The following is a 72,089-nucleotide window of genomic DNA, read 5'->3' as shown; positions in this document are numbered from 1 at the left end:
GACAGAGGATAGGCTGAGTGCTCGGCAGGTAAGAGTGGAGATAGTCACTGAATAAACATGCTACAACACAAGCTCACCTTTCAGTTGGGTGAGATAAAAACACACCCTTTGCTTTGTAGTCAATAAATACTTTACTGCACACTAAAACATTTTCTTATTCTTGACAGTTATATTGGTTTTGAAATCACCATTTGACATTTATTTTTCAGCTCATTACGTTATCTAACCTGAACAGATACTTTGTTATTTGTGAATAATAAAATAATGAATCGTGAAGCTGTCCTTGTCATTTGTCTGCAGGAAAAGGGCACATTAATTTTATCAGTAAGAACATAAGTCTACTATTTGTTGCAGTGTATCAGAAACTTCACATCTTAAGAAAAACACTTCACTGAGAAGCCAGGGTCTGCTTCTGATGTAAGACTCCCCGAGTGAGTTTAGTTTTACGCCGCACTCAGCAATATTCCAGCTATATGGCGGCGGTCTGTAAATAATCGAGTCTGGACCAGACAATCCAGTGATCAACAGCATGAGCATCGATCTGCGCAATTGGGAACCGATGACATGTGTCAGCGAGCCTGACCACCTGATCCCGTTTGTGGCCTCTTACGACAATCATGGGTTACTGAAGATCAATTCTAACCCGGATCTTCACGGGTCTAAGACTCCCTGAAACATCTGTGTATTTCACGGACAGTAATAACAACATTAGGTACAGATTGTAACGTTAAGTAAACAGTAAATCACAATAAGAGTTTTGTAAAAAGAAGCAATCAATGATATCTTAACCTCTTTAAAATCTATTAGAAAACATATTGCGTCAATGGAGCTAATGATACATCAAGGGATGGTAGGGTATCCTGTGGTTAAAGCGTTTGCTCATCACAACAAAGACGCAGGTTCGATCCCCACATAGGTACAATGTGTGGAGTCATTTCTGGTGTCTCCTACCGTTATATTGCTGGACTATTGCTAAGAGCAACGTAAAACATTACTGACATACTCAACAATACGTTAATGTATATTATATATACTGAGGGAAACAAATAAGGGAACACATGCACGTACAGATGTCTCTTTATTACTAACTGTTGGTGAAACTCGGAACAAACAAGAGTCACCAGGAGATGGCACAACCCCCAGTCGGATGCAGCTTGGAAATGGTGTTGGCAACTTATATCCCACTTTTGGCTCCCTGCTATTGATTCAGTTCAGCAACATTCAGTTCAGTAAAGAAAAATTGATGTTGTTCAATATTTTCCGATATTCCAAATCCTCAAAAGGCACCAGTTCACCAGTAGACTGATCTGTATAGCAAGTTTCATCCAGAAATATTCAGTCGGATTTATAGTTTTGCTCCGAAACCAATAATGTATAAAAGTACATAAACCACAAATTATTAAAAGGCACCTCTTCACCGCTGGACTGATCTGTATCAAGCGTCATCCAGAAATATTTATGGTTTTCAAGTTTAGCTCTTGAAACAAGAACTATCCTCATATTCAGTGAAGTTCAACTTGTTAATGAAACATTTACAAAATAATCCTGTATCACCTAAAGGCACCATTTCACCACTAGACGTATCTGAATAGCAAGTCTCTTCCAGAAATAATCAATAGTTTGGGAGTTTTTCCTGAACCAGCAACAAGCAAAACCCTCAGTTTGAGTTAAGTCAAATTTGTCATCTTGAAGAAAACACAGTGTTTCGACGTAAATTGTAATAACGCGGTAAAACGAAATAAACTGCGGCAAATTGTAAATTGTAATTGTAGATTTTGGAAGCTCTCCTAGTGTTCAGATGGTCGTACGTGCCATACATTAACATTAATTTTCGACTATCTTAAAAGGACTTAGAAAAACCTAAGCCCTGGTCAGTAATGGGAACTACTACCTACACATGTAGCCAATGGTGCACTTGTGATGCCCATAAATAATCTATTCTTCAGAAAGGAATGAAATTCTAGCATTTCTATGCGAAAGTGCATTCTTCTGTATTCTCAACAGATGTCACCAAATATTTATTATGATTTTAGATTATTTTCTAATTTGACTTCATATCAAATGATATTTATGATCAGGGATTTCACAATTTCAACAGATGTTACCAGACAGTTTTATAATGTTTACAATACCATACGAAGCTTCGATTTGAATGTTGTATTGCTTCTGCCAACATCGCGCTTCACAATGCAGCAGACAAGTTATATAGGGTTCAGGTTACAATGATAGTTCGGTAGTCTCAGGACCTCGTGTCCATGTGATTGTAGGGCAATGTCCACCTTGTACACATGCTTTGTTTGGTCTGCCTTTACAATACATGTCATACAACACAGGTGTGGTACTCTTGGTTGGAAATGGAATATCCCGTGACTCCAGCCAAGATATCATGTCGCACCTCTGGAATTTGATGTTGGTAACCTTCTGTTATGGTCCAGTGCACTGTGATAGAGAGCATTGTCCATAACGATCAGCGATTTCGGAGGTAGAACCAGAGGTAGTTGTTTCCTCATCCATTCCAGAAAGGTTTGAGTGTTCATTTGGTTTTGAGAATCCCCGGAATCTTTAGAATTGGCATGCAATACAAAATCCCATCCGGGAAAAAATCCTATGCTTCTACATCCGGCATGCAAAAGGATCAGTCTCTCACCTTTACCTTAAAGCAGTTTACGAGAGGTTTTTTAAATCTGTTGAAACACATTGATGTGGCACATTATGACATGCGTTGACTTTTGTTTCATCTACGTAAATCACCTCATATTCCTGTTTCCGCTTCATGAGTATGGTTCGCAGGTATCAGAGACAATACATCCTTCTGTTCACATGACACATGTCTGCTGTCGCCTGCAATTCTTATATTTGTGCCCAAAACGGTGCTAATGTTTCCAGAAGCCCTGCTTAGACACAATTAAAGAATGCTCAGTTACCATGAATTTCTATATAAAAGACGCAAAAATATAAACTTGTTTTAAGAGAAAAACTCCGAATTGCGTCAATCTTTTCGACTTGAGTAAGCTTTGAGATGGCCCCTTGCGGACTAGCTTTGTTGAAAACCAGGACTATATTTCTTGTAATGAGTACTTCAGTTTACGGTCAGAAAGGCTTAGAAGCGCTGCTGCTCATTTTTTTGTATTTTGAAAATGCAAAAAAGTGTCTTTCCCTTTCCCGACTTGCAATCAAGAAAATGGCTGTGTCACTTGTATTTAGATAAATACGGTATGCGATGGTCACCGTAATATATCATCTACAAGGTAGCTTTTAATAATTTACACACTGTGGCTTCACACTGTATCAACACAAAGGTATCACACACTGCAGCTACACACACTTAAAACAGACACTATATCAATGCACTGTAGCAGTAAAATGTAATTACACAGACTTGCCACACACTATATCGACACACTGTAACTACTCACAGTTACCTCACACTATATCGACACACTGTAGCTGCACTCTGTAACTACACACACATAAAACACACACTATATCAACACCCTGAAGCTGCACTCTGTAACTACTCACAGTTACTTCACACTATATCGACACACTGTAGCTGCACTCTGTAACTACTCACAGTTACCACAAACTATATCGACACAATGTAGCAGCACTCTGTAACTACTCACAGTTACCACACACTATATCAACACACTGTAGCTGCACTCTGTAACTACTCACAGTTACCACACACTATATCGACACACTGTAGCTGCACTCTGTAACTACTCACAGTTACCACACACTATATCAACACACTGTAACTACTCACAGCTACCACACACTATTTCAACACACTGTAGCTGTACTCTGTAACTATTCACAGTTACCACACATTATATCAACAAAGTGTGGCTGCACTCTGTAACTACTCACTGTTACCACACACTATATCAACACACTGTAGCTGCACTCTGTAACTACTCACAGTTACCACACACTATATCAACACACTGTAGCTGCACTCTGTAACTACTCACAGTTTCTTCACACTATATCAACACTATAGCTGCACACTGTAATTACACACAGTTACCACACTATATCGACACACTGTAGCTGCACACTGTAACTAACTACTCAAAGTTACTACTACACACTATATCGACACACTGTAGCTGCACTCTGTAACTACTCACAGTTACCTCACACTTACCACACACTATATCAACACCCACACTGTAGCTGCACTCTGTAACTACACTCACAAACACACACTATTACCACTATATCACACACACTGAAGCTGCACTCTGTAACTACTCACAGTTACCTCACACTATATCAACACACTGTAGCTGCGCTCTGTAACTACTCACAGTTACCTCACACTATATCAACACTCTAGCTCCACACTGTAACTACACGGAGTTACTACACACTATATCAACGCTTTCAAGCTGCACACTGTAACTACACGCAGTTACTACACACTATATCAACGCACTCTAGCTGCACACTGTAACTACACACAGGTACTACACACTGTATCAACGCACACTACCTGCACATTGTAACTACACACAGGTACTTCACACTGTATCAACGCACTCTAGCAGTAAAGGTAACTACTCACAGTTACCACACACTATATCAACACCCTTTGGCTGCACTCTGTAACTACACACAGTTACCTCACACTGAATCCACCACCATATAACAGGAATATTGCTGAGTGCGGTGTAAACCTAAACTCACTCATTCACTTACACATTATATCAACACATGGTGGCTGCACACTGTAACTACACGCAGTTACTACACACTGTATCAACGCACTCTAGCTGCACACTGTAACTACACGCAGTTACTACACACTGTATCAACGCACTCTAGCTGCACACTGTAACTACACACAGTTACTTCACACTGTATCAACGCACTCTAGCAGTAAATGTAACTACTCACAGTTACCACACACTATATCAACACCCTGTAGCTGTACTCTGTAACTACACACAGTTACCTCACACTGAATCCACCACCATATAACAGGAATATTGCTGAGTGCGGTGTAAACCTAAACTCATTCACTCACTTACACATTATATCAACTCATGGCTGCTGCACACTGTAACTACACGCAGTTACTACACACTGTATCAACGCACTCTAGCTGCACACTGTAAATACACACAGTTACTTCACACTGTATCAACGCACTCTAGCTGCGCACTGTAACTACAAACAGTTACTTCACACTATATCAACGCACTCTAGCTGCACTCTGTAACTACACACAGTTACCTCACACTGTATCCGCCAACATATAACAGGAATATTGCTGAGTGCGGTGTACACCTAAACTGACTCACTCACTTACATATTATATCAACACACGGTGGCTGCACACTGTAACTCCACGCAGTTACTACACACTGTATCAACGCACTCTAGCTGCACACTGTAACTACACGCAGTTACTACACACTGTATCAACGCACTCTAGCTGCTCACTGTAACTACACACAGTTACTTCACACTGTATCAACGCACTCTAGCAGTAAATGTAACTACTCACAGTTACCTCACACTGAATCCACCACCATATAACAGGAATATTGCTGAGTGCGGTGTAAACCTAAACTCATTCACTCACTTACACATTATATCAACTCATGGCTGCTGCACACTGTAACTGCACGCAGTTACTACACACTGTATCAACGCACTCTAGCTGCACACTGTAAATACACACAGTTACTTCACACTGTATCAACGCACTCTAGCTGCGCACTGTAACTACAAACAGTTACTTCACACTATATCAACGCACTCTAGCTGCACTCTGTAACTACACACAGTTACCTCACACTGTATCCGCCAACATATAACAGGAATATTGCTGAGTGCGGTGTAAACCTAAACTCACTCACTCACTTACACATTATATCAACACATGGTGGCTGCACACTGTAACTCCACGCAGTTACTACACACTATATCAACGCACTCTACCAGCAATTGTAACTACTCACAGTTACCACACACTATATCAACACCCTGTAGCTGTACTCTGTAACTACACACAGTTACCTCACACTGAATCCACCACCATATAACAGGAATATTGCTCACTCACTTACATATTATATCAACACACGGTGGCTGCACACTTTAACTACGCACAGGTACTACACATAAAATCAACACACTGTGGCTGCACACTGTATGAACACACTGTAGCTACACACTGTTACCAAACACTATATCAACACCCTATGGATGCACACTGTAACTGCACACAGTTACTACACACTGTATCTACACACAGTTACAACGTATTAGATCAACACACTGTGGCTGCACACTGTAGCTATACGCAGTTTCCACACACCATATCGACACACTGTAGCTGCACACTGTGGCTATACGCAGTTACCACACACCATATCAACATATCAACACAATGTAGCTGCACACTGTAGCTATACGCAGTTTCCACACACCATATCGACACACTGTAGCTGCACACTGTAGCTATACGTAGTTACCACACGCCATATCGACACACTGTAGCTGCAAACTGTAGCTATACGTAGTTACCACACACCATATCGACACACTGTAGCTGCACACTGTAGCTATACGTAGTTACCACACACCATATCAACACAATGTAGCAGTACACTATAACCGCAATGTTAAATTAGTTCAAATATTATTTAGCTATATTAATAATCCACAACTTTAGTATCAAGAAGACAGTAGACGTATCACGTTCGACTTCTTTATTCCTTCAATGCAGAGTTTTGGTACCTTCATCACACTAGTGGTAATCTGAATACAGCATAGATATACAACTGAGATTAATACTAAGAGAAACAATGAACAATGACAACAGATGATGGCAGTTTATGAACTCTTGGAAGAATCCGGTAAGAAAGTAATTAGGTTCAAGGTGACGCTATAGTGTGTTGATAAAATGTTACTATGATTAGTTACAGAGTGTTGATTGAGCGTGTCGATACAGTGTGTAGTATGTAGCTACTGTGAGCAGATAGAATGTGTTGGTGAGTGTACGGTTACTATGATCAGCTACTGTGTGATTACAGTGTTTGACTACAGTGTGTTTGGTTACTGTGTGTAGCTACAGTTGATACAGTGTGCAGCTACTGTGTGATTACAGTGTTTGACTACAGTGTGTTTGGTTACTGTGTGTAGCTACAGTTGATACAGTGTGCAGCTACTGTGTGATTACAGTGTTTGACTACAGTGTGTTTGGTTACTGTGTGTAGCTACAGTTGATACAGTGTGCAGCTACTGTGTGATTACAGTGTTTGACTACAGTGTGTTTGGTTACTGTGTGTAGCGTTGATACAGTTACTATACACAGTGTTGATGCACAGTGTGTTTGGTTACTGTGTGTAGCTACAGTTGATACAGTGTGCAGCTACTGTGTGATTGGTGTTTGTGTTACACAGTGTGTTACTGTTACTGTTAGCTACAGTTGATACAGTGTGTGTAGCTACAGTTGATGATACATGATTACAGTGTTTTGACTACAGTGTGTTTGGTTACTGTGTTTGGCTACTGTTTGACTACAGTGTTACAGTGTGTTTGCTTACTGTGTTTGACCAGTGTGCTACAGTTGATACACAGTGTGTGATTACACAGTGTTTTGGTTACTGTGTGTAGCTACAGTTGATACAGTGTGCAGCTACTGTGTGATTACAGTGTTTGACTACAGTGTGTTTGGTTACTGTGTGTAGCTACAGTTGATACAGTGTGCAGCTACTACTGTGATTACAGTGTTGTGATTACAGTGTTTGACTACAGTGTGTTTGGTTACTGTGTGTAGCTTGATACAGTGCAGCTACTGATTACAGTGTTTGCTACAGTGTGTTTGGTTACTGTGTGTATTATACAGTGTTTGACAGTGTTTGACTACAGTGTGTTTGGTTACTGTGTGTAGCTACAGTTGATACACTGATACACTGTGTGATTACAGCTACTACAGTGTTTGGTTATTACACAGTGTGTTTGTGTTTGACTACAGTGTGTTTGGTTACTGTGTGTAGCTACAGTTGATACAGTGTGCAGCTACTGTGTGATTACAGTGTTTGACTACAGTGTGTTTGGTTACTGTGTGTACAGTTGATACTGTGTGTGGTTACTGTGTATGGCCTGAATGTTGCCTGATATTAATGATAGGAAGTGTGTTCATCTATTTATCACTGGTTGTTTGTATACGTATCTGTTGTGGGTGTTTATATATGTCTGTGCTGTTACAGATCAAAGCAGCTCATTGCATCAGAGAACGGATGCGCCAAAATTGAAAAATGTAATCCACGTCATTCTAAACATTTTGAAAGATTCCCTAAGTCATTGATCTTGATCTTCGTAGAAAGAGCATACGGGTTTCAACATGAATCTCAGTTGCACCATTGGAGTGCGTATATGTTGCAGAAGGGTGCTGTCATCCGACAAGAGACAGTCTAAATCACCATGCCAAAAACGCAACTTGATTTACTTTTATTCTCAGTTTTGCTTTACGTAAAACTAAACACCGTGAGAATACCAACCATCACGAACTCAAAGACAGAAAGAAAGATCATAAAATAGAAGAACCAATGTAACCCAAAATGACCAATAACTTGACCTGTAAAGTACTGTAAAATGAATACACCAATGACGTCACCTAACGAACAAATCCCCAGCACTACTGGTGTCATAGTGATGAAAGTATTGCACCAGGAAAACAAAGCAGCTAACAGAGGAGCCGAAAAGAGACCCACCGCCATTGATCCAATCCACAGCCATACTTCACCAAACGGTGTTAGAAACATTACCGAAACTGCTGCTCCCATCACCCCAGTAAGACAGGCGTAGATAAGTATTGACTGACTCATATACAAGCTGAGAATTGTTCCTAGGATCCTTCCAAGAGTGAAGAGCATCCAGAATACAGATGTCATCGTCGCCATTCTCTGCGCACTGAGATGCAGATGACCCCCACACCATAAACAGATAAATAACCACCGTAGGCAAACGGTATTCCGCCGGCAGACATAGATGCAGAAAAAAGACATATGTACAATACGATAGAAGTCAGTTTATGCATTGGTTCTTGTTTTTCCATGTTGGCATAATCACCCTTTGTCAACACATTGATTTTGTAACTGTCTCTTCTCTCCAAACCAAACAACGTGACAGCACCAGAAACAGCTGGCAGGTGAATTAAACCGAGGATTATGTACACAATATGTACTTGCGATTGTTCACCATCCATGGTGGAATTCGTTAAGTGATATTTTGACGCATCGTTTGAGTAATGTTTGCTTAATATACCACAGTTTGTTAATGCAGGAGAGCCGTTTGTTCTTATAGGTATATCAGCATCGGGTTGTGGCGACAAAGTGTGTTTTTGAAAGGAGCCATTTGTCCACAAAGTGTCATCGAGAGGAGTTCTGTCTTTGAGCCCAAGGAACGGCTGCGCAATGAGAGGGGCAATGACGGCTCCGACAGATGAGGATACGGTCACGCCATGCACAATGACTGGGCGTCCAGCGAATTCAACGTTGCACCGGTAATACACACCTGCAAAATAACACATTGATAGAAAGGATGCTTAATTAACAGTTAGTTTGTGTGCCACACATTTATCCTGAGACATTTCATACTTTCTAAACTGGGCGTCAAAGAAGTAATGTGGGTATCTAAGATTGATACACAATACACATTAGCCTCTACAATCAACTTTTGGGCCCATTTAAGGTTAAGGTAACAATAGATGCGAATCATGATTAGAGTTTCAGGATTTAATCCTGAACAAAAACAGACTATATATAACTCAATATCTGTCACATCATTGTTGTGTCAAATGGCAAAGTGATTCTGAAGGCCAATCACGTATGAAATGATTACTTTCGTTCAGAAAGTGTTAAAAGAATTGAATTTAGGCATAATATCTGAGACATCCAAAACTCAACTTTCCACAATGCTGTATGGGTGATTTCAACTTTCCAGTATTCAACCTTCCATTTTGTCGAGCAATATTTAAAAAGCTCCAGCCTTCAGGACTTTTGAGGAACAAACGAGCAATCTCTTTTAACCAAGATTTAATAGAGCCGCATCGTCTAAGAACTTGTTTGATCAGGATTACAACACTCAACGCGTCAGTAAAGACTTCAAAAGATTTTATAGTAGACGTGTGGAGGATATTTCCAATTCAACGCATCAGTAACAAGAATTATGTTTGATGCAATTGCCTATTTTGACTAGTACCATACGTTTCCACATTTTTTTCCAGGCAAATGCTTAACACGCCTTAATTTTTTTTGTAGTTTCTCTTTCTCAGTTGGAGTAAACTGGGCATACGTTTTCCATGGATATATGTTGAACAGACACTCCAATTAATCACGTAATTTCATTATATAAATACGATTCAATTCTTTATATACTTACAATTAAAGCAGCATGAATAAACTAGTCCTATGACTCCAGTGGCCACAAAGGCAACATATAGATGTGAAGTCATTGCAATCATTACTGTACTTGCACCCTGAATGATCATGCAAATCATGAGTACAAGGTTTGAATCCAGGAACTTCAAAACCGGCATGGAGCCCAGACACCCAACGCCTTGAGTTGTGGCAAGTATAAGGAAGAGGTTCGATAGCTCCAACAGACTGGCGTGGAAGAGACGCCCGAGATCGGGTAAAGTTGGTCCTAATATCTGAGCAAATGCTCCCTGTCGACAAAAAAGAAAATATTCGAATTTAATGCCAGTTATGCCCTATGAATTACTTGTGTTTATATGCTACGGCCAATCATAGATCTCTCTCATTTTTTTAGCCAATGTGTAGTCACTCATATCCAAGTCAGTATGTAAACTTACTGAGCGAATAAGGCGTTTTGACTAAAGAATTCTGTTATTATACAAATAGGCTTTTGAAATTCTAATATATACAGGTATTCTTGATGTCAAAATGACAGAATGGACTTATTATTTTGCTTGTTGTATACTAGGACATTACGCAAAAACACTGATCATGCAACAACATGCATTGTTATCATGTAACATGAATATTGAGTTGTTGTAACTTACAAGGAGGAAGAGGCAATAGCTCCAGACAGACACCTTGAATACATCCTTAAGAATGACCATGGTGAATGGTTGTTTTCAGGAACGAGACCTACAAACAACTATGTTTGATGGACGTAAAATGTTCAGAAATCGAAAACATGTCTATATGCCTATACATGATGTGCGTAATGAATTTGCATATTGTATCATTATTCTCATCTAATACTTGATGGGAATGTCCAAAACAATCTTTATAGAAATCCTAATAAAATGATATTGTATGTATCACTGCATCTTTACCTGGAATAATTATGAACATCTACAAACACGTGGTGGAATTTCCATCATCGAGAAATACATGATCGGGCTTTGAATTGGTTGTTTTGTTAAAACAAAACCTTTTCCCTATCTCAGTATACAGGAACATAGATATTATAGAAACATATCAAAAGAAGCTGCGTTTTTGGTGTCTGACATTGATCTATGCAGGTTGTCAGACACATCATTGCTCCCAAACCAGAGGAGTTGGGCTAAACACTTAATTCACAGCAATGTACATTCGCCCATATCAGACTGCCTTTTAATACCTTGCTTGCGGAATGGCTGAAAGTATCACTACATACCAAATCCAGCCTGTTTGCTTCAGATGATTGCTCCACTGTGAATGAGCCTTTGCGCGAATTAAGGGATATATAAAGACTTTGTGTTATTTTTTTCAAGCACTATATTCTATCGTGTTAGAATTATTGCCGTAAAGAGAACCACGTTAAGTGTAAATAATGTTTGTCACAGAATGACATGAAATCGCTAGTTACGAGAAAAAACACACTGGTTAAATGACATATTGAAATTTACAAGAATAACAGATGGGCTGAAATCCCGGGAAACGAGCTTATAATAAAACATATATTAAAAACAGATACTGCAAATGTATGAATAATGATTCATCCTACATTTACGTGCATATGAAACAGTTTGCATAATGATTACTTCTACTACACATACCTTCAGTAGCTGGTGATCTTTACTCCGTTATTATATATTGTATTGTTCATAACATGTGTTTAATTTTACAGTTACATGCTTGTTTTAATTCTCTATCTGTGATAACCTAGTTATTTTACTGTCCTTTGTCGACAGACTTTTTTATAATCTAATTGCATTTATCATGAAATTGTAATTCGTTAGAGTCACGATATGGCTGAATTGCCGATGTGACTATAAATCTTAACTCACTCACTCACTTACTTCTACTATACTTTATTAAGGTCACCTTATGTATGCAATACTCCGACGTACAATGAATTGATCACTTGCATTTCAGCAATGAGTAAGTGAGCAATACTCTGGAAATATAATGAACAGTTAACACCACAAGCATGATCTGGTCACATGGCTTACCAAACATTCCCAGATATACATTGCTTCCATATGGACCTAAACATCCATGACAACCAGACTGACACTTTCCTCGAATATCACCGTGATTCCTTGAGTGAATGTTCTACGATGTTTCACCATGAGTTGTTGCCTGAGGAAAGTAAGATATATTTGTTCATTTATTGTCTCACCTTTCGGGAGGTTGGACAAGAGTAGTTTTGAGGAATTCTAGAAAACCCAGGAAGCTAGAAATCCTGCCAGCTAATGGGGGATTGGTGATCAACACACGTAAAATAAGGCTGACAAAAATGAATGGAAAAACTCTAGCCAAGGACAGAAATATGGGATTGAGAAACCGGTTGCTACTTAAATTAGGGTCCGGTCGCGGCTGTGAGAGAACATGCCCAGGCGGCTTGCGTGCGGGACATCGCACAACTCCCAGTACGTCATTTGATATCAGAGGCGTCAGTGGTGTAGAGAATGTCTGCATTATGATAATCGACGTTAGGCAAACGTTTAGTTTTCTGACGAGTGGAGCCTCACTCTCCATTTCTATTACTGAAGACATCGCATTAGAAACGCCCACATGGACGATCTATGGCCGTTAACGTTGTCCATTGACGGAACTACGCTCCATATTGCCAGTGGTCAATGCCGTCGGACACCATCACTGCACCTCTCGTGGCGGCCTCTGCACGTGATGGGCAACATTATTCTTTCTAAATGACAATGCACGAATTTATCGTGCCAGAATTGTGATCCAATTCCTTAGCCAGCACTCAGTCCTGACATTTCCCCATTGAACATGCTTGGTACGTCAACGTCTGTTTTGTCTCTCCATCATAAACCAACCCACAAATACTACCTTTAATCCAACACTAACATCACATGTCTTCAAAAACGTGTATGCAGTGTTAAGTGTCAAAGTGAATTTGAATTCAAGTTGCATATTGTGAGAATGTTTGCCATTTTTGTGGTACATGAAGAATTAATTCCCATGGGTTGGACAGAATTGTCACGAATCTTTTACTGATCTGTGTTTTCATAAATAGAATTACCTCCATGTTGAACACAGGTAGAATTCATGATTAAAGAACATCACACTTACATATGTATGTTGCTGTAATCATATCTGCAGCGTAATCGGGACAGTTGTAAAGACAGCTTCTCACTTGTCTCTCTGCAGTTAGTATACACTACCTTGCAGGTGATATATCACACTGACCATCGGCATACCGTATTTATCCAAATACAAGTCATAAAACCATTTACTTGATCAAAAGAAATCACGAATACAAGCAGAGGCGATTGAACAAATTGGCGTATGTTGATGTGTTTCAAGTTAATAGATGTTCGTGTTCAAATTACTTGAAAAATATTTATAGAGACTTAAACAATTGTACTGAAAACATATGCACCATGAATTTGTGATTTCATGTGTGTATGTATGTACATGTGTTTATTATATCTGCGTATTCATTCATCGGACTTGATTAGATTTATTCATACACTCGTTCAAATTATGTATTCAGGAAACGAAGTATATTGATTATAGTTCGTTTGCTGCAAAATCGTACCGATGAAATAGCAACTAAATATACATTCGAAAACAACAAATCGTCTCAAATGGCATGAACGTGAGACGTTTGTTCATACCAAATCGTCACTATAATTTCAAACATTGGCATGAAGAAGGGTAAAAAGTTGTTTAACAGACGATCATGTAAATGTTGGTGTTTACATGGATGCTGTTTTGCAGCAAACGCACTTCAAACTGCATTAATGAAACATATATATATATATATATGAGTGTGTGTGTGTGTGTGTGTATATATGTATATATTCTGCTTCCCGGTGAAAATAGGAATATCTTCTTCCAGGAAAATATATAAATATATTCCTGGAAGAAGATATTCCTATTTTCACCGGGAAGCAGAATATGTGTAATGATGTTCATCTTCATGTTACGAACACCTGGTGTATGTCGGTTTTCTTATTTTACATACAACATTCAAATTATGCAATGTGGAGAAACTGGTCAGAAATAGCTTAGACAATATTGGTAAAAACACTTGGGCCAAGTGCATTGACGAAGTTGAGACCGAAATCGAAGCTTCGTATTGTGAAAAAGATCGTTTACATCATGCAGATTATTCGTCAATCAAATTGTTATTTCAGTTGACTGACAGTGACAGTAAGAATGAAAATATTTCGGACTAGAAGTTTTGAGACTATCCCTGTGTTCTGCGATACCCTTTAGCTATTCTTTTTATCGTGCATACCCCCTTGTTACAACAGTCATTAAACACCAACATTTTACATGAACTTTTGTTAAAACAATTTTTCTTCTTCATGCCAATGTGTCGATTTGCTATGGACAAATGACTAACTTTCATGCCATTTAAGACGATTTGTTGCTTTGGAATGTATATTTATTTGCCATTTCATGTACCGGTTTTGCAGCAACGGACTATGAACTAGATTTATGAAATGTATAAATTCCGGGAAGAAGATATTCCTATTTTCACCGGGAAGCAGAGTATGTGTAATGATGTTCATCTTCATGTTACGAACACCTGGTGTATGGCAGTTTTCAGTTTTTATATTTTTCATAAGTGGTTCTATGGTTCTTGTTCTTACACATTCAACATTCTTGTTCTGTTCAACATTAACACTGCGGGGAAACAGAAGTACGAAGGGTGCATGTTCAGAAGATCCGGGTTAAAATTGGTCTTCAGTAACCCATGCGTGTTGTAAAAACTGAAGTGACTAACGGGATCGGGTGGTCAGACTCGCTGATTTGGTTGACACATGTCATCGTATCCCAACTCTGTAGATTGATGCTCATGTTGTTGATCACTGAATTGTCCGGTCCAGACACGATTATTAACAGACAGCCGCCATATAGCTGGAATATTGTTGAGCTCAGCGTTAATGGTATGGTTCAAATTGATATAACTGAGAAGATTATAATTGACCACAATAAAACTGTCTGGTAACATGTTGAAATTCAAAATCCCTAATTACAAATGTCATTTGATATGAAGTCAAATTAGAAAACAATCTAAAATCATCATAAATATTTGGTGACATCTGTTGAGAATATAGAAAAATGCAGTTTCACATGGAAAAGTTAGGTTTTCGTACCTTTCCGATATGCTGCCAACCCTGAAGATCCGGGTTAGAATTGGTCTTCAACAACCCATGTTTGTCGTAAGAAGCGACTAACGGGGTCAGGTGGTCAGGCCCGCTGATTTGGTTGGCACATGTCATCAACTGCGTAGATCGATGCTCATGTTTTTGATCACTGGATTGTTTGTTCCAGACTCGTTTACTTACACACAGTCGCCATATGGCTGGAATATTGTTGAGTGCAGCGTTAATTTCATGGCTCAAACTGAAATAACTGAGAATATTTTAATTGACCACAATAAAACTGTCAGTCAGCATCTGTTTTGAAATCCATGATCATGAATATCATTTGATATGAAGTCAAATTAGAAAACAGTCTAAAATCATCAAAAATATTGGTGACATCTTTGGAGAATATAGAAACAAGCACTTTCACATAGTAATTTTAGGATTTCATACCTTTGCGAAGAATAGATTATTTAGTGGCATCACATGTGCAACATTAGCTACATGTGTAGTCAGTGTCGCTCAGCATATATATTTGCATTACTGACCATGACTTGTATTTTCATTTCACACGTACAGCTGAAGTTTTGTATAACCAGTACTATACCCTTATCTATCAAAATGTAATGAAATATGGTATATATGGAGGAGTAGGATTCAACACAGGACCGTTTCTATTTGCGTCAAATGTAAACTTTAACCTAACCACCAGTGACTTATTTCTGTTGGAAATGCCTTTCAAAACTAAAAAAACATATAGATTTTCTTCAGAAAGAAAAGTCCTTTTCAATTTTACTTAATATATCAGTTCCTTCAATGAGAGAAAGAGGAATGCCCTTGCATATGTTTTTATTTCAATATTGATTAAAATATATTGTGCATACATGTGTTTGTGGCTATATTGTATTACGATACCTGAACAGGAAGCATGTGTATCTTTTGATGAAGTGCTGGAGGAATTTTGCGAATTTAAGGCTAAAGCAGTTGTTTCAATCTCAATTGTAGACAACATATATTGTTACTTACAAGTCAAAGTATCGATCAACAAAACGTTCGTAACCTTACGAGATATCGCTAGGAACGTAGGGAATGGGAATGGGAAACTCTAGGTGATACAGCAATGGCTGACATGATGTCTGTAAAATATAATTGCATAGATTACAAGGTATCCAAGGGCGTTATCTCAAACACCAACACACAAAGAATATGTCTGAAAGCATAAACAATTACTCCAGCTAACCAATAAAACGTGTTTCATCGCCTAAAATACCACAAATTCCAATGTTATAAATGCAGAATACAGCAGAAGCCAACGTGCTCATGTAACTCGGTCCACAAACCAGGAAGTTTCCTCATCAACAATAACCTTTGGGACACTATGTATGTTTTGCATTATAAGCACTTTGATAAAAGTAAACTCAGGTGTGGAAGGGTCAGTGTTGAAGTGAGATACAAGGATGTAGATTTTTTAAGTTGTCACGGCTTCGAAGGTGCGTCACACAAGAATACAAGGCTGTGCGTGTGACGTTCCTCACTTGCCACGAGACATCCTCAATATAGAGGTATTGTGGCTAATATTACAGACATTGGCGGGTTTCCTGGCACTCATGTGATAGACGTTAGAGGGTCGGTGTGTGGGTGCCTGAGATAATGCCGATTCTAGTTAAAAGCTTTAATTGGATATTTGATTCTAGATATTTTCCGTCTGAATGGGCTAAATCAATAATTGTTCCATTATCTAAGAATGGAAACATAAAAAAACCTAACAATTATCGGGGCATTTCTCTGACAAGTGTTGTTGGTAAAACATTTGTATTGGGGTGTTGGGGAGTGGGTGGGGAGTGGGAGGTTGGGGAGTGGGAGGTTTGAAAAAGTTTTCCCAGAGGCTTCCCAAGAGTGAGTGTGTGTGCGAGAGTTCGTGGGTGTAGTTTACAGGAACGTGAACAGACGACACATTGATCTGAAGCTATTGAGTGAAGCACTTGCTTCAGGTATGCATTCTATGTATGCTTGGGTATGATCGCCTATTTGGACCACAATTTGTACAACCGCCCTTGGAAAATGCTCATGAGTATATTTAATTTACATGTCTTGACTCACAGTTACTGTACCTGTCACGGACTCAAGTTGGGTAGGAAGTATCAAATATAACCCTGTTTAAGTTCTCGTATTCTCGATGATGGTATACTTAATATTTCTGATAGCGTCATATTTCAACATGAATGTACATTCGTAGTGAGTGAGGGAGTTTAGTTTTACGCTGCACTCACCAATATTCCAGCTATATGGCGGCGGTCTGTAAATAATTGAGTCTGGACCAGACAAACCAGTGATCAACAGCATGAGCATCGATCTGCGCAATTTGGAACCAATGACATGTGTCAACCAAGTCAGCGTGCCTGACCACACGATCGAGTCAGTCGCCTGAGGTTACTGAAGGCCCAATCTAACCTGGACCTTCACGGGTCGTACATGCATAGATGCATACACCTTTTAAAGCATACATACATTTCAAATACACAACGACTGGGAGATGTACATCGTACAATGGAACAGCGCTGGAGCGCACACATACACACGCAACAAAAGTGTATTTGTTTAGATGAAACAGGTCGGATTTACCTATATTACCCACATGATGAAACATAACAGGTGTGACATACATCATATTAACACATGTACACATATCATCTTTGCCTAGCAAACATTGTTTCTGTATTTCGTCGTCTGTGACGTCATTAAACAAGTGAACGTGACGTCAACGAAGAGGACCGCCGCACTTGCTTACCGTGTTTTACTGTACAAATGTACATGACCATAATATAATGGATAATTAAGATATTATTACATTCGAGCAAGTGTGTCAGATGACTTGTAGGAAACCCGTGCAAAATTATATAGTACAAAATTTCATACGCATTTCGTATACGTCGTATGACACGCTTGCTCGTGTAATAATCTCTGTTTATCAAACGCATCATGGCACTCAGACAGCCTAATGTTCATATATTCTGTAGGTCTACAACTTTCACTGGCTTTAAATGAAACATACTTGTGTTAAAGGGCTCAAAACGACTGGTGTGTATTGTCGGGTACTGGGATGGGCCTGTTTGTTGCTGAACGCCACTCAGCAATATTCCATCTATATCTATGTAAATAATCGAGTCTGGAACAAACAATCAGGTGATCAACAGCATGAACATAGATCTACGCAGTTTGTATACAATGACATGTGGGTCAACGATGTCAGCGAGCCTGACCACCCGATCCCGTTAGTCTCCCGTTACAACAAGCATGGGTTGCTGAAACCAATTCGGCCAGCCAGCATAGTACCTCTGCCACAGGCCAGAAAGATGTGACGATTCGTGACATCTTACACAGTCCATTCAATATAAAGTACTTATTTCTTCCTCTTTTATTTTTGATGAGTCTACACATCTATTTAAACATCATTGTTAGAATGGTTTAGCGATCCTTTCTTGTACGGCTCCACGTGTTGTCATCGAAGCCTGAGTGAGAGCAAACGATCCAGCCCCTTTGATACATACACATGTGCAATAATTAAGCACCACCCTATTTTGAAAATAAGATGTGATGCTACAGAAAAGTTAGGGTATAGTCACCAATTTAATCTTTAGCTAAAGAAGCTTTATCTACTGATAGTTTTACAAATGCCATAACCTTTTCTTTATGAAAGAATATGTTGATGAAAATGTGATGTGACTGAATTTTTACCCAAAATAACTATTCCTCTCCTGCTCAAACTACACAATTAAATTAAGTTTTGACTGAAAATAACACTTCTGTTATATACCAAGATGACATTTACACATCAAGTAAACTTTAATTATGCATAATCAGGAAGAACCCAAATGTCAAAGATTCAGACCTTGTTTTGACATGATTCAAGGTCAATACCGAGTGTAACTCCATGTGACTGTATGACAGCCAGCATTCAGTATATTAAAATGTAAACCTGCACGTTCATTGTGACATACTACTTCATGCTATGACTAAACTAGCATTCACTCACATGACAGTTTCTCCACCGCGTGCTGCAGTTGGTCCCAATACTACCTAGGCTGTATGGCAACTAAAACATCACTTGGTCCTAATCGATAATTGTGTTGATGGGCGATCCGAGGGCCTTTACACATACCAGAGTTTAACCGCAGCATATGTGTTATTTTAGATTGTCCAACATTGCTAATATCTGAAGGGATGGTGTAAATCCAGCTAGGGTCCATGCAGGAAGCAACGGTACTGTAAGTCCCCTTGGTCCCTAGTATGGTGATCTATGTGACGAGTTTAGTGATGTTGATAAGTTTCTACTTGAGTGGGGCGGTGGGGTAGCCTAGTGGTAAAAGCGTTGGCTCGTCACGCCGAAGACCCGGGTTCGAATCCCCACATGGGTACAATGTGTGAAGCCAATTTCTTGTGTCCCCCGCCGTGATGTTGTTGGAATATTGCTAAAAGCGGCGTAAAACCAAACTCAGTCAGTCAGTCAGTCAGTCTCCTATTACAGAATTAGCAATAGTTGATACTGTATCTCGTCTTAAAGTTGGAAAGTCTGCTGCTGTGGATGGTGTTATTTCGAAATGATCAAAGCTGCCTTGCCTGAGATAATGCCGTTTCTAGTTAAAAGCTTTAATCGGATATTTTATTCTAGATGTTTTCCGTCTGAATGGGCTAAATCAATAATTGTTCCATTATTTAAGAATGGAAACATAAATAACCCTAACAATTATCGGGGCATATCTCTGACAAGTGTTGTTGGTTAAACATTTGTATCTATTATCAACAATAGGCTAACACAGTGGAAAATGTGAGGGACTTGATTCCAGATTCACAAGCTGGAATGAGAAAGGAATACTCAACATTCGATCATATTTTTACTGTATACTCAGTAATTGAGCGATGTTTAGCTTTTAATAAAAGAAAATTGTATGTAGCTTTTGTCGATTTTAGAAAGGCTTTTGATTCTGTTGATAGAGATAAAATGTGGAAATGTCTTAGAAATAGGGGTCTTAAAGGGAAAATGTTTGATATTATCAGGTCAATGTATTCAAATGTAAAGTCTTGTGTTCGATGTGATAATGCTTTCACTGACTATTTTGATTGTCCTACTGGTGTACAAGGCTGTGTTCTAAGCCCATACTTTTCTCATTCTTTATCAACGAACTATATTTTGACATTATAGTCGTTGACATGGCATCCAATTATTTCCTGATCTTGTTGAAATATTTATTTTAATTTCTGCCGACGACGTGATCCTTATGTCAAGTACTGTTATTGGTCTTCAGAGACAAATTGATACACTTTCATCTTATTCAGATAACTGGCGACTTGATGTTAATCTTGAAAAGACCAATTTGTTTGTTTTTCGTAAGGGTGGTCCAACGGCAGCTACAGAAAAGTGGTACTTTAAATGTGAACGTATGACTGTTGTTAACGAATATAAATATCTAGGGATACTGTTTACACATACACTAAATCTGAATAAATCTATTATTATTTTGGCAATTAGAGGGACAAGGGCCCTACTTCAATTGCTCTCTGTTATACCAAAGTTGGGGGTTGTTGGTTCCAATATATTTTTGAAATTGTTTGATTCCCAAGTACAGCCTATTCTTCTTTATGGGTCTGAAATTTGGTGCTACAAGGAATTTTATGCCATTGAAAAGTCCACCTTCTTGCATGTAAAAGGATTTTACATGTTGGGATGTCTACCCCTAATAATATGGTGTACGGTGAATGTGGGAGATTTCCTTTGTACGTAACTTCTTACTCTCGCTGTTTAAAGTACTGGTGTAAAGTAATAAATATGCCAGAACATCGTCTGCCCAAACATACCTACAATATGATTGTCCATCTTGAAAATATTGGTAAAAATACTTGGGCAACCTGTATTCGTAATCTTTTGTTTAGATACGGCTTTGGATTTGTTTGGTTATCCCAAACCCTGGGCGACGTCAATGCATTTATGAAACATTTTCGTACCAGGGCTATCGATATCTTTAAACAAGACTGGCATTCATCTTTATATGAAAGTTCAAGATATGATTGTGAGTTTAAATCTTTACTTGAACCTGAGTATTATCTATACAACTTACGTAATAAAGAGCTTCTTAATGTTTTCATATGCCTGAGACTTGGCCTACATAATTTATATATCAATCAAAGAAGATATTCATCTATTATATTATTAAGTGCTGTCCATTTTGTAATACTGTAGAGAATGAGCTATACCTTTTATTTCTTTGTCCTGTATATAATGATTTAAGTCAACTGTATTTTCCACAATGGCTACAATCAAATATTAATGCTACAAAACTTTCCTGAAAAGCATCCCTATTACAACATAAGGTAACTCTATTTATTTATCACGCGCTTATATTGAGAAGGGATTCAATGTAACGTGTGTGTCTTATGTTGTATATGTTGGGCATATTATACATATTTATTTTGTATATGGGCCTCTGGCTTTCATGCAATGGACTGATTGAACTTGAAGTTGAACCTTCAGGTGTTGGCAATCTATAGCCTGTTCTTAAATTGTATTGTCCTCTATAGTTAAAATGTTTTAGATTTAATTACTAGTTTTACATTTATAACTGTGATATTCTAGTTGTATTACTGTCCTTTGTTGACAGTTTTTTTATAATGTACCTTTAATTATCATTAAACTATAACTTTATTTAGTCACGCTATGCCTGCAATATTGCCAAAGTGACTTTTAATTTTAACTCACTCACTCACTCACTCACTCACTCACTCACTCATAGTGTAGGTATGAATGTTGTACAAACTGTTGTGGGGAATCCGTGATAGAATTCATAAGTAATATGGAGTCTAATTCTATGGAGCCAACTACTGGGTTTTCGGTGGTTACCCTGAGTGACCTGGCTACTTTTGTGATTGTGTCCAGGTGGATCGGGGTTAACATCTTCGGCAATTGCTGCTCCTAGTAAGAGGCGACTGAGGGGATCGGGTAGTCAAGCTCGCTGACCATCGTATCCCCATTGCGTACATCGATGCTGCTGATTTCAATCACTGGATTATCAGGGTCAGACTCGATTATTTACAGACCGCCGTCATGTAGCTGGAATATTGTTAAGTGTGGAGTTATATAGCCAACCAACAAACAGACAAAAACTATCAAGTTACCAAACGCCTGTAAGGTGCAAATGTTGATTATTTAAAGATATTTGTTAATTAGCTGGGGAATAATGCTGATGTCGACCCTGGACAACATTACATTCACAGACACAGTGGGGTGGAGATTTCTAAAAATACATTTATTCATATCATACATCATGGGTCAAAGCAATAATTGTTTTCATTTTATTTGAATACAATGAAATTATGACGTCTGTGCATTTAGAGAAGATACATAAAACCAAAGATATTATAGTGACAATTCATACAATGTAACATCTTAAACCTCCACCGCGACTCAGCAGACACAAGCAACAATGAGTTCAAGCAGAGAAATATATATTTCCATTCGCAATAAAAAAATATATGTACAGGTTAGTAAACGTGTCCAGTAAAGGTTAGTGAACTGTATATGAGATAAATCTGACAGTCAAACTGTTGTTTAGAGACTTTTTGTTAAAACCTTGAAGGACGTAGTGTTGCTGTTTTATGAAACATTTACCTACAGTTGTGGTTAATTATGAATATAAGAAGCTCGGGGTTTTTATGTATCTTAAAAAAATAAAACAATATAAGTAAATAAAAAAAACCTTACCTATTGTACAGCAGGATGATAAAGCCCATGTGATTTAACTCATATAAGGTATGCCTGTTTGTTGAGATGCTTCACGATTTCCTGTATCATCTGATTATTATTGAGGGCGGTGCATGTAATTAAGTGCTTATAATACAGTCTGTGTATACATGTAGCAGCTACAGCCACACAGGAACCTAATCCTGACAATAGTGGCGTTGACAACTAAGGTAAATCAGCAGTCTTTATTTTCTAGGTAGGTTCATCATAGAAATCTAGTGGCTTTAGAAGCAATATAAAAGGCCGTTCAGAGTTAACATGGATGCTCACATACTCCCCTCGAATATAATATACAAATGGGACAAATCAAATGTTCACAATGATAAGTATGTTGTATACATCAGTATTCCCGCTACAACCAAAGTCCAAACACGGGACAGGTTGTTTGTTGCCCCGGATGTTGACACGGTAGTACCAGTGGAAACAGATGAGTCGTTGAAAGTGGATGATGAAACCATATCTATAGTTGGAGAGGTTGTATCTACAGCAATTGTGTTGTTCGTACCGGAACCTGCTGCTGTGGACGAAGCTGTAAGGCTGATGGGTGACGTGGTGGGAGACGGTACAGTTCCAGCAGATGTTTCTCCTGTAACCTGGGAAGTTGATCTACCGGTTGAAATTCCTGTTACTGAAGATTCGTCAGTAGAAGTCGAAACTGGTGTTGAGGACATGCTGCTGACGCCAGCCCTCACCACAACCTTTGCTGAACTCTTCACCGAGGGGGATACCATCATCAGTTACTGTCACAGTCAATTCATACAGCATATTTGTGAGGGGTTCAATGTTTCGGATTTCTCCAGACAGTTCATCTATAGCAAACACAGATGAGCTGTCAAGACTGTAGCGCACTTGCGTGTCAACATCTTTATCCGTTGCTTCAACTGCAAGAATGGGACCGGGTGGCTGACCAAATCGAACGAATATTTCGTAAATAATCTTAGTAAATGTTGGCTTGTACATATTTTTTGGCCCAAATACCAGTGAATAAGAGATATTGGTTGATTCAGTAATGTTCTTGTAGTGGTCAAATATATGTAAATAAAACTTATCATGGTAGTGGGATGTCTGCCAGGCATTAGGTCCTACCATGACATCCTTCCCATCATCTCTGGTAACCTGCAGGAGTGTTTCAGTAACACTGTCTCTTGTCACGTTGTTCACCAGGCGAGTGTAGGCATAGATTGTGGAGGGGCGCCATGACATCATAACAGTCAGGCCTACGTAAGTATACGTCCTGGTTCTAACAGTCTCGGTTCTTTGTAAACTGAAGGCCGTAACATTAGATGAACTCACTGGAATCGAATCAAGTCCATTTGAACTGTCAAAAACCGTATCAGGCATTTCATCCTTATCTATGATATCATTAACCAGAAAGTCATCTCTTGTGTCATTTGTAGACTCGAGTCTCACCAGATGGACCAACTCGTGATATCCAAGGTCTTCCATTATGGATAACTGAGGATCACCAAGGGGTTAATGTTCTCAAACGTAGCTGTGTAGTTGTAAAATGTCCCCATTAGACTTGATGTTAGAAACCAGCGAGCAGTCTTGGTCTCGAAGGATTCAATATCTCCAAAGTCTATAGACAGAGAAGGGCTGACAGGATTTCCATCCAGCTGCGCTCCAATTATCTTGAAAGAGACTAACAATCCCTTCTCATTTTCAATGATCTCTGGCTGTGCGGAGGTTATCTTCAGCTGGCGGGCTACACCGTAGGCTTCATTGGTGACCATGACCGCCAGTGTGAAAGGAACAACTGGCTCCGTCACGTTTGTCATGGGGTCATCACCCTGGACGTATTTCTCCTGGAAGTAGTTGACGGTGAGGCTGGGATTTGGTTTAACTGTGATAGTATCTGGCAGGAGAGGGATGGAGAAGTTGGAGCCATCAACTGTGTAAGAAAGAGTCCCGCCGACATCATAGAGGGTGTCTTCCTTGACTGCTGCTGTGGAGTAGGGGATGATCAGCCATTCTGCTGTACCTGACACGTCTGTCTCCAGCCTGCCTGTACCATCAACTCCAGTAAGACCCACCAAAGTTGGGTTTCCTTTGGAAAAGAAGGAACATCACAGAATTCACTATTCATTCAATTTCTACTGCTTTAACCTAAATCCTACTCAATATGATGACGCGTTTTCCGTTTTATTTTATGAAATGGGCATAGTTTGAACATGTCCGACTAAATATACTTACCAACTGAAAATTTGTCATTAACTGATGTTCCAGCGCCATATGTTGCCCTTATGTTTACAGTGACCCGAATGCTATCCAGGGCTGATTGTTCTCCATTTTCTATCTCTAAACGAGCAGTGAAAGCTTCTCGGGTGAGGACCACTTCTTGCACAATACGTACTCGAACCTTGGCACACACTCCATCATCGCTCCCACCCTGACGAAAAAGATGACATGGACTTTCAAACAGGTACAGTATCAGTCTGCACATTAACGTATTCACTTGAACCATGGCGTACAGGTGAAACGTGTGGATACTCTATTTCCGATATGTTTCTAATAAAATCATGAGCAGTCATGTAGCTCCTACCAGCAACAATCGGGCTATGTATTTAGAAATACGTTTCCAGACTGTTCTAATCTTTCTCAAATAGCAAGCTTTAAACTGTTTGGGCTGACATGAGGTGTAGTTAGGGGTAGGGGGTCGGGAGGATGGGCTTTTATCTCAATAATCTTAATGACCTGGTTAGAGTTAGTTAATCAGTTCATGATAAGGTACTAAGTTTAATGTGACGAGTGTAGGAAGTGTTATGTCATCTTTTCGAAGGTGTGGCTGAAGTTCGATACACAATACACAGTATTACTAGATGTAATAAATGTTTAGTCTTGTCCAGTATCACCTTCTTTACGTTTTCTTGATAGGCATTGACTGCATTTCCAAAGTCATCAAATATGGAGTCAAATCCTCTCTGCAATGATAAAACATGACACATGTATGTATTTGACAAAGATGATTGTGAAGCAATTCTAATGCGAATTTTTCAATGGGAACGCTTTAGTCCTATGTGTTCATTTCCATTCTATCGTGTCAAAAGCATACAATTTGATTTCAGGAGGGGCAAATGAGGTGGGTGGGATGGTTTATCGATTTGATTTTACAAGCTGTACATGAGTACAGAAATACCGATCAACGATGAGATAAACTATTCTATATAACTTAAATGGCTTTTAATTCCGATGATTTTATAAGAGGTGGTTATTTTGATTTGACCCCTCTGCTTCCGGTGATTGAGAAGCAAATATGATCCATATCAAAGAATTGATCTTTAATGTGATGAGTGATGTAAACACCTTTTTACCTACGACTTATGTATTTGCGAGTTGGTAGTGTCATACAGCAGTCATTGTCCTTCACAGAAGATGATCTCAACATTTCGCAGATTTTTCACTAAATTCAGCTAATGGCTTGTTACAAGTTTGATACGGCACATGGAAGACTTTATCCAATTTTATGTCATAATCTAGTGATTAACAGCATGCGCATCGATCTACACAATTGGGATACGATGAAATCTATCAACCAAGTCAGCCAGCTTGACCACCTGATCCTATTAGTCACCTTTTACGACAAGCAAAGATTATAACCCGGATCTTCACGGGTCAATTGACGAAGGAACGTCCACCTGCACATAATATCAATAAAGAATGTTCATATAAACTTACTTGTTTGGCATTTTCCGTGTCTGTCTTAAATTGCGGAAATCTCGACATGATGACATTATATGCAATGACATTGTCTTTAGGACCAAGGGAAGTGAGTGTTCCGTCTTCCCAAGCTGTCATTGTTTTGTTCCATCTGAGCAGGAACTTCTCTACAATCACCCCCTGCGTGGAGTTCATTGAAGCAACAATGGATGCGATCTCACTGGGGAGAGAGAGCCTCCTCCTGCACTATCATCAGCCAGGGCAAGGTTAAAGGAAGACACCCAGCTTTTGTCATATACACTGAACCTGAAAATAGAAACCTTGTATCATGAAACTCGTGCATGTTTAGGCACCAAATGTAAACTCCACCAATAGACTGGTGGACGCCACTGGCGTATTTATTGTGTATACATGGAAATAAACGCCCAATGTTTCGCCAATTAATTATTAACGGGGGTGGGAGGGAGGGAGGTGTTGGGTGGGTGGGTGTACACATGAGCACTGAGCTACGCAATTGCAAGCCTGCCCACCCCATCCCGTTAGCTGCCTCTTAGGACAAGCATGGGCTGATGAAGACACATCAACTCGGAAGTCAAGCCTTACATTTCCTGTCCTCCAAAGACTTCCTCCAACATGATCATGTAGTTCCTGAGGGCAACGTTACTGTTCACCACTCCTTGGATGATCTCCCCATTTGTAGCACGTCGGCGTCGGTTTGAGCTACAGTCTCTGTTCATTTCATATATGCACCTAAAGAGAGATAACAATTTATTTTAAGGTTAATTTGACCATTTAAGCATGTATTCAAATCAGAGATGCCTAAATTTATGTGACACGGAATGTAAATATTAACCAGTTTCGGGATACTCGCGAGCACACAGGCTGATTTCCTAGGACTCATTATCAGGTTGAAGTTGAGATTCGGATTTACGAACGATCCTATGCTAGCTACAGAGACCGGACATGATGCGAGCTATTACATACCATACGTCTGGAAAGTTTCTTTGATTTTTCAAAATAAATACAATGTTTAGATAATTGTTTTTACGTTTGTAAAGTACATTCAATTCCTTAATAAAACAGCAAAGGTCAAGATTTGTTCATACAGAAATGTGCTTTTGACAAGATCTAGTCTATCTCACAGTCACTGAACAATATTATTTTCCCTACAGCCTAGCCCTCCCTGCAATGCTATAGCTCCACATGAAGCATGTCTAGATTTCTTCAGGTTCTGAATCTCTGGTCTCCCTGGTGCTCTTTTTCAATTTAAATGGGTTAATTTGTTACAACCAGAATTCTGTATATTCAGAGACTAAGCATTAGTCTAGACAAGACCTGAAAAGAGTCTTATACAGGTGCACAACAATCATGTCCAACTCTAAACATGAACCTGTCATCTCACTAATTACACATTCACACTTAAGTATTTTTAACTTACTCAACTTCTTGCAACCACGTAAGACCCTCATCACATTCAGGACAAAAGACAGGGAGGACGCATGCAGTAGCAAAGTCAAAGACTGCTTTTGCAAATCCCCAGAAGCCACTGGCACCAGCGAATCCTGTCACTGCTAAGACACATCCAGCAATTGGATGAAAACCCAAAGCACACGTCTTGATGAGCGTCCCAGCACAGTTACAGGTGAGTGGAGTCACGGGATTGTAGACAACAACTGAACTAGATGGAGATGACCCACCACCACCAATACCTAAAACCAAATGCATCATCTCCTTCAAACATATTACACACACTTTGGGGAAATTTTCCTACAAATAATGAAAACAGGCAAGTACCGGATATTGATATATTATGTAAGCATCTTACCTGACATTCCAACATAGCCACCTGCCCCACCTCCACCTCCTCTGCCTCCTCCACCACCTCTGCCTCCTTCAACATCAACTACACATGGGCAAGGGAGGGCGTCCTGGATACGTCCTTGTCAGAGTGATGTCCTGGCCTCCAGTTCTTGTACCACCACAATAGTAATCGTAAAGCATTTTCAAACCACATGCCAATGTGCCTAGGTTCCTCTTCACTCGAGTCTTCAGTTTAACCGAGATTTGAACAATGATGCTTGTGTTTGCCGGTAGGTCTCCTATCGGATCTATTGTCTGCGAGGACGATACAGACTACAAATGTTATTACACCATTTACACATAGAGACTTGGTAATGATTTAAAAAGTTCATTATCTAAAAGGTTCAACTCACACATTTTTTATCAGTGTTTATATCACTGCATTCTTCCAGAGGGCCATTCTGTAAGTGGTCGATATGTGTTTACAATATTTAATTTAAGACAATATTTGAATTGAGTTACAGGTTACAAGCATGTGTAGTTTTTAATAACGGGTGCGTCATGTTGGTAACTTTAAATGAAGGAGAAGAGCTAAGATATTCTAGACAAAGGATGATAGCTGAAATGTTTATGGTAAGCAAAACATCCTAACAAGCATGCAATTATCTGACCCTTCCACCTTGTACTTAATATGAAATTTATGACTGAGCATATATTTATTGTTACACTGATATTCTAAGCAATATTTAAGAAATATGAGGTTAGAGGACAAAAGCAATCGTGTCCACGCGCACGTGTAGTTATAATAGACAACATATTCACCTGTGTAAAGATCAATGTTGGATGACTTGGCAGAGCAAACCTAACATTGTCTGCCCTGATCAGGCCGTGATTGGTGATGTTGAAATTAATCACGTCCTTCTTTCCTTCCTCATATGGAATCAGATTCAGGCTGGCTGGCTCCACGGTGACAACAGGCATGGGTACCTTTACAGATCATTCATGAAGAGTTGACACATATCAGCCATGTATTGCCACATAATGCCATCACCGAGATAGAATGTAAGACTACCATCAATACATTTACAATGGTGAACATATCTGCTGAGAAAACACCCAGTGAGTAAGATAACCATCAATAAGATATTTACAACGATGAGCAATTCTGTTCAGTAAATACCTGGTGAATAAACTTTCCTTACAAAAAGCACTAGTGTTTACAGTTTACCTGTGTTTCAAAGGTAGAATCCAGAGTGACTATGTATTTGTCCTGAAAGGTTGTGGGGGTAACAGTCCACGTGTACTTTACAGCAACTCTCTGCAGGAAGATGGTGATGGAGGGGTCTGAGGGTTTAGCAATGATCACAGCCCAGTAGGACCCATGTCCTGGAGCGGTGGCAGTCAGCGTGTATCGATCTTCATCCACATCCTCAAACACCACCAACTCTGTGAAGAGAAGAGCTCGGTTCTTCGGCATGACGAGTGAACGCTTTAATCACTAGGCTACCAGATCGTCATTGTAATAAAACATCAACAACTTCATGGTCGCAGTGTTTATTATCTATTTAGTCAAATAAATGTCAGCCACAAATAATATGTAAGAATTCATAGTACAAGATGGGATATCCTAATAACAAGAAAGTTGTAAACCTATATTTTCAAACAACCATGGTTTTTCATGCGTGATATATATATATTACTGAAATATAGCAACCTTGATTATTTGTATTTGAACAAATCACTATCATACGATATGTCTATTTAGGAATATTTGATGAACAGCATACCTGTGTGATTACTGGTTATTCTCTGTTCCGTGTATCTTCTTCTAGGATTTCGGAGTGTCACAACAGCTCCAGACACCAAGGGCTTGTCAGAGGCGAAATATGTGTATTCATCTTCTACCCGAACTGTGATGTTTAATTTCTCCTGGGATGTCACATAGAACCTGTAAGAGATACTAGCAGAAGACAGATCCGAGTTCAGGGCTACGCTGCCACTAAACTGGCCTAGACTGTCGGTTGCGCCAGTCGTGACTGTCAGGACCAAGATGGCCGTCTCATTTGGGAGTAGGTCAAGGCGGTCTTCTGAAGCTGTTGTAGTTGTTGTGGAGTATGCAGACATTGTAAGTCTTGGTTCCGAAGGTAGCGTTACTCTGAGTGATTTTGCGGTGACCTCGCCTTCGTTCTTGATATTAATCTGTGGACAGGAATTACTCCTAGCATTCGACAACTTTAAAGATTTTGAGACTATATTGGTGATGTCTTCAATATACACCGTGATATATGTTCTTTGGGCATTAGTGCTGATGAAAACATGAAAATACACACTGAAATAGTTAAGTTAACAATCTCATTTGATATACCATATTTCCTCCAATAAGCACCGGGGTAAAGGAGCTCACTAACATTTTCGGTAATTAGCCCCAGTTCTCTAACAGCAGCCGGGTCTGGAACTTCATTGAAAAAATAAGCGCCCGGGCACTTAATGGAGTAAATTTGGTAGTTTCCATTTCCACAGACCCCTACCTGGAACGTCTTCTGAGTTCCTCTGGGCACACTATCTGACAAAGATGATGGCGAGAGGATCAGAGCAGGTTTTCTGACATTCAGCTGCAATCCTATCCTAACTCTGGCTGTGGTGCCATCGGGTGTACTGAACACAACAGCAATAACACCACGAAGAGGACGAAGAGGATGAGATACTGTGAGGATCACATCTATGGACACTTCAGAATCTGTGTCCAAGAATACTATAAGTGGTCGAGAACCATTGCTTGAAAGTCTGTTTCCTGCTCTCACAACTACAGATGTTAATGGACCACCAATGCCTTCTACCTGATAGCACAGAAACAGAACAGTTGACATATCAACATAACTGCTTCATGGAAAAGCAGATGAAGAAAATATGACCATTTAAAGGATGAACGTGTGTTGTTACTTTTACTGCACTCGGTGACCAAACACGTAAGGAGTGTCTATAAAATTTGCTATAATCATGTAGATATATACTTAACAGCCATACAGAACATTATTTCAACTCACTCTGGCTGTGATATTACTGATCCTATTTACTCCATCATTCTTGAGTAGAGAAACACCCCTCATCTCCACCACGTCCGCGTCCAAGTAGGCTTGTCTGTTCACATATCCTGGCACACACATCATCCCCAACACACTCCACGATTTCTGAGGAGTGAAGCCAGTATCGGATGGGTGGCGGCCATCCTAAAGGAGAGGCAGCAAAAGAAAATTAGTAAGATAAAAAAAACCACACCATTGCCTGCAGGGTCGTCAATACTATTTCATCAGTCAGCACTAATTTACGTTTACAATTGCAAAAGTATTACACTAACTGAATGCTTCAATGGAGGTATGTGTTCTAACTGAAAGATAGTAGAATACTTTACCACTTCAAACAGTCCACTGTCACCAGCTTTAGGGAAGTACACTGCTTCAAAACGTCCCCTGTTCCTCGGGGATGTCACAATGGACATCGTTGTAATTCTGCCTTTATTTCGTACCCTTTATAGAAGAAGAATGCTATATTGCGCCTAAACATATTAAAACATTATCTGAGTTAAAAAAGATTCATATCTAACCATTATGTTTGATAATACATTCACTGACTCGCTGTTATTATGCCAAATTCCAGTGCGACCTTTATCTTTGATCCTACTATCAATGAAAACACAATACATAATCATATGAAAACTCACTTAACATCCACAAAAGCCATCAAAGATTGTAAAGTTCCACTAAAATAATTGACCATTCCTCTCATTTGGATGGTTTTAGGAACAGCCAGAACCCCAGTGGGTGTAACGTCCTCTATTGTGATGTTATAGGACAGCTGGACTTTCAGTGACCACTGGACTTCTGTACGGCCTATACGGTTGGATGCTTTGACGTTGATGGTATACGGCTGGACACTGGCTACTGTCCTCTCCCAGGAGATGAGTCCTGTCTTTTGGTCAATTGTCATTCCAGAAGGGGCTCCATATATGTACCAATCAACTGGAGCACTGCCCTGTAAATTGAAGACCACACTGGATATTGTCAATGGCATTTCATCACTCCAGTATTTCAAGGCCAAGAGAAAATAACTCCTTAAGATACTAGAAATGTTGCATCCACAGTGTGGCTTTTACGCAATTGGGAAACGATGTCATGTGTAACCACAAATTTATCTGAATAGGTCACTGAAAATAAGTGTCATTTGGCGTAGAACTCATGAAAGCATACCTATACTAAGCAGCAAAAGAAACGTGAGTTTGGAATTTTCCTTAGCAGAAACGGATAACTGTAAACTCATTTAATGTTTTGATTGCATATTTTTGACAACATCTCCAACTTTACCTGAGCAAAGACATTCCTTCCCAAACTCTGAATGGAACCCAGGCAATGGTCTCAAAAACGCAACCTGATCTCGGAGATGGTACGGTGTTCTCCATGCTGCACGTGCTGTTCTTAAGGACCAGCTCTATAAAATGCACCCGCAAACCTGGTTGAAACATTCACATTACAACGTCAGCACTTCCAGGTCAACGTTCGGACCATCTACAGGCTGCAGCAACGTTTCCGGGCCACCAACACCACAAATGATCGCCCCCGTACTGGCAGACCAAGGGTGACCACAAGACGACAAAACCGCCATGTTGTGCGACAGCATGTACAGAATCCCTTCATGCATGCATCCAACACAGCACGCGAGATAGCAGGAACACACGACCAATCAGTACTGATACAGTACGCCGACGTCTTAACAGCGGTAACCTCCTTTTACCGTGGACCTATATTCACCCCTCGTCATCGGAGTGAACGTCTACAGTTTGCCTTACAACACCAAAACTGGCGATACAGGCAATGGAGAACAGTTCTGTTCACACATGAGAGTCGGTACTGAGTATTAACTGCAGATGGCAGAACAAGAATATGGCGACGACGTGGCCAGCGTTACTCAGATCAAGTTATGGAAAGAGACTCATGGGGAGAAGCATCATGGTATGGAGTGGAATAGGCCTGAATCAGAGGGTGGGTCCTGTAGTGTTCCAGAATCTTGGTCCAGGGAGAGGAGGCGGCATCACAGCGGTGCGCTACATCGACCAAGCTCTCAGACCCCACGTCATACCACATTTCGCACGTCACCGGAACATTTCCCAGCATGATAACGCCCGGACCCATACTGCCAGAGCTACACGGGACTTCCTAAAGCAGAACGGTGTCAACATTATGCAGTGGCCAGCCCTTACTCCTGATTTAAACCCAATTGAACATCTTTGAGACGGAATAACGTCATACCAAGGCCGAACACAGCCGATTCTTTGCGCCAGGCCCTTCTCACAGTCTGGTTCAAGGTGCCAATGGCCTTCATAAATCGATTGGTGCACTCCATACATAGACGATCTGCTGCAGTTATTGCCGCTCGTGGTGGTCACACTAGACGCTGAAGTCAAGAGTCTGAATGGACTGCAAACGTTCACGTAATGTCTTGGAATTGTGCTGAGATAATCATTGATGTGTCAAGATGTTGTACACAAAAACATTTTTGATCCGCTTATTATGTCCATTTCTGTAATGATTTGATTACAGTGCCTATCTAATTTTGAATTCGTACTGACTTTGTTTTTGCTGCTGAGTATATATATCACAGCTGTTTGAGCACACACAGCCAGGCAGTGGTAATTAATCTGACATTAGAGATTATATGTGATGTCTTGAAATATCATTCAGAACCTGCATATGACAAGACTGGATCTTTTAGGAAGAATAATTTTACAAATCACCTGAGGTAGCTGTTACATTCAAATGGGCAAATACGATGTCACAAGTATTGTGATAAGCAATACAAACCTACCTCAATGAGTGTCAGTTGAAGATGATATTGATCTCCTTCAGCAGCAACTTGCATGCTTTTAAAGGCGGATATAACTGGTGCATTCAGCTCGACGTTGCAGTCCTGTCCTGACCAGGGCAGGGTACATATGCATCCTCCATAGAAGCAGTGGCCATGGGGAGGGCTTTCCGTTTTCCCACATGCTCCAGGTGGACAACCTTCATAGTACGTAAATGATGTCTGGAGAACAGGAATTGATAACATTACATAACATTCACTGTGTACTTTCTTGCGAACGTACGATCGCAGATACTGTCACTAGACATATCTATTTATATTCCAGCTATATGTCTGTAAACAACTAAGTCTGGACCAGACAATCCGGTGGTTGATGTTATGAGCATCGATCTATGCATTTGGGGATACGATGACATGTGTCAACCCAGTCATCAAGCCTGTCCATCCGATCCCGTTAGTCGCCTCTTACGACAAGCACGGGCTGCTTAAGACCAATTCTAGACAGGATCTTCACGGGGATCTAGTTCTCAGAATAAAGCGGGATCAGGCATCTGAGAGGGCCCTTCTCACACAAGACCCTCTCATTCCGTCTCACTTGCACTTATGCAGAAATAGTTATTTACCTGATTTCGAGTAAACTGTAGCCCATCAGGAGAAATCTCCACAGTTATACTGCCTACTTGATGCTGAGGATTCCTACACATGACGTGTTCCTTCGACATGCGCGTGCCATTGACCACTGTGGAGTCGAATCTACAGTAGAAGATGTCGTTGTCTGTCTCTGGGAAGTTGTGTCCCCAGATGTGCACGTCTGTTCCTCCAGTGTCAGGGCCAGAGCTTGGGATGATGTTCAGGACATTTGTGTATGGAAGACAGTTGGGGCCATAAAACGTCTCACTGCACGTGTCACACAAATCGCCTGACCAGTTGTCAGCAACGCAATCACAGTTGCCTGTTTGAATTAGAATACGTATATGTAAACAAAGTATTTGAACGATTCCATACTACTCATATGATTTCAATTCATAGTTAAATAAAGCTGTAACAGCGATAAAATAAGATAATACTTTATTATCCCGAGAGAAATTCGGGCTACATCGTAAAACACAGAACACCACAAAATATTGAATCACAACATATCACATTTCAACAAGCCCTAAGATAATAAACAATTGATTAGGTAAGAGCACTAAAAGACTGAATGAGTAAGATATGACTTAATGTAATGATGAGACAAATATAGCAGTGGTAAATGATAAATGAATGAATATGAAGATTAACTGTTGTTAAAAAAACGAATACCGTCTGGAACTAAAGAATGACGTTTGTTCTAGCTGTCGGCATGCGCAGACGACGTCCTGATGGAAGAAATTCAAAATCGTAAAACAGAATATGAGAGCTGTCATTTACAATTTTCCTTACATTTTACAATATGCTGGAGACCGATAGATGTTACTGAATCTGTGCCAATATTTTCACAACATCACATGTAAATAAAACAAATTTGGTATTCATCGTCAACGTACCATTTGTGAGGTTGCACGATCCATGGTTGCACTGAGGACAAGGAAGGCAACTGTCTCCCCATCGTAAGGGTGCACACTTGGAGCAGTTAGCTCCGCAAAACTGGGGAAAACATGTGCACCTCTCAGGCAACGCACAGTATCCTCTTTCATTTCCACCACAGTCATTTACTTCATGGCATGTGGCAATTGCACAGGATGACCCCAGAGAACAATTGCATTGGTTCGGCCCCTTACACAAACCATTTCCATTACAGTTGTCAACACCAAAACAGTCGAAGTCGGAACAATTCGCTCCAGCCCCACCCTCTTCACATCTGCACCCATTTGGACGAACACATTTACCATTATCACTGCAGTTCTGCACCTCAGAACAGTCGAAATTCTGATCAGTGAGGATAGGAAGGTAGTCCACCTTGAGAAGCCTCTGGTCAAGATCCTTGTGTAGAATCCGTTGTCCGGCAATGGCTGGATCAGCACTTCCCCACCAGTTGTGTTCAGCATTAATCTGCTCCTCTCCAGCCAACAGGATCTTTAGTTCGTAGTCAGCTCTCGGGTTATCAAACGTGTTATAATAAAGGCTAACGTTTTTCGAGTCTAACAAGACTGTCCCTTCATCGGTGGGGGAACTGAATATCTGGTTATAAGTGAGCATCCCATTAAATCCATAATTTGTTGATTTTACATAAACTACACATCGACCTGTAATATTTTGGAAACTATTGGTTGACAAACTAATATTTTGAACTTTGTCACCATCTCTTGTATCATCCACCTCCACATCCAGAAAACATTTGTCCCCACCAAATGAATTCTTGAAAAGATTGTCTTCAATGTAAATAGATACTTGGTGTCCTGAAAGCACTGATATTTGACCAGTTGATCTGAAGATATTCCCCCTGATGACGCACCTGTTTTCACTGAAATAATTAATACCCACCACTTTTACATCCATGGATTTAACATTATTACAAAATGAATTCTGTTCCACGTACACCATCGTGTTGGACAGTGCTTCGCCATGCAGTTGAAGACCCGAACCTCCCCAGCCATGATCCACAAATCTGTTGCTCTTTATGTGTAACACGCCGTTGAAGATCTGTATATTCAGCTGTGTTTCCAAACCATGAAGACTGTTATTAATGATGTTCATTTTTTCAACCGTTGTGGGAGCCGCTGTTACAAACAGAACAATTCCACTTCCTTGATTGTGTTGTGTTGTGCCATTCCAGAAACGGAAACGTTTAGTTACTTTAGTCAATATACCTGTTGACTGCCCATGTTCGACAACTGATCCATTCAGGTCAAGGTCAATGGTGTCAGTCTGAATCGTGAGGCCTACTTTCTCTGTGTTGTTGATATGGCAATTGGACAAGCGTACTGTGGGAGTCTCTACCACAAGACCAGTTATCGAATCCTGGATGGACACTCTTTCCAGATAGGAGTCTGGAAACAGAACATATACAATAAATCCATCGAGTCATGTAAGATGCCGGAGATCACCTTCATTAAGTAATGGGACATCTTGATGCCAAAGACGTCGTAAATACGTACCCTATTTCACACCATCTAAACAAAAACACACTGTGAATATTTGAAAATTGTCATCGCATCAACATCAACCATCTATCCAACACTATCTGCTATAAAATCTAGTTTAATTTCATCTTAGTCTTAACACTAAGTATTAGCTGTGTATGGAGGAAACGGGCGGTGGGGTAGCCTTGTGGTTAAAGCGTTGGCTCGTCACGCCGAAGACCCGGGTTCGAATCCCCACATGGGTACAATGTGTGAAGCCCATTTCTGGTGTCCCCCGCAGTGATGTTGCTGGAATATTGCTAAAAGCGGCGTAAAACCAAACTTACTAAGTCAGTATGGAGGAAACAGATATAACATAATATTTTCATATAAAATAATATGCAAAACCTGTAAGCGGTATTTGAATCTACAACAGGCTCACTATAGATGATTTTCAGACAGTTTCCCTTTACATGTTTCTGTTTTACAATGACAGCACATCAGTTTAGATTGGGTATGTGAGTTTTCCTTACATGTATGTGTTCCTGTGTGAGCAACAAAGTTGTGGCATCGGATTCCAATACCTCCACGTTTGCCACAGTATCTACTGGAAGAGAGTTTGGGCTGGCAGTCAGATAGAGAGGAGGCCAAATCGTCACAGTTGAGATCCTGGAGAACTGTTCCATTTCTATCTCGAAGCAGGTACGCATCAAAGTCCTCTGATCTAAAATATTGTTCATTGATCAGAAAAGACTAAGCATAAGCTGTCTTGGTTCAGATTAAGAAACTATGTTTTCAATCTAAAAGCGTCAGACATTCAGTCTTTTGATACCTGTAATTGTTTCTCAGAGCGTCAGATGTGTTGAGGTTTTTATAGATAGAAAACAGATTTTGAAAACATAGTTTCTCCTGAGACAAAATGACAAAATATACGAAGACAATGTAGATATAACACAAGGAATGAGCATCATTTATGTCACATTCATTCAGCAGGTTGGACATTTAAATTCCGAAGATACTTATAGTATGTTTGACTACAATGCCATAACGAGAGCATAAAACCATGGCCAGATATCATGTAAATAACCTTGGAAAAAGCTCCAAATTCACAATCGCAATGTTGTACAGAGCTACAGCAACAACAAATGTCAAACATCGTTTATATTAGGTAATGTTTGAAATCAACCCTCGGTCGTCTTCCCAATTCGCTATATAAAATATATTTCGATACGTATGCAAATTTTAGTAGGCAAAACAGTATATATAACAGATAAGATTTGTGAAATAATTACCATGCAATGAATATTTCTCTTGGCAAGATATTTTTTTGATATTGGTGGATCAAACAAACTGCAGGATATTAATATTGTCAGAATAGAAGGCGATTTGTAGAGAAAGTTGGTACATCGAGGTTTGTTTGTTGGTTATTTAACGCCGCTCTCAGCAATATTTCAGTTTTATGGCCGCGGTCTGTAAATAATCGAGTCAGGAATAGACATTCCAGTGATTAACATCATGAACATATATTTACGCAATTGGGATACAGTGACACGTGACAGCGAGTCTCCCCACCCGATCCTGATAGTGGCCTCTTACGACAAGCATGAGTCTTAAAGACCAATTCACAACTGAATCTTCACGGGTCTGGTACAAGGAGGTGTTCTTAATCCAAACAATGTCAGAATAGACAGGGCGTTATGCCACTTGTAGTAATAATTCACCCAGGAAATATCCCGTATGGCTTGATAACTTAAATTATATAACCCCGACGATCAAGTACAAATTGTGACAGGAACCTGAATTTTTCAAACTAAATGTTATCATTGGCGAACGAGTTTGGTTTTAAGTCGAAATAACAGTATTATCTCACGATTGGGGACCCCAGAAATGGGTATACCCCTTTGCTCTTATGTTTCCCGTTACACTAAAGACCCCAGCCCCAAGGTATACATAGTACTCACTCATTCCTAACGGTTCATTTAATTCAACATTATTTATCAAATAATGTACTAATATACATACCCGTAGCCCAGTTCCTTGCAGAGAAGAAGCGCCTCTTTCCTGTTAATACTACACATGGTTGACCAGGACCCGTTCACGAAAATTTCAAGTCGTCCTTCATTCGGCTTTGTTCCGTTGGTCAGTCTGACGGTCTCAGATACCCCCTCTGTCAACAACAGCGTGTATCGCAGTGAGAAACTGTGAATCCTATGAATTGCAAAAACTGTGTCACGTATATACATCACCGCGATATACCTGAATGTTGCTGATTGGGGCGTTAAACAACAAACAAAAATTACATCATGCTTGAATTAATATAGTGGTTGTTATCATTTTCGTATATTTTGTGGAAAAGGGTATTGCGAAAAGAGCATCGGTTGACCAGACTGGTACTGCATTTCACAGTGTGAATAGTCCGATAGAAACCCCGATTTGATTCTGAACTTGACATGATCTTGTGCTTGTCAGCCAAAATGGCAACCAAGTGTTGACACACCTTGATATGATGTTGACACTTCCTATGATGCTGAAACACAAACGCTTCACAGTACCTGTCTTGTATGGAAGCACAACACCAAACCATGACATCGTTGTTGCTCTGGTCAGTAGAACTCTTTCTGTAGTTACACCTTCTCCGGCCACAAGTACGCCTTTCAATAAAATAAAATAACGATTACTGTTACTGCAACATTATTTTAAACGGTTACTATTAACTGCTCATAATCACACTGAAACCCGGAGACGTGAAATTCACATAAGGCGGCGGGCTAGCCCAGTGATTAAAGCGTTCCCTCGTCACGCCGAAGACACGGGATCGATTCTCCACAAGGATACAATGTGCGAAGCCCGTTTCTGGTATCACCCGCCGTGATATTGCTGGGCTATTTCTAAAAGCTTCGTGAAACCATACTCACTCACACCACAATGCATTTACATTGACGCCATCAACACCAAATTGCCCATACCATCGACATAGATTCCTGTATTTGGTTCGAACTGTAGTTCCACACCACTGTCAATGCGTAATATGCCCTCCGACCTGATAAAAAGAATGAAAAATTAGCACGTGGTAGTGATAATAAAACATCATGAGAATTACTGGTCTTCAGACATGCTTCAATTAGAAAATTATATGAATGGACCACTGGAAATCAGTGATGACAAAACGTTAAACTATACAAATCATGACCCTTCTGAAATGGTCGTGATGAATTGTTAGCACATGGAACCTTCATAACTACGGTATTTACATGAGCCAGTGTATGTTAATAAAGGGTTTGTTCATACCTGACAAATATTGATCTCTTTATACTGTATGGTACATGTGGTAGTGATAATAAAGCATTAAAAGAATAACTTTAGACATGCTGCAATTAGTTCAAGATTGCCGTGAAAGTTTTATGGATGGACCACTGGAAATCAAATTGTCGTGAAAGTTAAAATATGCAAAACATGACCATTCTGAAATTGTCTTGATAATGTCAGTTATGAACTGTTAGCACATGGCAACAAGCTGCATAACAATGATATTTACATGAGCCAATGTATGTTAATAAAGAGTTTGTACATACCTAACAAATATTGATCTCTTTATAGCATATGGTGATTCAGATGTTAGAAGATGTACCTCACCAGTGATCTCACCACCTGTGAAAGTTGTCTGAGATGACCTTGAAGTATCAGTTAAATCTTCAGATAGGTAGTACGGCAGATAATGCACAAATAACTTCGCCATGTCAATGTCAAATCCACATATCCTGCGCGTGACATAATCCATGTCTTGTTTTCCCCAGAAGTTCCAACGAGCATCGATGTCATACCATCTGGCAAAAGATGGCGCTATTAGCTCGCGCGTGGCAGATGGGTTACTAAAAATATTGTTCCTCAGTGTGAGCTGATTTGAAGAAGTATTTACAGTCTCAGAGCATATGTTATCCTTGAATATGTTCCCTGTTATGCTCATGTTTGTTTCAGATTTTTTAATATCCCCGAGGAGAATTATATGCGAAGCTATATTCGCAGAAAATGTATTATTGACAATGTCAAGCGGACCTCCTATAGTTTTCTGATCAAAGATTTTCATTAATGGTTCAGAAGATGACATTGATGCGTTCTCTACAACGTTATTTACAAACTGAAACTGAAATGTCTTGTAGTTTGGTTGTTGTAACCAAACAATACCACCGGTAATATTTTGGAATGTGTTGTCCATAATATTCATGGAAGTGGTGGATTCGTAACTAGTGTGGCAATACAAGATATTCGCATTTATCCTATGGAATGTATTGTTGATGAGTGCAATATCCAAGTCTTGAAAACTTGACGACGGGAAAAGAAACAAATGTCTGTTGCTGCTCCAGCGATAGTTATTTTGTAAATCGCAATCATAGAACTGTGAATCTTTAACAGAAATTTGTAAACGACTTTCTGCACTCCTTCTGTAATACATGTAAAACGCACCATTTGTGCCGTTTGAGAAAATGGAATCTTCAATGTTTATTACAGCGTCACTTTCGGAAAAGATCGTTTGATAGGAATTCCCAGAAAAGCGACACGATGTCAGAGAAATGTTCACATATTGCTGGATGTAAACGCCATATGCTGTATTTGAATGGACATCACAGTTGGATATCCTGATTTGTGACTTGCTTATAAAATCATCTGTGTCCAAGTCGACTCTGACTCCTGACAAATGGTTGTTTACCGACTCCAGTCCATCAATGTGGATAACAGGAGGTATTCCTTTCATTCCAAGCTTGAAAGTGACACCGTGTCCACCTGAGTAAGATGATACAACATTCTCCATGAGTGTAACATTTCCATTGATTTCAAGTCCAGAATCTGTGTCATTAATGTGGAAATGGCGAAGCTGCACATCGTTCCCGATATCTAAAATTACAAATGTTACAGTTATATTCCACTATTCCACTGATTTTAAAAAAAGGAATGTTAAAGGGTATGGGAAGTGTCCGTTTTGGCCCGGTCGTTTTTCGAACTTCGTGCACTGCATGCATCATATTATGACGTCATACGATTGTTAGCGATACGGCTTCTCGGCGGAGAGTTTGGCCGTTACTGTGGCAACATGGAATATCTTTTCCAGCGGTCACCTTCCTGGGAGGGGTGACACGGAGGTTTATCCTCACTGTGCAGACAGCCTGCAGAGGATTAGGATTATGTGATGTTGTTTTAAGGAAAGGGGTCGTCCCATGATTTAGCTGAACTTTTTACAGAGTAAACACTTTAAACAAAGTAACGTTCTCAGTTGTAATAAAAGGTCAACATTGTAATGACAGAGCTCTTCCCAATCCATTGTTGAGTGTGTTACTGTGTTAAAGTTCTATTAGCTATCACTATTGCCTGTTTGTTAAATACGATACTGTATTGAAGAATAAAAGTTTGATTAACTTTGTATAACTAAACTTTGTATAACTATTGCCTGTATGAAGAAAAGGGCGGTGGGGTAGCCTAGTGGTTAAAGCGTTGGATCGCCATGCCGAAGACCCGAGTTCGAGTCCCCACATGGGTACAATGTGTGAAGCCCATTTCTGGTGTCCCCCGCCGTGATGTTGCTGGAATATTGCTAAAAGCGGCGTAAAACCAAACTCAGTCAGTCAGTTATGAACAAAAGATGCCTGCACAGTGAGGAGACCCTGACACGGAAACTTGTTAAAGCGTCATTGACCAAATGAAATTAAAGTATTTTACATGAAGGTACAATAAATATTTATACTGTGCCCCGATCCATAACGCGTTCTTAGTGTTACGACATTCGTAAGGTTATGATAAACTAAAGAAACTTCGATTCCCCACATGGGTACAATGTGGAGCCCATTTCTGGTGTCCCCCGCCGTGATGTTGCTGGAATATTGCTAAAAGCGGCGTGAAACTAAAGTTTCTCACTCAACTCCCTCCTCCCAACCCACTACCTTGTTAAACTTGGAACAAAATGTTACCGAACACGCACCTTGAGGAGTAGGCAGTAGCTTCTGACCACATCGTATTGCAACATCCATTCTGTGGTTACAGTAAAACATGGATCTTTCACATTCCATCAGCGTTTCCTCTTTGCCTGTACATTTCAGGTTGCCAAGGTGTATTGGACCTGAACCTCCACCAAAGTCATTTGGAGAAGGAACAACCTCTGCTACGGTGTAGCTGCAGACAGATACAGACGTATATTCATTTATCCAACCCACGCACACGTATGAGCTAAGGGAAGAAAACTATAGTTCATCATATGTGGACCTGTTACTTTGTTTACTTTGTTTATTTTACCACTGGTGGATCTTTTCTCGTGCTTTCACCTGGTTATTACCTGAACTGGAGTCGATTGCATATTCTGGTATAGCTGGAACATTATTGACAGTCGTGCTAAACAACTTCTGACAAAAATAATATAGTAATGAAATGAACTTATTAAAACACACTCACTTATATCCAAGCATTAGGCAAGCGACTTCGGCATCATTTTTGTCAAAAGCATAATCACAGACGGTCCCCCAAGTTCCATTAATGTTGACTTCAAGACGGCCCTCATATTTTTTCACCCCTCCGACAAGTCGAACAGTGGTGTTAGCAATGGAAGACGGCCGCCGGTCTGTTGAATTTAGAACAAAGGAAACACTCTGGGTACTTTCAAAATATATTGTCATGTATTTTATTATATACTCATGTGAATGTATTCTACATGTACTATGTAAACTGTGGAAATAAAGATGGTAAAAAAGTATTTTATTTATCAAGGATGAGTAATGAATATAATTAATAAAGAAAAAATTGAGTGTCAAGTTAAACGTTTCTTTTCCGCTTTATGCGAATGTATATCTGATCGTTTATTTATAATAATCTAAAAATAATCGTTCTTGTAATGTCATAATAATCGAATATGTATATTTACATCACAAGATTTCACCTTAATTACTACCCGTGATGTTTGTTACTTACAGAGGATGGGGTTTTGCTATCTACAGTCAAATTCTCAAAATATAATAGTGAAATTCTTCACTTACAACGATTGGCTAGTAATCTTACTCCTGACCATTTCACTCCAGGAGTAATTGGCTCGGCCTTCACAGGATGACTCTTGTTGCCGCGAACAATAAGTGCACCTGAATATAATAAGATTTTGTACAATCAGGTAACATAATCCTACACTGAATAAAACGAAAACAAGCTCAGATATTATGTACGTTAGTAATCGCAATCATTAATCGCAATCTGATGACATGGGTTTTAAGGCTTCCTCTTGCTCAAACAACTTGAATGTTTACAAGGATATCAGCGAAAGAAGTCATGTTCAGGGTTGTCAAACGGTTGTCTACAACTTCAATAACCACCTATTGCCTGTGAGACCCTCTCAACACGAATGGTGGCACTTTTGACTTTAAAAATGTGTGACAAACATTTAATCAATAGCCAATCAGTGCACGACCGTGTATCAACCATTGTCTGTCACCACCATTGCCAACGACCTGCATGATTTGCACCATGACAGGGTGCCATTATCAAAACAGATAACAAGTGGGATAGGCAATATCGTAGGGAGACAGCCGTGGAATCTGACACTATCACAGGCAATATCTTAGTGAAGCAGCAATGGAATATGACACTATCAAACTTAGTGAAGCAGCAGTGGAATATGACACTATCAAAACAGAAACCAAGCGGGATATCATCTTAGTGAAGCAGCAGTGGAATATGACACTATCAAAACAGATACCAAGTGGGATAGGCAATATCTTTAGTGGACTACGACAGCAGAAACAGATACCAAGTGGGATAGGCAACATCTAAGTGAAGCAGCAGTTGAATATGACAGTATCAAAACACATACCTAGCGGGATAGGCAATATCTTAGTCAAGCAGCAGTGGAATATGACACTATCAAAACAGATACCAAGCGGGAAGGCAATATCTTAGTGAAGCAGCAGTGGAATATGACACTATCAAAACAGATACCTAGCGGGATAGGCAGCAGTGGGATAGGCACTATCAAAACAGATACCTAGCGGGATAGGCAATATCCAGGCGAGTGGATATGACACTATCAAAACAGATACCAAGAGGGATAGGCAATATCTTAGTGAAGCAGCAGTGGAATATGACACTATCAAAACAGATACCTAGCGGGATAGGCAATATCTTAGTGAAGCAGCAGTGGAATATGACACTATCAAAACAGATACCAAGTAGGGATAGGCAATATCTTAGTGAAGCAGCAGTGGAATATGACTATCAAAACAGATATAGCGGGACAATATCTTATCAAAACAGAATAACACTATCAAAACAGATACCAAGAAGGCAACAGAACCAGCAGTGGGATAGGCAATATCTTAGTCAAGCAGCAGTGGAATATGACACTATCAAAACAGATACCAAGTGGGATAGGCAATATCTTAGTGAAGCAGCAGTGGAATATGACACTATCAAAACAGATACCTAGCGGGATAGGCAATATCTTAGTCAAGCAGCAGTGGAATATGACACTATCAAAACAGATACCAAGTGGGATAGGCAATATCTTAGTGAAGCAGCAGTGGAATATGACACTATCAAAACAGATACCAAGTGGGATAGGCAATATCTTAGTCAAACAGCAGTGGAATATGACACTATCAAAACAGATACCTAGCGGGATAGGCAATATCTTAGTGAAGCAGCAGTGGAATATGACACTATCAAAACAGATATCTTAGTGAAGCAGCAGTGGGATAGGCAATATCTTAGTGAAACAGCAGTGGAATATGACACTATCAAAACAGATACCTTAGTGAAACAGTGGAATATGGCAATATCTTAGTGAAGCAGCAGTGGAATATGACAGTATCAAAACATAGGCACCAAGCAGCAGTGGAATATGACAGTATCAAAACAACACTAAGCAGGATAAACAATATGCTTCTGAAGCAATGGTGGAAAATGAGTGAAAAGATGATATTCACATCAAAAGTAAGAGATTAGTGGAGAAGGCAAGGTGCCTGTCAGTGAACGAAATCACAGGATTAGACCACAATTGTTATAAAGAGCCTTAGATTTGAACAATTGAACCACCATGTTAAAGACAACTACAAAGGAGTTATAAATATAGTAATTACCTTCTACAAAGATGCCAGATCCCTTCTCAAACCGCAAAGACACTCCCGCCTCAATTATAAGTGTCTCCAGTTTTCCGACCACGATGTTTTCAGCCACAGTGTACGGGCTTTCCTCGGGTGTAAGGGTAACAGTCCCTCCAACGTTTCCACCAAGTGTACCATCAGCAGAAATAAAACCAGGGCGCGGAGACCGGGGATCGGTTAAGTTTGGGAATCCATAGAAAGGTACAAACGTGATTGTTGGAAGCGAAGGGTCATATGATGAATCATACACTCGCGATGCTATGTCCTTGGCATCAGTGGTACCCCAATAGTTGTATGTGGAGTTAATTTCTTTGTCTGCATAACCACTGCCTTCAAATTTGATATCATAGTCCTGGCCAGCAAGGAAAGTGTTCTGATTCAAAGTTACATTGGGGCTCATTAGGATGATAGTACTCAAGTTGAAGGTGTTGTTTGTTAGATATAACCTTTCCCTGTCTCCTTCAGATTTCACCTTTACATCGCCACCCTGTACACGATTTTGACTAATTCTTGTGCTACCACCTTCTGGCGTTTGAACATTAATGTCCATAGCTGACCTTTCAGTCAGAAACGTGTTACCATCTATTGATGTATTTAGAGCGCTACCTTCAATTTTTAATCCACAATTTTCAAACCTGTTGTCATGTATGGTCATACTCCAAGGAAGGCTGTCCCTCCCGATAAGCGCCTTAACACCTTCATAATTCTGATTTTGTATGCGGAATGTATTATTTATAAGTAGGACATCATGCCTTGCATCCTGTCCGCTTTCAACGTCCAGTGGAACTACAGACTGCACATCAAAGATCGAATCTTGAATATCTATGGCTCCTGCTGCAAGAAATTGACCACTTCCGGTACATGTTCTGAAAATCGTGGCTCCCCTATTTCCAATAACTGACACTCCCCTGAATGTTATGTTTAATACTCCTCCAACGATGTCAAAACTATCAGAACTATATGCACTCTTAAAATCAGAATCCTGTGCGTTTATAGTAATATATGAATTACATGACCGCATGTAAAATCCTGTAGACCTGGAGTACAGTTTTGTAGAGCTCATTCTTACATGAAAATTGACTTCATTACGATTCGTTTGAATACGTGTTCCAGAGGAACATTCAATTTCGGACTCATTGATGTTCAATGACACTGGGTGTGAACTAAGCACGTCCAGAACAATGAACCTGCTGGTTTCATTTACTTTCACTCTTTCAAGGGACAAGGAGACTTCAGACCACAGCTGCCCAGCTATGCTTGTTGTGCACTGGGAAATGATGGAATCAGAAGCTCTAATTTCACCAGAATCATTGATGGATAAACGTATTCCTGTCTCCGCATGTTTCAATATGGTGTGTTGCAGTGAAGATCCTGGAACATACAAAACTCTTATTGAGAGATTAGTCATTTTATGTTTCTTTATTCATCATTTGTTTAATCTTTACATATGATGTTGATAACTTTAATATTGACAATATATGTATGAAAGCTATATTGTTACCATTGTGTCGGAAATATGGACGGTTCTATTAGATTATCCACAACGCCTCCGATATGTGTTTTTATAAAGGTTGCAGTTTTCAGTTTTAACAGGACAGAAATTACGTTTATGCAATGTTACGATTTAACAAAGGAATGTGGGGTTTACCTGTTCTTGTATCAGGACAGAAAGCTCTCACCTGTAGCATTGAATATGATGCCAGCCCATCGCTGATTACTGGGGGAACCATCACTCCTTAGTTCAACGTTGGCATCTGCCTCGCCTTGTATTGTTAATATTCCTGAAATTATCAGCCAAACAGCCTGTGCAAGACATACACATGAGAACATAAATCATATCTAAATTGAATGGATCTAAATTAAATTAACTAGTTATAGTCAAAATATGTACTTGGTAAAGGTTAGTTACATCTGGTAAAATGATGACAGCGGAACAGATTAAAAACTTGTTCATTTCACAAATACCGCCTCCGTGGTGTAGTGGTTAGAGCATCCGCGTGGAGAGCGGAAGATCGCAGGTTCGATCTCCGACCGCGTCATACCAAAAGACGTTAAAATATGGTACATGTTGGTTCCTGCCTGTCGCTCGGCATTAAGGTACAACAAGGACTGGTCGGCTCGGAGTCAGTATAATCTGTCTGAGTGGGGTATTCATGCTTCACTGCGGCATGGTATCTCAGTGGCTAGCACTATAAAACGAGCTTCAGTCTTGGCTAGTACATGCAGCCGCACATCGTCATATGAGCGAAATATTCTCAAGTACGAAGTTAAATCCAATTTCACCTCATTTCACAAATAGGACATTTTATCTGAAAACTAACCTCTAACCAAAACCCCTTGCTTGTATGGAAACACCAGTGTGGTGTTCTTGCTTATTGTCAGCTCAGTCCCTTCTGGAATATACACACTTCTGTTCACATACAGTACTTGGTTGGGTTGAAGAGTGACTGACTTGTTCAACATTCCTCCAATCTCGTTTTCACTGTTCAAAACAAAAATGTCCGAATCTAACTGCGATGACAGTTCACTGAGCATCTCTGAGACAAAGTATGGATCCACTTCAACCCTCATTTTTGTGACATCACAATAAAAGTCACATATTCTGGACCGAACAAAGAACCGGTCACTGCTTCCCCAAAAATTGTGGATTGCATTCAGTTTTTGGTTCTCAGAATAATCCATATCAACAAACAGGTCGTAGAGTGCCTGTGGGTTCTGGAAGACATTGTTGTGGATCTGTACTCCGATTCTATTTGTGTGAATCACCGACGTCGTGGAACAGTTGGTGAAGATATTACCAAATATAATTGTGTCCTCTGCCTCTATAACTATCCCGGTGTCTCCTTTGATTCCAGTAAATATGTTATTTGAAATATCAAATGCGACAAAATGTCTGCCTTGTATGCGAATGCTTTTTCGTGTTTGAAAAGCATTTTCGGTCATAATAATACTTCCATGTATAGAACGTCTTGTTTGAATATACACCAGGTTGTAGTTCGTGGTTTGGCTCCCCTCCAATGTATTATTCTTCAGCAGTATTTTGGGTCGGGTGCTTAAAAAGTTTCCTTGAATCACAACACCATACCAACTGTTGTTCGTGAAGTGAGAGTTTGTTATAGAAATGTGCATGTCCGAGTCTGAACCTTGTATGTACATGTTAAGGCCATCTTGTCCATTCTCCTTGAATTGAGTTTCATCAAAAGAAATGTTTAGTTGTCTGTTATATCTTGCATTACTTATGACAAATCCTCTGTAAAGATTGTTCTCAAACATACACTTCTTTATGGTCGCACCCATGCCTACATAATTATGGTGGTATATCCCATGAGCTTTATTATGAGAAAATCTACAGTTATTGGCAAACAGCACAGCTTCTATGCCAAAACTTATACCACTCCTTCCATTACGCAAGATGTCACTATCTTCCATACCGATAAAGGAATGATTTTGAGGCCAATTACTTCCGTATATGCCCTCTTGGGTGTTGTCTGATATGATGGTTCCTGATATTTGAATTCTGTCTTCGACTGTATCCCCCATCTCAAGGTATATTCCTTTGCCGTTGTGGTGGATGTTGCAGTGTCTTATAGTAATGGATCCAAGAGCTCCTTTGATGCCGAAATCCGCTCCATATATGTGGCTGAATTCCAAAGACAAATTTCCTGCAAGTTAAAAAGAGGGTCACATAAGGACACATTATAATGTACGTCATCTTGCAATGGAGGAATTCATAATAATACTTCCATGTATAGAACCTCAAAATGCAGAGGAACTTTCACAATTAACTATTAAAATAAAATTTTGTATTTAGAAATACCCAAAGTGAGTGATAATACAAATTGAAAGTTCTGTATGGTTACCACAGTGACCACGTGTAGCGTCATGTTCGGATTCTAGGAACCCATTAGTTGCTGATGGCAAGCACCATAGGAACCTTTGGGCAAACTGGAAACAGACAGAACATCTGTTGGCATTTGTAGAGGCTGGTTCTTTAATGCCCTGAATGTAAAGACCACTGCGTTTGTGTGAGTGAATTTATATTTACGCCGCTTGTAGCAATATTCCACCAACATCAAATCGTGGGACACCAGACAAGGGCTTTACACATTGTACACATGTGGGGAATCGAACCCGGGTCTTCGGGGTGACGAGTGAACGCTTTAACTACAAGGCTATCCCACCGCCCCACCATTAGACCATACATACCTTGACTGACAACTTCAATGCCTGCCCACATGTTTGTCAGGTTTGTGAAGGCATTTGAAGCTGTGAAAACCACAGGTAATCCACTGAGACCTCGGGCCTCCAATGTACCTGAAACAGAAATATTCTAAGTAGTATTCAGTGGTAACACTAGGTTTTTCTGTCGTCCCAGATTGCCGCCTTTTTATTATCACAGCACTGAGACACAGAACACCAAGCGCTGGTTTACAGCAGTAGATACTTTCAGCCAGAACATGTTGAATTGTTACAGACCTAAGATGGTATCACTGAAGGTGAACTGGGTTTTTTTTAAATACAAGTCACGAAAACCACCTGTGATAAGTTGGTATCAGATGTAAGATGACATCTCCGTATATCCTTACCAAGAACGATGAATCCTGCGTCTGAAGAATTGAATATAACCTTGACTCCGGGTTGTATTTTGACGAATGCTCCTGGACGAATCCTGATGAGAGTGTTGATGACATATGGACTCTGGCTGGGTAACCACTCACTGCTCCCCTATATTGATTGGATCATGAGATGGTGTGTGTTCATGCAGATATAGATGTAGAGGTTTTGATGCAGATGTATAAGATGAAGAATTAGATGCTGATGCAGACGTACATTTAGATTTTGTGAGTGAGTGAGTTTTTACGCCGCTTTCAGCAATATACCAGCAATTGTACGGCGGGGGACACCAGAAATTGGCTTCGCCCAATATACCCATGTGGGAAATCGAACCCGGGTCTTCGGCGTGACGAAAGAACGCTTTAACCACTAGGCTACCCCACCTCCGCTTGGTTTTTGTAGACATCAATGTCGATGCTGCTGCAAATGCGGATGTGTAAGCAGATGCTGCTGTAAGATAAACATGTGTTTCTTGATACCTCTGAACATTTTTAGCAGCACTTAGATAGTCGAGACAGGCTATACAATGTGGACAAAAACACTTGTATGATTTAATGAGCATGTGCTTAGTTACTTCTTCACTTATATGACTTAGAGAGCATGTCCTTAGATTAACTTAAACCATTAAGCCTTAGCTAAATATCTCACGTAGATCAGACCATATATATATGGGGGCAAAAATCATCTTTTGTGTCAAGAATTTTTCAACAAGATAAATGTTTTCAAAATTTAGATAAAAGTGTTGAGTTTCTTCTTGATACAAAAATGTAGATATATCTTTTATTAGTATGAGTTGTTATTTTGTCATTGATGACAATTGTATTCATTTCTATTCTTCATAGTGCCTGCTTACCTGTATGTCCTGGGAGACAGGGGCGTGTCTGACGGGAATTGGTCGTTGTGCCTCACACCCATACAACTCCAGTCGTAGACCTGTATAGCTACTGTTATTGTGCTGAGGTACAAAGGCTAAGTACCTGGCCTGAAAAAGGTACAATATCCCAAAGACATAATAACAGGACATAGGGAATCAAATAAAGTGGGGGATGAAAAACATTACGCAGAAGCCCAACCAACAGGTGACTTGACACAATGTAGATTATGTCTACAGTGATCGATAATCAGAAATATCGTCGATAGGAAACATTTGATTATCGATATGAAAATTGTGTTATTGTTAATATCGTACATTAACTTTTGCGATAGATAAAGCTTTAAATTTTCTCACACCATATACAAATTTAGGACTTATGTTAAGTCTCCGATATTTATCGGTAATCGATGGATATTTAGTTAACGATTATCGATCTCCACAATCTATATTGATAGCCAGCCCTAACTATAATCGTGTATCTCCGTAACGCATTCCATCCATTCCGATCTGTATGCTTTCCTGTCTGTTCTCTTATTAGTTGGGCGGTTAAGGCTAGGATTTTGTCAAAATTGTGGAATTTGGGTTAAAAGCACCAAACTTGTCACACTGACACATCGAACAATTCTAAACATTTCTGGACATGGATTCACCTCAACAGTGCCCCTTGGTGACAGAAACTCCAACATGGCAGCCAGTTTGAAACCTCTAACTACCGGTATGTCAGTCTATGCTCAATATATCATAATTATCTTGACATATTCAGTATTTCATTAAGGAATTTCGTCATAGTGCTGCATGTAATTTACATCTAGCATGTAGCGCCCCCTGGTGATGACAATATTCCGAGATGGCCACCAAATTTATATTCCTTAAGAATGTTTTAAATGTTTGTACACAATGTCAGTAATATTTGTTTGGATCAATTCAATTCAATATACAGTATATTTTAAAATGTCCTTGTTATGTGTTACTTAATGTTCTACCTAATAATACCAAAATGATCTTCCTTGTACATTTAAAGTATTACTTTTTGCCATTTGTAAAATAGTTAACACATGATTTACATGATGAATACATTATTGATCCATTTAATTATTGTTTTGTTGTATAGCTATGATTTTATAATATATTCTGTTAAGATATACACATATGTGTATTGTCTTTTTAAATGAGATCAGTTATTTTGCAAGTAGTGTTGGAATTATCTCCCCTGAACAATCTAAGGTGGTTGCTTGTAGCAGACGATGCGTTTTGGAGAGCATTTGTGTTGTGGATATTTCATTAATGCAGCGTCTAACAACTGAATGGGAGGGAACATAACATAACGTTCAACTGGTTGAAGAAATAGGAAGATCTTTCAATTTGTCAAGTTGTTTGTTTATACCAATTTGCCCCCATTATCTTTTGCCAAGACAGATTAAAAGCACCTTTTACTCAAGATGTACATGGTGTTAACACAATACTTGAGCATGACTATGTTACGGTTAATAAGTTGCCGTGTAAAAAGGTTTCAGAGTTTTGAACCAGCCAAATAGAACACAGACAAGTCTAAAATATTCAATAATATATATTGAATAAACAATGAGCAAACTACAATGAATGACAATAAAGATTTCCAGTACAATGCAATTGAGTCACAAATCTAAAATATTGGGTCACAAATATAAGATATTAACTCACCAGAGTCTTGACATTTACAGTGAGAACGGGCAGTTTTAGATTTTGTCTCGTCATCTAGAAAATATGCTATAATCTAGACATGCTCTCGAATGGCTTAAACAGATTTAAATGTAAATATTCTTCTGAAGAAAGATTCCGTTATTGTCCATGTTCATAATCGAATTTCAAATATACTCATGCCAATAATGGTTGTCAAAAAAACCTGGAACTATCATCACTGACTATAAAAAACGAGTTCGGGGATGGGATGTATCACTCCTACCTCTACAGCTGACCAATAACGATCGGGTTAGAATTGGTCTTCAGCAACCCATGATTGTCGTAAGAGGCGACCAACGGGATCGGGTGGTAAGGCTTGCTGACCTGGTTGATATGTGTCATCTTATCCCACTTGCGTAGATCGATGCTCATGTTGTTGATCACTGGATTGTCTAGTCCAGACTAGACTATTTTACAGGCCGCCGCAATGTAGCTGGAATATTGCTGATTAGGGTGTTAAACAAAAAAATAAACAAAACAACAAACAAACCTGTACAGCTGGATTTAAGTCCACTGTGACAACATCCCAGGCGTTTGGTGTCCCTGGCAGACTCTGTGTCCCATTGCTGGTGACGTAACTCTCCCAGTCAAGACCATCCTGGCTGTAGAACAGTAGCACTGCCTCTGGGTACCACCCATTCCTGCTGCCCTGGACTGAGTAGCTGGTCACGTTATGCTGAGTCAGCAGGTCAACCTGCAGGTACTCTTTGCCATTGGATTGTTGGGCTACCCATCCTTCTGTAAAGTGACACATTTGTGTTTGACACGATTTGAATGTTTTGATTAGATTTTATTGGTTTATTGGCCCGTTTCGAATACATACACGTTTAACCCAAAACTGGTCTTAAGCTCCTTTTGTCAACCTTCCGTATACCCATATGCTCTTACTGTTCTGTACCGGCAAACACCTTTTTTTGTGGACATAATTTCAACTGTTGCATCTTCAGGACACGAGGTCACCTTCTGTGCTTTATTTGCATTGCAGCGATGGTCAACCGGGTAGCCTAGTGGGTAAAGCGTTCACGCCGAAGACCCAGGTTCGATTCTCCACATTAGTACCATGTGAGAACCCCTTATCTGGTATCCCCTGCCATGATATTATTGGAATATTGCTTCAAGCGACGTAAAACAACCTCATTGCTAAAAATTACATTTTAGTTCATTTCTTAACAACTAAATATATATTTCAGTCATCCCCACGTATTCCTTGTATTTTGATTTGTTTCCTTTCTTAGCATGTCCATTTAATGCATGTAGGTGACCTCGTTTCACAGTTTGGTATTATGATTGCAAGATCCCTAACCCAGTCAAATTCTTTTGATGACATCTCGAAAACAAAAGCAGTTATCAATTTGGAATTTGGTGATATTTCTTTGACTTTATTGCAAGACATAACTGTGTATTGATTTTTAGCTCACAAAGAACAGAACACAATGAATATTTCGCACTATTCTCGGGCTAGAGAAATGGTTCATGTATTCAGCTATCAACATATCATACTCAATGCTTAAACGTAATAATACAAGACAAACACTGCTTACCTCCAATGTTAAATCTTGCTGCCTTTGCTGCGTAGGTGGAATTGAGAGATGATGATGCAGAAACTTGATCATCTGTGATGTTGCCATTCTCAAAACCCAGAGGAGCGTCACATTGTGTTGATTTTGCCAGCGCTGTAACAGTTGTGAAAGAGAACGAGAGTAAGAAATGGGAATATAACATACAGTCAGTGGCCAAAAGTCTGTTCGCACCGGTGACGTCACGGCTATTTCTAGCGGAGTCGGGTCCCCTTTTAAAATTCGCGTATCTATGTAAATAATAAAGGTACTCACCTCAAATTTTCAGAATTTAGAGATATGACCCTGTGCTCTTAGGACATCTCGGAGTCGTCTTGGTAAACTGTCATATAGACGACGAATGTAAACGGGACTAAGCCCAGTCCAAATGTCATTCACCACACGGATGAGATCTTGTCAGGAGTTAATGTCACCTAATCTGGCTTTGAGTTGATATTTAACAGTTTTCCATACATTTTCAATGATATTGAGATCTGGACTTTGTGGGGGCCACGGCAAAGTCGGAATATGATTTTCCTGTTTCCAACGGTTAGCTCGAATGGACACATGACAAGGGGCATTGTCTTCTTGGAAAATCCAATTGCGGTTGACAAAATGCCTGGCAACTACAGGCCACAAGTGGTTATCAAGAATGGCAATGTACTTATCAGTGTTCATGTTGCCATCAACGACAGTTAAAGTTCCCACTCCATACGAAGACACACACACCCAAAACATCACTGAAAACTTCGAATTTCGTTCATGATCGGTGCGAACCCCCAAACAGTCAAGTCGTAACCGCTCATGCGACTTTCTCCACACATAAACTTTTCTGTCTATCCCGATCTGGACTTGTGTCTCATCACTGAAAATGACATTATCCCACTCATTTCTTCCCCAATGCAATTTTGTCCGACAAAATCGGAGTCTCTTCTCTCTGTTAACACGAGAAATTGTGATTTTCTTGCTTACCACATGTCTACGGTACCCCTCAATGAACAATCTTCATCTGACAGTGCGAGAAGACAGAGTAGTCGGTCCCTGATTGTTATATTTTGCTGTCAAATCCCCAAGTGTTTGCCGGCGATTTCTTTTCACAAGACGAAAAGCCGTCGTTCGCTTCTTGGTGACGATTTTCGGGGCCGCCCACTTCTCGGCAACGATTTAACTGAACCTCGCTCCCGAAAACGTTTTAAAATTTTCTGAATTGTTCTTGGGTTTATACCTGTCAAATCAGCAATTTTGTAGCTTGATTGGCCTTGCTGTTTCAAGTCAACAATTAAATTTCTTTGGTCAGGTGTCAATTCTCGGTTGACAAGCGGCATGATAGCAGACGACAAAAATATAAACAAAGCAAGGGAGATAATCGCATATTATCGGTGCTAAACATATTTTGTGACCTGTGAAATTTGTACCCAAAATCACATTACGATTGGTGGCTTATCAGCATCGCGAAACGCTCTCAAAGTCAACCTACCCCTCAAAACATGGGCAACGTAACATGTTTTGCGAACAGACTTTTGGCCACTGACTGTAGCTAGTATACCTGCAGATGCAGTGGATGCAATGTAACTACTTCGAGTTATCCTACGGTTTCGTTAGGATGAAGTTGGATATGCTAGGACTGTTGTAAACGAGGACAATCCTCAGAAAAGCGTTTTCCTTGAAGGACGTCCAATTCCCTCCCACCCCTACACGCAACACAACACACACACACACACAAACAAACAATCACACACACACACACACACACGCACACACACATTTACCGATACTGATTATATGTCTTAGTGCAGGTCAGGGTTAGAATTGGTCTTCAGCAACCCATGCTCTTCGTAAGAGGCGACTAACGGGATCGGATGGTCAGGCTCTCTGATTTGGTTGACACGTGTCATCGTATCAACTTTTTGCGTTGATCGATGCAAATGCTGTTGATCACCGGATTGTCTGGTCTGGAATATTGCTGAGTGTGACGTTAAAGAACAAACAAACAAAACGTATTTTTGTGTGATAATTAACAATTATCATTTGACATAAGAATGGATATACAGTCAGGCCGCGTTAATCCGGTCCTCGTTAATCCGAATCCACCGACTTCCGAACGCTACTCACTGGGCACCAAATCATCTCCCTATATATTGTATATAATTGACACCTCGTTAATCCGATGATTCAGTTTCCGCCTCCGAACGCTGGTCAGTCGGAACGGATTGGACTAATTACGTTGTAAACAGCTGCGTTAATCCGAACGATTGAAGTTGACCGCGCTGCTGACTGGCCCACCCAAAATGACACGTTGTTTGTTTAGCGGCTTAGCGACTCGGACACATGCTTCGGCAGCGGGTCCACAATAACATTGTCAAAGAGGACGAGGACGGTATCCATTTCCGTAATATGATTGGCTGCCTTAGGTCACGTGTCTGATTTTGACCAATCACGAACCTTATAGCAGACTGTAGTGGAAAAAGCGTCATTAGAAACCAATTTGTATCCAATAAAATCGCTTCTTACAACTGTGAAAATACTCTCGGCAAGGGTTCAGTGATGTTGTTGATGTTCAGAGCTTTCGAACGATACCCGACATCAAACGATTCGCCCATAGGCGCTTGACTCTGATATGTTTATAAGTATGACCTATATATATAGGTCATACTTATAAACATATCAGAGTCAAGCGCCTATGGATTCGCCTCCCATGTTATTCATGCGATGCTTCGAAAACGCAGGTATTTGCCGTTGTTATGTCATGTTACCGAGCGGAAAGCCACAGATATCGGGAAATAGGCGACCATACATATTATTTAAGAAATCTTTTTATAATAATTTTCTGATGACGTAAAAAATGAAAATATAAAAGAAAAAGGCACGGGCATGTTATGACATGTCACAAATGGAAAAAAATCGCCATAGTTTTTGCTTCTTTCGTGGTTTATCTGGACGTTATAAATGTAAGCTTGCATTTTCATTCAAAAATAATTTTATTTAAGTTGTAGTTGTATCAAGGGGAAGTAACTCGGTGCATATACTGTGGTTTCAGCAGTACGAACGTTTCACTATCCGAACGGGTTTTTTTAAAAACCAAAGTGTTCGTATTAACGAGGTCTATTGTTATACACTTTTATTTGGTAGGTGCACGTTGTATTCAATCTTATACAATCTGAAAAACGTACAACGTTGACATGTCCTCCACAAAATGTTTAACCTCGACCAAACAAATCTTTGAAGGTAATTTAGAAGTGGAATGCATAAGAAAAGCAAGATTTATGGATGTCAACTTCTTTATTGTGAATAACACCACGTTTCTTGATCACATCTTCATCACAAGAATAGCAAGATTTACGGATGTCGGCTTCTTTATTGTGATGAAGGAGCGAGGACACATTCCGAAACGTCGTGTTATTTACAATAAAGAAGTTGACATCCATAAAATCTGACCAAACAACGTTCATATGACGCTGTTTGTAATAGAAGCAAAGAGAAATGTAAACACCTGAGGCTGGAGCTGCTCACTCCAGGAATGTTGATGTCACGCCTCTTGTTATACAACATTTTTGTCACTCTTTATATAGAGATCTAAATCGGGTAAATCGTTTACTATAGCTTCTATGAAATGTTACCCAGTACATATGTATATATTAGCGTAAGGATGTTATTGATAACGACCACTTAAATGAGAATACACAATTACCGGGTCAAGAAAACCAAACAACATAGTAAACGTATTAATTTGCAGATTTGCAGATGTGATTATTATTTATTTTATCTATTTTGTCTGGCACAGGCTGGACAAAAATCAATCGCTTCTGGGTCCTCAACTTGCTTACAATTAGTTAATACTGATTTCTAGTGTCCATAGACAAAAGCAATGCATATTTTCATCCAACGTATTGCAATTGTTACAATTACTTACAATTAGTTATTACAGTAACGTCAATTGTGTATTGACTGATCGATCGACCGCTGAGAACCCAAGAATGATGGACATCATTATTATCGAATTGGGATCAAATAAACTTAGGTATCGATTAGCTGAGGAGGAAAACAATGAACAGTGGAAGCAATTAGTACCCTCCGAACAACACTACTTCGACCTGAGGTTTCCTTACTTCCTGTTACGTCGAAACTTCTTTATCTTGGATCTGACACATGCAAAGAACGCGTGTATAAACGCCGTTGTCACCTGAATGCGAGATATATGTATGTTAAACTAGGTATTTGGTTAAGAAACGGAGGTTCGTTTAACAGAGACAGTTCGTCTTAAGCCTGGGTAGCCTAGTGGTTAAAGCTTTCGGTCTTCACGCCGAAGAACTGGATTCACTTCCCTATGGGGTACAATGTGTGAAGTCCATTTCTGGTGATATTGCTGGTCTACTGCTAAAAGCGGTGTAAAGCCCAACTCACTCACTGGTCTTAGGCCTGAGTAACTGTGTGCCAGAAATGATTTGATGTTGTGAACACAGCACCCCTTTGTCATATCCTAAAATAATCCCTTAAAAACTCGAAAAGCCTAAATGTCTATTTCACAAAGTGTGTGTTTTGTTCGCAGTGGGCAGTGTAATAGAAATCCACTACCCATTTTGATTTGAATGTAAGAATAAAAACATTTTTTTCTAAAATACCGCAAAAAGTTAACAGTCTGACTATAGACCCGTGATAATCCCTATAACACATCTAAATTGAAGAATCATAACATATCATACAATTTCATCTCATTATATCATTATGTCTGACGCCTAATGCTGGCGTGACGTTGGTTGAATATTGCTAAAAGCTGCGTAAAACATCACTCACTCACACACCTAACTGAGAATGGTTGAAAAAACAGTATAAATCAGATATCGAATAACATTCGATAAAAACCTTGCATATGATTTATAGATAGTCTACGCGTCGATAAAAAGGACAATAGCAGACATTACACTATTAGAATTATATACGTTCGATATCAGAATAACTCATCTGCTATAATTATATAATATATGTGACATAAACTCTTAACTCTCTCACTCGAATTATATACGTTCGATATCGGAACAACTAATCTACTAGAATTATATAATGTGACTTAAAATTTTAACTCTCTCACTCGAATTATATACGTTCGATATCAGAACAACTAATCTTATATGTAGACAACTAGAATTATATAATGTGACTTAAAATCTTAACTCACTCACTAGAATTACTTAAGTTCGATATCAGAACAACTAATCTACTAGAATTATATAATGTGACTTAAAGTCTTAATTCACTCACTAGAATTATATACGTTCGATATCAGAACAGGCTCACTTACATATAGAATTATATACGTTCGATAGCAGAACAACTAATCTACTAGAGTTGTATAACGTGACTTAAAATCTGAATTCACTCACTAGAATTATATACGTTCGATATCAGAACAACTAATCTACTAGAATAATATAATGTGACTGAAAGTCTTAAGTCACCCACTAGAGTTATATACGTTCGATATCAGAACAACTTATCAACTAGAATCATATAATGTGACTTAAAATCTTATTTCTCTTACTAGAATTATATACATTGTACGTTCGATAGCAGAACAACTAATCTACTAGAGTTATATAACGTGACTTAAAATCTGAATTCACTCACTAGAATTATATACGTTCGATATCAGAACAACTTATATACTAGAATGATATAATGTGACTTAAAATCTTAACTCTCTCGCTAGAATTATATACGTTCGATATCAGAACAGGCTCACTTACATAATAAATTATAGACTTATATACGTTCGATATCAGAACAGGCTCACTTACATATAGAATTATATATGTTCGATATCAGAACAGGCTCACTCACATAATAAATTATAGAATTATATATGTTCGATATCAGAACAACTAATCTACTGGAATGATATAATGTGACTTAAAATCTTAACCCTCACTAGAATTATATATGTTCGATATCAGAACAACTAATCTACTAGAATTATATAATGTGACTTAAAAATCTATGTTCGATATCAGAACAGGCTCTCTCACATAATCGATTATTATATATGTTCGATATCAGAACAGGCTCACTCACATATTAAATTATATATGTTCGATATCAGAACAGGCTCACTCACATAATAAATTATAGACTTATATATGTTCGATATCAGAACAGGCTCACTCACATAATAAATTATAGAATTATATAAGTTCGATATCAGAACAGGCTCACTCACATAATAAATTATAGACTTATATACGTTCGATATCAGAACAGGCTCACTCACATAATAAATTATAGAATTATATATGTTCGATATCAGAACAGGCTCACTCACATAATAAATTATAGACTTATATACGTTCGATATCAGAACAGGCTCACTCACATAATAAATTATAGAATTATATATGTTCGATATCAGAACAGGCTCACTCACATAATAAATTATAGACTTATATACGTTCGATATCAGAACAGGCTCACTCACATAATAAATTATAGAATTATATATGTTCGATATCAGAACAACTAATCTACTGGAATTATATGACTTATAATACGTTCGACCTCATCATAATAAATTACTAGAATTATATATGTTGGATATCAGAACAACTAATCTACTAGAATTATATAATGTGACTTAAAATCTTAACCCTCTCTAGAATTATATATGTTGGATATCAGAATTAATATGACTTAAAATCTTAACTCTCTCACTCGAATTATATACGTTCGATATCAGAACAACTAATGTATTATAATTTTATGATGTGACTTAAAATCTTAACTCCCTCACTAGAATTATACACGTTCGATGTCAGAAAAACTATTCTATCAGAATTATATACGTTCGATGTCAGAAAAACTATTCTATCAGAATTATATACGTTCGATGTCAGAACAACAGGCAACCAAACATGATTAAGCCTATTTCAGAATGGAAATTATTTCAGAAGCAAAGCAACTTGATTTACACTACAAATCTATTTAAAGACTGTTACAATGTCATCTAAATGTTGAAATTTTGTGAAGATCTGAGTTAAGTTGGACATCAGCAATCCATGTTTGTCGTAAGAGGCGACTACCTGAATCAGGTGGTCAGGCTCGCATGAGTTGGTTGACACATGCCATAGTATCCAAATTGCGTAGATATATGGTCATGATGCTGATCACTGGATTGTCTTGTCCAGACTCAACTATTTACAGACCGCCGCCATATAGCTGGACTATTGCATAATGTGGCGTTAAACAGCAAACCAAACTTACAGCCCCCGAAGCAAGTCTTGACGTTACAGCCCCCGTAACATGTCTTCTCGCTACAGTCCCCGTCATGTCTTCCGTTACAGCCCCCGTCATGTCTTCCGTTGGAGTCCCCCTAACATGTGTTCTCGTTACAGCCCCGTCTCGTCTTGTCACTACAGTCCCCGTAGCAAGTCTTGACGTTACAGTACCAATAATTTCAACATGACACATAGACATATGTGTCATTACTCACATGTGTAACATGTGTTCTCGTTACAGCCCCCGTCATGTCTTCCGTTACAGTCCCCGTAACATGTCTTCTCGTTACAGTCCCGTCATGTCTTCCGTTACAGTCCCATAACATGTCTTCTCGTTACAGCCCCCGTCATGCCTTCCGTTACAGCCCCGTAACATGTCTTCTCGTAACAGCCCCCGTCATGTCTTCTCGTTACAGACCCGTAACATGTCTTCTCGTTACAGTCCCCGTCATGTCTTCCGTTACAGTCCCCGTAACATGTCTTCTCGCTACAGTCCCCGTCATGTCTTCCGTTACAGCCCCCGTCATGTCTTCCGTTACAGCCCCCGTCATGTCTTCCGTTGGAGTCCCCGTAACATGTCTTCTCGTTACAGCCCCCGTCATGCCTTCCGTTACAGTCCCCGTAACATGTCTTCTCGCTGCAGTCCCGTCATGTCTTCCGTTACAGTTCCCGTCATGTCTTCCGTTACAGCCCCTGTCATGTCTTCCGTTACAGCCCCCGTAACATGTGTTCTCGTTACAGCCCCGTCACGTCTTGTCACTACAGTCCCCGTAGCAAGTCTTGACGTTACAGTACCAATAATTTCAACATGACACATAGACATATGTGTCATTACTCACATGAAGTTTCAGCCAAATGTGACAACCAGAAGTGGGTCAGGGGAAATCTTTAATGAACGCCCCTCGTTAGTTGGACATCAGCAACGCATGTTTGTCATAAGAGGCGACTACCTGAATCAGGTGGTCAGGCTCGCATGAGTTGGTTGACACATGCCATAGTAGCCAAATTGCGTAGATATATGGTCATGATGCTGGATTGTCTAGTCCCAGACTCAATTATCTACAGACCACTGCCATATTGCTGGAATATTGCATAATGCCGCGTTAAACAGCAAACCAAACTTGTCGTTACAGTCCCCGTATCTTGTCTTCTCGCTACAGCCCCCGTAGCAAGTCTTGACGTTACAGACCCCGTAACATGCCTTCTCGTTACAGCCTCCGACATGTCTTCCGTTACAGTCCCCGTAACATGTGTTGTCGTTACAGCCCCCGTCACCTCTTGTTACAGTCCCCGTAACATGTATTCTGGTTACAGACCCTTCACGTCTTGTCATCACAGTCCCCGTAGCAAATCTTGACGTTACAGTACCCGTAACATGTCCTGCCGTCACCAAACTGGTCACATGCATTGCCGTTACAGTCCTCACAGCGCGTCCTGTCGTCACCATGCCCATGTCAGTCGTCCTGTCGTTCTATTTCAGGTCCCGTCATGGTTCTCAAACCATGTCCTCCTTTCATAGTCCTCGAACCATGTCCTGCTCATATAGATACCCCAGCTAAGGTATGCAGGGAGCAAAGGCACTGCGCTGAGTGTAGCTTTACGCTGCTTTTTTATCAATATTCCAGCAATATCACGACGGGGGACACCAGAAATCGAACTCAGGTCTTCGGCGTGACGAGCCAACGCTTTAACCTCTAGGCTACCCTCCTCCCCCTCTCCATTGGCACCTAGTATGGTGATCTACCTTCAGTTGCTGGCGATCAATAGCCCACTTTTACAATGTGTTGTTGTTTACTTATCTATTCTTTTATACGCTATCACCTAGTTGTACTGTCGATCGCTGACAGATTTCATAATCCAAATATTGAATATTCATGTTCAAATTCTCATCACGATGTGGCTGAATCATTGCGGTTGTGGCGTTAAATTTAAACTCACTTACTCACTCACTCATACAGATACCACATGTAGATCTCCCAAAACCCCTGTCAACTGAAAGACTGATTAAAGGGGCGCTGATCCCGGGCAAATCCCAATGACTAGCTGTTGCTTTTGCTATTGTTTTTCCCCGCGACTGATATCCCAGAATTCTTGATTGGGTTGCGATCTCTGCTGCGCCATCCGCAAGCGCAATTTGTACTATAAGTATAACTTGCATATCCTTACATTTATCAATAAAGATGAAAGCTTTTTTAACTCATTAATATTTCCATCTTCATTATTATGATAAGAGATGAACACAGTTTGAAGGTTTACTTCATCTGCTAGGGATACAACATGTTAGGTTTGAGAAAGAATACCTAAGTCAATGTACGTCTAGGTATTTTTGTCTTATAATGTGCATTTCATTACAATCAGACAAGAACTACCGGGATATTTTCAAACAAAGGCATCTGATGGGCATCCACCGTTCTTATTGCCCTATTGTTTAGGTTGAAGAAATTCTGCCAAGGTGGACAGCTGCCAAGTCCCCGTATGCGTCACAGTCGAGAGAGCAGGGACTGACCACCTGGCGTAATAAGATTGTTGGCGGGAAACAATAAACGCCCTGGATCAGCGCCCCTTTAAATCTAGTGTACTTACCCGGGAGAGTTGCTACAGCGACCGAGCAGACCAATACAACATACCCGGCCAGTCGACTACTGACACTTGACATGTTGTGAGGAGATACAGCCAGCCCACAGTCCTCCAGTTATAACTGATTACCCCACTACAGCATACACGTTATATACCATTCAACCTGTCGGCTTATCACGAACACTGATAGTCTCAAACAGCCTACCTTCGTGTTTAAACAAGCCGCAGGTTCTAGGTCAACTTAGCCGACAGGAAACGTTGAAGTTTCGCAATGCGCGACTGTCAGTGATCACGGCGTGTAACGAGAACCCTCGAGCAAACACAGATATCAACCAATGATTTCACTAAAGCAGGGTGTTTCTATAAGAATTCGCCAGTGTTATCGGACAATGTATAAATGGGTCATGGGCGATAGGGACTGTAGTAATCATTGGAGCTCTATTGTAAGTGCAAGCTGCTTGCTTCCGCTGCTATTTTCGGAAGCTTATGTCTTACCTGTTGAGACATGCAAGGCTGTGCCAACCTGTGTAGCAAGATACGCTCTCCTTTTTGAACTCACACGCAAACGCACGTACACACGTACATTCTTATTATCCCAGCCCGTATTGAGAGGAACGAAAATCTTTTATTATTTATAAATACATGTACATGTAAATAAAAAAATATAAATAACATATTAATAGATATCAATTTGTTGCACAAGGTACGTTAAATTAAAGATCGTTTTTTAAGAAAAACAACCACATAAAAACACGTCACACAGCTCCCTTAGTTAACTCTTCGAAGTTACGTCATTCATAAAGTATATATTATAACAGTTGATAGTTTCACAGTTCAACAGTTTTAGATTTTACGCCGCTTTTAGCAATATGCCACCAATATCACGGCGGGAGACACCAGAAATGGGCTTCACACATTGTACCCATGTGGGGAATCGATGACGTGCGAACGCTTTAACCACTACGTTACCCCCGCCCCTCAAACCATTCATGAACACCATCAGAAATATGTCCACCTTAGTACTACACATATTCCCTCACAGATACGCCACATAACGGGGCATCTAGTGTCCAGGATGGAAATTCAGCGTGACACAGTTAAAATGATGGCCACGAATGTACATAGTTAACTTCATTGTTCTTCAATATCATATTTCGAATATATGACCTCAAAACTATAATTTAAGACTGTCTTGCACTTCTACAAGCATGAATAATTTAGGCTTATGTTTAAGACATTTATGCTTCCATGTGTTCGCGTCCTTGTGTAAGTAGGTATGCCCCGTGAGAATTGTAGTTTCACATATCTCTGTTAAAAATAAATACTTTTTCTGAAAATAGAAACTGCCCGTGAATGACCAGTTCTTGACAGTGAGTCTTTTGAACGATTGCATATTTAAGATGACCATAGTGTTGTGACAACGCTTGGTATAACAAAAAAATGTTTGTTTGTTTGTTTTGTGTTTAACACTCGGCATTATTCCAGTTCTTTGGCGGCTGTCTGAAAATAATCGAATCTGGACTCGTCATCAGCATGGATCTACGCAACTGGGATACGATGGCATGAACAGAAAGACAGACAGACTGTGTATTTGAGTCTCGCCTTGAGCATATAATATTTACAGATGATGTATACAATGTATAAAAGGGAACGCACAAGCCATTCATTCCAGTAGGAATTATGAGAGACGTACACAAACATATATATTCGGATAAAAGACGAATATAATACTGTTAAGATGTAAGAAGTTATAAGCGGCATAGCATTTGTATAAGACCACTTCCGTCGTTGAAGAACACTAAAACAGGTTTTGGCACACAATAAGAACAGATCATTTTTAAAAAAACCATTGAACACCTCCCTGTATCTGACAACATATCAAACGTATTGTTGTCATCGGTCCCCAATTGCGCAGATCGATGCTCATGCTTTTGATCACTGGATTGTCTGGTCCAGACTCGATATTTACAGACCGCCGCCATATAGCTGGAATATTGCTGAGTGCGGCGTAAAACGAAACCCAGTCACTCACTCACTCACTCAAACGTATTGCATACGTTAGGGGCTTCAATTAAAAAGGGTCCTCCTCAGGCCATCATATATGGGACACTTTAGAATTACATGTACCTCATTTTCAACACAAATATTTTGGCACATAAGAAAGTCTTACCTTTAACTACGAGATTTTCATATTGTCATGTTTCAAGTCTGATTGGTGATACCCCACATCTAAATTTTGCAAAAGCATTTCTGTAGTTTCCTGGTATATTCGAGATTACATATCGTTCGGTAGAATACTCACTTTTAAAAAGTCCCATACACTCTTCAAAAAAAGAAATGCATAGGTGATTTTGAGAATATTGGACTCATGTAGCTGCGGCAAAAACAATACAAATATACTATTTCTTTCCCCAACGTCATCTGTGTGTGATTGTAGACTGCTTCAGCGCCAAAACGCGGCAATTTTCACTTTTCCCCTTGTTTTAGAAGCGTTTGAAGAACTATTCTTCGCCAAAACGTCACCAAGAAAACATGCAAAACATAATGCAAGCGGAAAAGCATGCGGTATCGAATAACAGGCAAACGTTGTGTTTAATATGGTCATTCCATTTTGCCTGGAAAAGAGGAAATCATCATGCCACGACTGAGTGCCGCAATTGAAACATCGCCATAGGCCGCCTTTAAGCTGGGGAGTCGCAGTCTGAAGTTGTCCGACATTTCAACGTTCATCTTAGCACCATATCTTGCTCTGGGATCGTTTCCTGCAGACCAATTCCACCCAAGATCACCCGAGAAGCGGCCGTCCAAGAGTTATCACCCAGGACGGCTACATCCGGGCTGCTTACTTGCGTCATCGTCTTGCCACAGCCGGTTTGAGAAGAATTTCCGATCAAACTGTCAGGAATCGATTGTGTGAAGTGGGGAAGGCCAGTTCTTGCCCTGTTTTGAAAGACTTCCATCGGCGCAATCGCTTGCGCTGGTGTCGTAGAGCCCGGAACTGGAACCTTAGAAACTGGAGGCGAGTCTGGTTCAGTTTTAACGTCGGTGAAATGAACATATTGCCCCTAATTGCATTCGACAGGGGCGGTGGGGTAGCCTAGTGGTTAAAGCGTTAAAGCGTTGACTCGTCGCGCCGAAGACTCGGGTTCGATTCCCCACATGGCCACAATGTGTGAAGCCCATTTCTGGTGTCCCCCGCCGTGATATTGCTGGAATATTGCTAAAAGCGGCGTAAAACTAAACTCAGACAGTCAGTCAGTCGACAGGTCGACAGATTCGGTGGAGTGAGTGTCATGGTGTGGGGTGAGACATCCAGCACACAAAGGTCTGTTTCAGTGGTGGTTCAGGGGACTTGACAGCAAATCGGTACACCAACCTCAGTCCTTGCACGTCACATGCTTCCGATTATGGACAAGCATAATATACAGCAAGCGTCACGGTCCGCCACCTTGCCGATTCTAACGTCAATGTCTAGTCATGACCTTCCCGATCACCAGATCTAAACCCGATAGAACACCCATGGGATAAACTCGATCGACGTGTAAGTCAACGTCAAAGCACGCCTCAGAAACTTCCACAACTGGCCATTGCATTGCAGGAAGAGTGGGGGATAATTCCGCAAGAGCGACTTCGTATATTTATCCAATCTGTGCCGAGACCGTGCCAAGTAGTAATTGCTGACAATGGTGCTGACTTTGACGTCATCTTGGGGACTCAAGTAAACAGACACACAGCAATAAAGGTTGATGTATTTTGCATGTGCATTCTCTAAATAACTTGTGAACTTTAAAATTCAAGTTCTCACATTCTCTTCATCTCTGATGAAGCACATGTGTCTGCCAACGTGAATATTTGTCTGTTTAAACGAGATCTGCCCATCAACGCACACCTCTGCCAATGCCGAACAGCTGCAACCTGTTATATACTGAAGGGTACCCATCCAAGGTCATCAACTACAGCATCGCGCCGTAGGTAATCACTGGTAGCACATTGATGTCATATAGCTTTTTGGGCACATCAAAATCCACACCACCGAGAAGCTTAATCAGTTCTAGTGCCCTGTTTGCCGACTGGGACACGTATTTCACGGTGTCATTACAGTCTAAAAATTCGCTCAATGTAAGTCCCAGGTAGCGGTACATTTTCGCAGTCTCGAAATGCAAATCTCCGCAAGTAAACACTCTTTGTTGAGTCATTGGTATAAGATGGGTTTCGAAAGTGTACAATGTACGTTTTTTCAGAACTGATCCAAAGCCTATTACTTGAACACCACCCATTTAGATGGTCAAGCATACTCAGCGGAGAGAACCATGTCGTCTGCATACATTACAACACCCGTAGTTTCATCCTTTCATAGTCACAGCCAAATCATTGATAAAATGGTTGAAAAGTAGTAGAGGATAAGAGACATCCCTGCTTAACACCTCTAGTTACACTGGACCAGACAAATCTTCTGTCCTAGTGCCCTGTTTGCCGACTGGGACACGTACTGTACATGGTATCAATATGGCTCTTAACAAGATCCACCAATATGCCTGCCGTTGGAGAATGACATACAACGCCAGTAAGAGCTGTGTCCTGTCCTTCACAAATTCTACAAAATATCTCAACAAACCCATATTCAGAATCGGGGGTGTAAGACTGCCAATCAAATCCAACACTGTGTATGCGGGATCCATCATGCATACAGAGAAAGCAAGAGAAAGGACAACTCGTGCATGTGCCAAGGCGAGAAGAGCAATAAATTCACTCCGAGATGTAGGATTACGAGCTGGTGGATTAAACCCTGTGTCATCGTCCAATATTTGGCAAAGAGTTATCTTTCCTTCTGCATTCTACGCATGTGAGCTGTGGCGCAATATCAGCAGCACTGAGATGAATGAAATGGAAATTGTCCAGCGCTACTTTGCTAGACGAGTCCATAACCTCCACAAGAGATCTCCTACAGTTGCTACAGCTCAGGTGCTAGGACTATGGTCAATGCAAGGCAGAGTAGATAAATCAAAGCTCCTGTTTTGGGGCCGACTCTGTCGCTCAGCCAGTACCAGTATTGTGAAGCCTATCTTGTATTTGAGATTCGCGGAATATACGTCTACTGTGGTAAAAAGTACAAGATCGATTGCCCATGACCTCTCGAATGCAGCTCACAAATATGGATTTTCAGATATCATTGATACCTTCATGACAACAGGAGAATTTCCATGCAATAATGTATGGAATTCCATGGTACAGAAGGCTATATGCCACCACGAACACACTGAATGGAGAAGTAGACTCCAAGAGCGTCCAAATATACAGAGATTTGGTGCCATTCATACACGCCTCTCTCCTCATTGTCTCTGGAACCTGTGTTTGTGGTATAACATGGCCACCCCTCCTGTCTATGCCCTGATAAAGTTGGGTATACTGCCCGTCACACTTGGACTGTGTCTTATATGCGAGACTGAAAGTGAGGACATTGTAAAACATCAACTCCTCTACTGTGACAAGCTGGTAGAAAACAGAACGCACTGAGCGCCATCTGTTTGATAACGTGTCTCTTGACACGTATATGAGACTCGAAGATATCCTCACATACCTTGGTTCCATTACTCCGGTTGTGCAGGACATGACCCTTGATAGCTGGGCTAGGTTCATGAGCATTATTGCAAAACGCATCAGTGCGTGGAACTTAGCCAGCATTCTGTATTTATAAGAATAGCTTGTAATGCTTTGTACATATTGCCCAGTGATCATCTGTTGCCAAGAGCTATGATTACTTGTGTTCTGTTGAATGTTTCAAATATTATTGAACTTTCTATTTTTTCACAAATATGTGTTATGTTCTAAAAATATATACATAACTGGATGTATAACTCTCCAAACCATTGGTGGAAATAAAGAACATTCATTCATTCATTCATTGTGGTCCACAGTGATTCGCTACTTCCTGAAGCCATTTTCTTCTTCAACTATCAGTGAATTATCTCCTGCCCATGGCTAATCTTGTATTTAATATACCACAGTAGAGTTTGTATACACCTGAGGCCAATGTAATATCTCTGTATGACTTGGGTTCTCTGTTGTCGGCAGTGTTGGACGAACCAAGTCAGCGTGCCTGACCATCCGATCCCATAAGTCGCCTCTTACAACAAGCATGGGTTGCTGAAGATCAATTGTAACCCGGATCTTCACGGGTCGTATGTATGACATAGATTATGTGTACCAGAATCCTAGACTATCCCATTTGAAGTTCAGTTTGTCATTGTTCCCGTGCTCAAAGGGGATCATTTCAGATCTGCATAACCAGCATCCGTTACATCCTCTCAAACAAAGAAGGGGATCATGTACTGAACATGTTATGACCCGTCATCTGGGGAATGATCAGCATTCATAACGACTGCCAGAGATAAAACGATCTAACGTCCACAACGCTCGAACCAATGCCTGTGGAGCATGTTATTCCTACCTGCAGATGAATCACAAACACGCAACCATACCCATGCTATCTCTTTCCATCGAAAAACATATATTTTTCTCTCATGTAGTTTTATTTCCTGTTCTTGGGCTAACAGGGAATGTGGGGTAGGCTAGTGGCTTGGCATGGGTTCGATTCTCCACATGGGTACAATTTGTGAAGCCCATTTCTGGTGTCCCCCACCGTGATATTGCGGGAATATTGCTAAAAGCAGCGTA

The 72,089-nt window shown here is 39.9% G+C and overlaps 3 protein-coding genes across 3 annotated transcripts; all 3 read right to left on the bottom strand.

The window, feature by feature from the left end:
• Positions 1–22,821: 22,821 nt before the first annotated feature.
• LOC124258310 lies at positions 22,822–28,536 on the bottom strand. The gene is made up of 6 exons (XM_046692394.1): positions 28,432–28,536; positions 27,597–27,743; positions 27,012–27,299; positions 26,189–26,257; positions 25,530–25,725; positions 22,822–25,383 (listed from the first exon to the last, which is right to left on the bottom strand). Exons 3-6 carry the CDS (start codon positions 27,186–27,188, stop codon positions 24,782–24,784), a joined length of 1,044 nt encoding a protein of 347 aa, XP_046548350.1. The 5' UTR covers positions 27,189–27,299; positions 27,597–27,743; positions 28,432–28,536; the 3' UTR covers positions 22,822–24,781.
• Positions 28,537–28,892: 356 nt separating this feature from the next.
• Positions 28,893–32,829, bottom strand: LOC124258285. The gene is made up of 8 exons (XM_046692351.1): positions 32,512–32,829; positions 32,203–32,317; positions 31,838–32,020; positions 31,322–31,630; positions 30,581–30,992; positions 30,022–30,239; positions 29,616–29,780; positions 28,893–29,108 (listed from the first exon to the last, which is right to left on the bottom strand). The coding sequence occupies exons 1-8, from the start codon at positions 32,775–32,777 to the stop codon at positions 28,893–28,895; spliced, it is 1,884 nt and encodes a 627-aa protein (XP_046548307.1). The 5' UTR covers positions 32,778–32,829.
• A 36-nt stretch (positions 32,830–32,865) lies between these two features.
• Positions 32,866–65,546, bottom strand: LOC124258284. The gene is made up of 22 exons (XM_046692350.1): positions 65,421–65,546; positions 55,561–55,692; positions 54,510–54,757; positions 52,280–52,408; positions 51,399–51,537; positions 51,019–51,126; positions 50,274–50,474; positions 49,134–49,877; positions 48,492–48,593; positions 46,789–48,183; positions 44,701–44,799; positions 44,123–44,288; positions 43,656–43,846; positions 41,260–42,577; positions 40,654–40,727; positions 40,240–40,338; positions 39,710–39,854; positions 38,221–38,411; positions 36,173–37,615; positions 35,270–35,598; positions 34,650–34,868; positions 32,866–32,910 (listed from the first exon to the last, which is right to left on the bottom strand). The coding sequence occupies exons 1-22, from the start codon at positions 65,491–65,493 to the stop codon at positions 32,866–32,868; spliced, it is 7,590 nt and encodes a 2,529-aa protein (XP_046548306.1). The 5' UTR covers positions 65,494–65,546.
• Positions 65,547–72,089: the final 6,543 nt, after the last annotated feature.

The sequence above is a fragment of the Haliotis rubra genome, unplaced genomic scaffold (assembly GCF_003918875.1).
Source record: "Haliotis rubra isolate DU_JTF1 unplaced genomic scaffold, ASM391887v1 Scf69, whole genome shotgun sequence".
Taxonomy (NCBI): Eukaryota; Metazoa; Mollusca; class Gastropoda; order Lepetellida; family Haliotidae; genus Haliotis; species Haliotis rubra.
Note: the sequence above shows the minus strand (reverse complement) of the source record. Positions and strands in the feature narration are given on the sequence as shown.

Coding starts and splice junctions, on each gene's coding strand:
- LOC124258310 (XM_046692394.1), bottom strand. CDS start 27,188: ATGAACTCCACGCAGGGGGTGATTGTAGAGAAGTTCCTGCTCAGATGG. Junction 26,258..27,011: donor ACACGGAAAATGCCAAACAA/GTAAGTTTATAT, acceptor TTATCATTGCAG/AGAGGATTTGACTCCATATT. Junction 25,726..26,188: donor ATCAAGAAAACGTAAAGAAG/GTGATACTGGAC, acceptor CTTTTTCGTCAG/GGTGGGAGCGATGATGGAGT.
- LOC124258285 (XM_046692351.1), bottom strand. CDS start 32,777: ATGACAATTGACCAAAAGACAGGACTCATCTCCTGGGAGAGGACAGTA. Junction 30,993..31,321: donor GAACTCAGAAGACGTTCCAG/GTAGGGGTCTGT, acceptor TCCTGTCCACAG/ATTAATATCAAGAACGAAGG. Junction 29,109..29,615: donor CAACATTGATCTTTACACAG/GTGAATATGTTG, acceptor TCGTCCTCGCAG/ACAATAGATCCGATAGGAGA.
- LOC124258284 (XM_046692350.1), bottom strand. CDS start 65,493: ATGTCAAGTGTCAGTAGTCGACTGGCCGGGTATGTTGTATTGGTCTGC. Junction 51,538..52,279: donor CTGTCTCCCAGGACATACAG/GTAAGCAGGCAC, acceptor CAATCAATATAG/GGGAGCAGTGAGTGGTTACC. Junction 35,599..36,172: donor ATCGTGCAACCTCACAAATG/GTACGTTGACGA, acceptor TAATTCAAACAG/GCAACTGTGATTGCGTTGCT.